Source organism: Mustela nigripes, chromosome 16, assembly GCF_022355385.1.
Source record: "Mustela nigripes isolate SB6536 chromosome 16, MUSNIG.SB6536, whole genome shotgun sequence".
Classification (NCBI taxonomy): Eukaryota; Metazoa; Chordata; class Mammalia; order Carnivora; family Mustelidae; genus Mustela; species Mustela nigripes.
The window spans coordinates 40,093,580-40,164,174 of NC_081572.1; the positions used below are offsets into that span (position 1 = coordinate 40,093,580).

Genomic DNA, 70,595 nt, shown 5'->3' on the forward strand with positions numbered 1-70,595 from the left:
ATCCTAAGGAAATGTTCAAGTTTATTATGAAGTTTACATGTAAGTACTTTGGGAACAAGAATAGATGTTTTAACTTGATTTACAAACATCTAACTACTGTTCATCTGTTGGAGTCCTTACGAGATTGTCTTGGGACCTCCCCCTTTTCTGTTTTCCAAACTGGCTCATAAGCACTACAAAGGCACCAAGTGTCTCTCCAACATGGGGTGAGCAGTGTAGGTCCTTCTGGGATTACTCTTACTTGACAATCTGGAAAAAAAAAATCACAAACATTTATATTAAAATGAATACTAGGGCCTCCTGTTTGGCTCAGTCAATAGAGTATATGACTCTTGTTGTTAGGGTTGTGAGTTTGAGCCCCACGTTGGGTATGGAGATTACTTTAAAAAATAAGATCTTAATGGGGTACCTGGGTGGCTCAGTTGTTAAGCATCTGACTTCAACTCAGGTCGTGATCCCAGGGTCCTGGGATCTAGCCCCGCCTCTGGCTTTCTGCTCATCAGGGAGACTGCTTCCCCTTCTCTCTCTGCCTGTCTCTCTGCCTGCTTGTGATCTCTGTCTGTCAAATAAATAAATTAAATCTTTAAAAAAATTAAAAAATAAAATCTTAGGGCACCTGGGTGGCTCAGTTGTAGGGTGTCTGGCTTCACCTCAGGTCATGATTCCGGATCATAAGCCCTCACATTGGACTCCCTGCTTGGTGGGAAGCCTGCTTCTCCCTTTCCCACTCCCTCTGTTTGTGTTCCTTCTCTTGCTGTCTCTCTCTGTCAATTAAATAAACATATGAAATCTTTTTTATTTGTTTATTTTTTAATCTATTTGACAGACAGAGATCACAAGTAGGCAGAGAGGCAGGCAGAGAGAGAGGAGGAAGCAGGCTCCCTGCTTGAGCAGAGAGCCGGATGTGGGGCTTGATCCCAGGACCCTGGGATCAGGACCTGAGCCGAAGGCAGAGGCTTTAACCCACTAAGCCACCCAGGCGCCCCTAAATGTATGAAATCTTAAAAAATATCTTAAAAAATAAATTGTAAACCAAAATTATTTAAAAAATTAAAATGAAATTAATATATTGTGGCTAGAATGTAAAATTTGTATGAACTTTTTTGCAGAGGGAGAAAGCTGTGGTCATTTGTGTTTCAGAATTTTGACCCTGACACATAAAAATGATAGTTGAAGCTCTTGAAGAGAAAGGAATCCTGAAAGAGAGGGTCTGGTCATTAATGTTTTCTTTTAAAGTGTAGCTTTCATAAAGTGCACAAATTTTTTTTTTAAAGATTGTATTTATTTATTTGAGAGAGAGTGTGCATGACTGGGGGTGAGGCAGAGGGAGAGGGAGATAAACAGACTTGCTGCTGAGCAGGGAGCCCAATGTGGGGCTCGATCCCAGAACCCTGGGACCAAGACCTGAGCCAAAGACAGATGCTTAACCAACTGAGCCACCCAGGTGCCCCCATAAAGTATAGAAATCTTAAGTGTGCACCTCAATGGATGGATTTCTACATATGCATACACACACATATGTATGTGTGTGTGTATAATATATGTGTGTGTGTATATATGTGTGTATACACATGTGTATATATATATAATATATATAAGTGTGTGTATACACACACACACACACACATAATGATCACCCAGATCAACCAGGAATAGAACATTTCTAACATTCAGAGGCCTCCCCCTCCCAGGTAGTACCTGTTCACCAATCTGAGATCTATGGTGAGTTTTGAAGATCAAATAAAAGACTAAAAGAAATACCAAGTTTTCTAAGATGCACGTTAGAGATCCAAACTCAAGTGCACTTTTTCTCTGGACCTGTGGTTCCTTCACTAGGTGTGCTTATCTAGGAATCTGAGACTCAGTTGGCATTATTCAAACACAATTTCCTCTGCTATATGGGATTTCTCTAGCAGATGTTGTTGTTCTTGTTTTTCCTCTTCAAAAGCTCCTTGAGTTGTTATTTTAAAATATTTGTGATCAGAGTAGGTGAGTTAATATATAAGGAGCTTAGAACAGTGCACATAATAGCTGGGCGTCTAGAAGCCCTAGATAAGAGAGAGCTATTATACTGAGATGCAGAGGAAACAAAAGATAGCTTTGCCATTATTATTATTATTATTAATTAAGGATTTTGTTTCTGAGAGAGTGCACCTGTGCACGCTCACACACAAGAGGATGTGGGGTGGGGCAAAGAGAGAAGCAGACTTCCCACTGACTGGGAAGCCTGATGCCAGACTCCATCCCAGGACCAGAGATCATGACCTGAGATGAAGGCAGGTGCTTAACTGACTGAGCCACCCAGGCACCCCTGCCTTTAACATTATAATAATTGTTAGAGCAAGATAAACATAGATGCAAAATTTGAAAATAAGTGAGGAGAGTATTTATAGCTGGGTTGATTTAAAAACCATAGTTATCTATCAAATTTGCCTTGAAATGAAAGATTAAAATCTCTCAGCTTGCTGAGTCCCTTGGACCTAAAGAAATCTAGCAAGTGCCATTTGTTATTCTGTCATGCATTTATTTATTGAGTGCTTATTATTTTCTAGGCACTGTTCTAAGCTCCCAGATGTCTAGTGAACAAAACAAGTATTCCCTACCTATTTGGAGCTTACTGTATAGTAGCATCCCTACTTTCACTGTTAACACAGGCTGGGGATTTTCTTTACAAGGAAATTTAACCTTTGCTTTACATCCATGAGTTTCTTCCCGTCTACAGCAGAGGGATCCAGAAATGAAGCCGAAGCCAACCTTTGCCTCAATTCTGAGACTAATTGGGTAAAATGTGAAAGGAAAAACAAGAAAACCCCCCCAAAACCTCAACAACCAACCATTAAAAAGGAAAGGCACAGAGGTGGAACATGGTTAATTGCTAAACCTATTCCCCTTTATAAATCACAAGGAGGGAACGCCAATGTTGAAATAAACAGGTCTAGCAAGAACTCCTGCTTTTTTTTTTTTTTAATCATCTTCCAGAACTTAAAAAAGAATTCAGTCATGTAGTTATTTTAGGTTTAGTAATTATACCAACAATGTCACTTCCACGCAGAGTTGTCTGATGGTACCCTTAGAAATGCTAACTTGCTTGGGCAGTGGTTTAAAGAGTCTATACCTTACTGATTTATTTCCGTAACTCCCTAAGTTTTCACTACCAAGCTCCCCTCTTCTAAAATCATATACTTTCTGATACCCACCCAGGGCCACGTGTTTTAAAAGATCTTGGGGGTGAAAGCAGAATTATTATTTAAATAATGAAAAGTCCTTCTATTTAAAAATTAATCGGCCAATTAGAGATTCTAATTGGCACGTGAAAAACCGGTGATATCACACTGGTTTACCAAGTCTAGTCGAAAGCAGAGCCCATAGTATTACGGACAGCCTGCCAGATTCAGCGTCCTTTATGATTTTCATTACTGACATTTTCAGATGTTCGCTATTGGAAAGCGAGGACGGCCGCACAATAAAAGGGGACAATATTCCGCAGAAAACGCAAAACACGTCTCCCTCAGGTAACTGCTCTGAACCCCCGCAGGTGTTTTCTCGGATCTCCGCCCATTTCTAGGCCCGCGCGCGTTTAGGACCGCCCCCACGCCGGCTCCGCCCCACCTCTTCCCTCCCCTCCGGTCCACGTGAGCACTCCTGCGTCTAAGGGGTCCTTGCAGCAACCCCACAATCGGCCACAGAGAGGTGACAGCCGCCGTAGGGGCCAGAGGGCCGCCTTCAACGGTGGAGGCGGCGGAAGCGGAAGAGGCGGGACCTAGGACGCACGTTACGTCAGCACGTGCGAGCGCTGGGGCTGGGTCTCCGGAATAGAAGGTGGGCTCTTCCTTCGCGTGTTGGCGTTGGAGAAGTTCGCCGGTGGCTTGTGTGGGCTTGTGACCTCATGGCGGAGATAATCCAGGAACGCATAGAAGATCGACTCCCCGAATTGGAACAGCTGGAGCGCATTGGACTGTTCAGTCATGCGGAGATTAAGTGAGAGAGAGCTGAGGGGGGGCTGGGACGGGAGGAGAGGGGAGGAAGTCTGTGGGGGGGGCAGGGATGCGGGGGACACTTAATTGGGTTTATTTTTCTTAACCTGGAAGAACCCCATTTTCATTCTTTGTTGATGCCTAGAATTTGTCATTCGGGGCAAGGTGGTCTGTCCACTCGCCCACGAAACGCCTGACAGCTCTTCATGGAGCCGGTTCTTAGTGCTCTAAAGATGATAAAACTAGGATGCCAGTATCAGGAGCTACCTGCCTTGCGCGTGCTGGGGGAGACAAATTAAACATTCTGCTTACACTGCGGCGTGCTGTAGGTTGATTGTACTAGAGTGTACTGCCCTAGAGATGCAGAGAGTGCTGTGGGAGCCCAGGAGGAGCGGATAAATCTTCCTAATAAAACATGAAGGTGGGGGGACCATTTAATTCAATTTCGTGTTCTACCTCGGGCGTGGCCAACATCATCTGGCACATGGTTGGCATTGAGTAATTTTTAGAATTAAGTTTAATGTTTTTTAATGGTTTTCTGTGATTGTTTCTGCATTTTACAATGGTTGTGATTGTAGTAATGTGATTATGGGAGCCTTAAACATTTGTTAGTGAAATGGCACATAGAAGTGTGGACTCTTAATGAGTGTTCAGTAAATGTTATTAACTGTTTTTTTTTTTTTTTCTTTTAAAGATTTTATTTATTTATTTGACAGAGAGAGTACAAGCCGGGGAAGCAGCATGCAGAGGAAGAGAGAAGCAGGCTCCCTAATGAGGAAGGAGTCTGATGGAGGGCTCCATCCCAAGACCTGGGATTATGATCTGAGCTGAAGGCAGATGCTTAACCAACTGAGCAACCCAGGGCCCCTGTTATTATTACTAGAGACAGTTATTGATCTTGCATATCTTGTGTTAAATTCCTCTGATACACACATTTTGTGTTCTCTCTAGCTAAATACAATGAATCTCTTTCTGTGAGTCCTTTGTAGTCTTATAAACCTGCCTAGGTAGAAACAGTAGGGACAATCTAGGTCTTTTTTTTTTTTTTTTAAAGTCTGCATGTTGAAAACTCATAAGAGGAATTTAGAAAAGATACTTTTTTATTAAAACCTAAGTGACCTGAATTTGGAGGAAAGTAAATCTTTACTAGTAGCACATATAAATAATGTAAAGTACTTAACATTGTTTGCTTTGGTGGTGGGAATGTCAGTGGTTCTGGCAGTCTATTAAGATGATTTTCATGATAGTTTTAAAATACATCCTGATGCCCCTAAGCACACAGAAATAATGATGTGAGAAAATACTTGCTTACTAAGGATAATTATGTGGGAATTTCAGGTTTTGGAAAATGTGTTTTAAATATATTAAAAATAAACTTAATGGGCGCCTGGTTGGCTCAGTCATTGGGCGTCTGCCTTTAGCTTGGGTCTTAGTTCCAGGGTCCTGGGATCAAGCCTTGCATCAGGCTCCCTGCTCAGTGGGAAGCCTGCTTCTCCCTCTCCCAGTCCCCCTGCTTGTGTTCCCTCTCTCACTATATCTCTCTCTGTCAAAGAAATAAAATCTCAACAACAACAACAACAAAAAAACAACCTAAGAAAACCCCCAAAGTTCCTTAACTTAGGCTCTTTTCAAGTGTTACCTTTTTTTTTTTTTAATAAGTGTTGCATATTAAGTGCCTTTCTCCTCAGAGCTATCATTAAGAAGGCTTCGGATCTGGAATATAGAATACAGCGAAGAGCCCTTTTTAAGGAAGACTTTATCAATTATGTTCAAGTAAGTGAATAAGTTCATTACTTTTTATTCCCTTCACAAATTTTAAATAAGTTCTAGAATGGTGCGCTTGATTGAGTTTTCTATGAAATTCTAGAATTGATGATTAAATGGTAATTTTTGAGCAGAAATAGAGGTGATTCAGGAATAGCATTGCTTAACTACGGCTTCAGTCCTTGGCAAACTGAACTTTTCTTTATTCCTTCTATAGTGTTAGTAGATCAGGTACTGCCAAAGATACTGTGTATCAGGATGTCAGCAAGAGAACTGACATACTATTTCTTGTGGGTTGGGGGAAGGAGAGTGGGTTTGACAACAGTAGGTGGTTGGAAAGTTAATATTTATGTGTGCTGCAAATTCTTCAGTACTATAAATGGATGAAAGATTTGAGTGAATATAAAGTGTTAATGCTGGACCAATTTTCAGATGGAGGAGAATAGCTAATATGTTGGATAAAAAAACCTAGCTGGACCCAGTAGTAAGATGCAGTGTTACAAGACTGAAAGTTCTGACCTAAGATTAAAAAAAAACAGGTGAACAAGCGAGACCTGACTACAAATCTTATATTTGGAAGAGGTTTGGAAGCTCATAGTGGAGCGTATTACATCACAAAATATAATCTCTATGTCAACTATACTTCAGTAATAAGTTTTAAAAAGGAAAAAGAAAAAAAATAATCTAATTGACTGTATAACAAAAGTAGAGTATGGAGCAGGTTAACTGAGGACATTGAAACAGTAGGCACTGAGAAGATGTTAGTTTGAATAAAAGTGTTTTGCACTTATCAGACCATGGCTGAAGCATTGTGTTAGGCTTGACACTACAACTTAAAAAAAAAAAAAAAAATTTATTTATTTGAGGGAGAGCGAGAGAGAGCACGAGCATGGGGATGGGCAAAAGGAGAGGGAGAGAATCTTAAGTGGACTCCTCCCTGAGTGTAGAGCCCAAAAGGGGGCTCAGTCTCGTGATCCTGAGATCATGACCTGAGCTGAAATCAGGAGTCAGTTGTTTAAGCCACTCAGGTGCTTCCACCCCAATTTTGTTTTTATTCTTAATTTTTATTTATTTTATGATTTCAACTAAATGTATTTCTTGCATTTAAAAAGTTATAAATGTTATTGTTTTCTCTTTTTTTGTACGTTTTTCTTCCATAGTATGAAATTAATCTTTTGGAGTTGATTCAGAGAAGGAGAACTGTAAGTAGATATTCTGGAAGTTGGAAAAATTTATTTGAGAGAATGAGCAGGGAGAGCAATGGAGGGAGAGGGAAAAGCAGACTCCCCACTGATCAAGGATCCCAATGTGGGGCTCAGTCTCAGGATGCTGGGATCATGACCTGAGCCAAAGGCAGATGCTTAATGACTGAGCCACCCAGGTGGCCCTGGAAGTTGGAAAATTTTAGAATTAAGTAGTGTGGCTCTATAACTAGAGGTTGGGTTTGGGAAGCAGTTGGCATTGATAAGTTGTGTGGTGATGTGCTCATAATGAGTATTTGTAATTATTTGTTTTATCAGTACTGTTTAAGATCAAGTAGGAATGTTGCTGTAGATAAATGTGATTAATTTGAGGCTTTGTGTATGTCCTTTTTTAGCGCATTGGCTATTCATTTAAGAAGGATGAGATTGAGAATTCTATTGTACACCGGGTGCAAGGTGTCTTCCGACGAGCTTCAGCAAAATGGAAAGTAAGTGATCAGAACATCTTTAATTGTAAGAGATGTAAAGATTTGTATTGTATGTACTGAGATTTAAATATTCAAATGTATTATTTATTTTTGGGTGGGTCAATATTTAACCTAATTATTATATCATTATTTAAAACCACTTAACCAAACCATTAAGAAAATTGGTCTTTCTCTGAGGATGGTACTGAAAAAGGTAGGTTTGATACGTCATTATGGATTAGAAATTTGGGATTTGTTTGGGTAAATCTCTAAGTGAAGTACATCAAAGACTTGGAGGTAGAAGATGAATGGTTAGAGTACGGGCAGCACCTCACTCACTTGATACTCTTCAAGTTGGGCTCTAGGGCTGTGATACAGTGTATAGGGAGTACTTTAGGAATGGCAGAGTACTTGGGAATGACAAATTTTGGGTTGCTTCCCCTGATTGACCTCATTTAAGACCTGCATTGAACACATTGGGTAGATAACACATTTTGTCTTAGAGAATGGTAGGTGGGAGTGGTGGCCAGATGGAGTTACCACATTTAAGAGATCTAAGGCCTCAGTGAGGAAGAGCATGTAGACTGAGCGATGTGTTGTAACATTGGCCTTTCTGAAATCTACCTCTGTTTCTAAAAAAAATTAGTGCAAAGTTGTATATGTATACAGTTAAATTTCAGGCAGCTTACTACATTGTTTTTCTTGCAGGATGATGTTCAACTTTGGCTATCCTATATAGTCTTTTGTAAGAAATGGGTGAGTATTGGGCAGCTGTTTCTTGCTTCCTTATAACTTCTTTCAGTTAGTCTGCCTTATAAGAAGGCTGAATTTCTGTGTAACCTTTATTTATCTGAATGACTGTATAAATGGCGTTTAAGCCAGAAAATGATTTTTGTGTTCTGTTTGTTCAGTAAAGTTGAAAATTTTTAGATATTTGGAATGTTTACATGTAGTGGTTTAGGTAGAAGAAAGCCATGAATGTATCCTGTATTTATATGTCTCTACAACAGCAGATCTTGCCCCATTGGATTTTAAGTTGGTAAGGAAACAGTACCAGATCACTTAGAGATTAGTAACAATGATTTTACTGGATAGGAAGTAGAATTGCTTTTTCTCTTTCAGGCTACCAAAGCTCAACTTAGCAAGGTATTTTCTGCCATGTTGGCCATTCATTCAAACAAACCAGGTATGGTGAGTTCTTCATCAATTTTTCTTCTACCCTTTATGTAGACTCCAAGCTATTTTGGAATTTATTTTTCTTAATAAACCTAAAAGAAATAATTCTGAGAACTTGAGTGTAGGTACTTTTGGTTTCAGAATAGCTGCCTCTTAGTTCATCGCTGCATATTGTGTGCCACTTATTGGGTCAGATATTGTATTTGTGGGTAAGAGGGACTAAATTTCCTCTTACTTGTTTGTTTTAAAAAGTATTTAATTATTTTTTAAAAACTATCTTTTATTTTCTGTTTTTTTTAAGATTTTATTTATTTATTTGACAGAGAGAGAAATCACAGGCAGGCAGAGAGAGAAGGGGAAGTAGGCTCCCTGCCAAGTGGAGAGCCCCATGTGGGGCTCCATTCAGGGCTCGATCTCAGGACCCTGAGATCATGACCTGAGCTGAAGGCAGAGGCTTAACCCACTGAGCTACCCAGGTGCCCTAATTTTCTGTTATTTTTTAAGGGAAGCTCTATACCCAGGGCACCTGGATGGCTCCCATCAGTTAGGGTCTGGCTCTTGATCTCAGCTCGGGTATTGATCTCAGGGTCATGAGTTTGAGCCCCGTGTTTAGTTCTACACTGGGTGTGAAACCTACTTTAAAAGTCAGTCAGTCAATAAATAAAGTAACCTCTATGCCCAATGTTGGGCTTGAACTCACAACCCAGACATCAAGAGTTGCATGCTGTGTTGACTCAGACAGTGAGGCACTCCACTAAGTTTGTTTTTAGATGATGATCAAATAAACTCTGGTCCTTTGAGGGACATTCTGTTTGGATGCAGTCACATTTAAGAAGAGTTGAAAGGAGAAAACTTAAAAACATAAAGGGGAATATGTTAATACAGATTTTTCAAGAGTGGTTGGCCTACGGTAGATACTCATGTTTTCTAAGAGATTTCTCTTTTGAGTACTGTGAAGTGGTACATCATTTTGTATTGGAGGTGCTCCAGTGTCAGGTATTAGGCTCAACCAAGTTCACACAGCACAGGCTAAGGTAGGCTACATCTGGTACTAGTTAATTCAGAAGGATACAGCAGGACAGCATTAGGTAGAGTACTCTTAGCAATAGGGAGGTTGGTCTCTGGTCCTCAAGGTGGCATTTAGGTATGAGGGAATGAGATCACATGAATCGGTAGAGGAGCCACTCTGGCTTGGAAGACCTGTGGATGGGCATAGATAGCTTCCACGAATCCCAGAGAGCACTGTGCTCAGCTTCAGGAGTCATATGTTTAAGAAAGCCCAGAGCAGTGGCTCTCTCCCACTCACAACCCCTCTAGTCCAGACGTGGTTACCAACCATGAGTCATTTTTACCAAAATGAGTCTTGTCTGGTGACATAGTTGACTTATATTAAGTTTATTAAGTGGGGAAATAGCTAGAATGTTAAGGTTAATTTCTTGTGTAGAAAGACAAAGGTTTTTGTTTTTTTAAAGCCTTTATTCCCAACAGATGTAATAAAATTTTTGCCTTAAAAATTAAATCATTCAAAAAAAAAAACCCTATGAACTACTTAAAGCAAAAGAGCAAAATATTTTTATTTCATTGATTCTAAAATACATAATTTTCCAGCATTTTAACACTTCTAAAATTTGTGTGTGACTTTTAATGATGTCGATCTCAGATTGGATGAGGACACAAGTATCCATGGATACTATCATTCACATCTGTGCTTCAGAGTACCTAAATAAAGCAACAGTACTTTACAGATAACCATTAGAAACACCTTTTCTCCATCCCTTTTCTCTTTTGGTAAGATTAAAAAATAATCTTTTAGGGGCGCCTGGGTGGCTCAGTGGGTTAAGCCGCTGCCTTCGGCTCAGGTCATGATCTCGAGGTCCTGAGATTGAGTCCCGCATCGGGCTCTCTGCTCAGCGGGGAGCCTGCTTCCCTCTCTCTCTCTCTGCCTGCCTCTCCATCTACTTGTGATTTCTCTCTGTCAAATAAATAAATAAAATCTTAAAAAAAAAATAATCTTTTAAGTATTAAAATTAGAATTTAAAATTTCTGTTTTTTAAATTTTAAATTTTTAGAATTTAAAATTTTGGTTTTTCTCCATTGATTTACTGAAGTGAAATCTGATGTTTTTCATTTATAGCTTTGTGGATTATGGCAGCCAAATGGGAAATGGAAGATCGTTTGTCTTCAGAAAGTGCAAGACAGCTATTTCTTCGAGCTCTGCGCTTTCATCCAGAGTGCCCGAAACTTTATCAAGAAGTGAGTTGCATACCTGTAAGATGAGAGAGTGATGTCTTAGTTTTGGTCCTCTATGGACCTACATTCTTTATTAAGTTAAAAAAGACTTTGATTTATGGAGGCTAGGGATAAGTAGGGATTGCTGCTGGGAAAAAAGGTAACAAAGATATTTCTTGGCCAGCAATACACGTTGACCATGTGCAGCTTCCATCTTGTTAGTGAGAGATGGGAACTCTGACCTGCTCATTATGGTTGGGAGGGATAGGAAACTGAACCCTACCTTTTTTAGTTGTGGGGCCAGGGTTCAGCCGTCTTTATGCTTTTTAAAAAATATATTTTATTTATTTGTCAGAGATAGAGGGCGTGCACAAGCACAGTGAGCGGCAGGCAGAGGGAGAGGGAGAAGCAGGCTCCCCACTGAGCTGGGAGCTGGACGTGGGGCTTGATCCCAGGATTCTGGGATCATGACCTGAGCCAAAGGGAGACACTTAACTGACTGAGCCACCCAGGCACCCCAAATCTTTTTTTTTTTAAAGATTTATTTTAGAGAGAGTGTGCGTCATGCATTTGAGTAGGAGGAGAGGACAGAAGGAGAGGGGAGAATCTTAAGCTGATTGCGCTGAGTGCAGAGTCAGACACAGGCCTTGATCTCATGACCTTGACATCATGCCCTGAGCCAAGTTCCTTTCTATGAGCTGAGCTGAAACCAAGAGTTGGGCGCCCAACCAACTGAATCATCCAGGTGCCCCGGGGCATAAATGTTTTCTGAGAACTTATTTTCTGGGGCATCTGGGTGGCTCAGTGAGTTAAGCCTCTCTGCCTTTGGCTCAGGTCATGATCTCAGGGTCCTGGGATCGAGCTCTGCATCAGGCTCTCTGCTCAGCGGGAAGCCTGCTTCTCCCTCTCTGTCTGCCTGCCTTTGTGTCTATTTGTGATCTCTCTCTCTTCTCTGTTAAATAAAGAAAATCTTAAAAAAAAAACTTGTCATTTTCATATGTCTTATAACATAAAATTCAAAGTCCTAAAAATTCTGGAGAAGTCCAAGTTTATATGTTAGTTGTGCATTAGTTTTTCTTGTTATAGCTTGATTTTGCTATTGATTTTTAATTTTGAAGTAATTATAGATTCACAGGAAATTACAAAGACAGTACAGTGAGGTCCTGCATTCCACTAACCAGTTTCTCCTGATGGTTACATTTTATAATATTACATAATAAGAAAATTTAGTAAATTGACATTGGTAGATGTGTACATATGGTTCTATGTCATTTTTTTTTTTAACGTGTAGATTTGTGTAACCACTACCACAATCAAAATACAGAGCTGTTTTACCACCACAAAGATCTTCCTCCTCATAAATGTCTGCTAGTTTCATATCAAAATATTATACTGCCCACAGACTTTCCCAGATCTGGTACTTAATAGGTGAAAAATGGCATCTAATGTATTTCTGATTAAAAAAAAAAATATTTACGGGGCGCCTGGGTGGCTCAGTGGGTTAAGCCGCTGCCTTCGGCTCGGGTCATGATCTCAGGGTCCTGGGATGGGATCGAGCCCCACATTGGGCTCTCTGCTCAGCAGGGAGCCTGCTTCCTCCTCTCTCTCTGCCTGCTTGTCATCTCTCTCTGTCAAATAAATAAATAAAATCTTTAAAAAAAAAAATTTACAAAGATTTTTAGTTTATTATTTCCCTTGTGTAGTATTTTAGGATGGAGTTGATGCATGCTGAAAAACTGAGGAAAGAAAAAGAAGAATTTGAAAAAGCCAAAATGGATGTGGTAAGATCCGAATGTGTTGTCACGTGTGAACAATTTGTAGTGTTTTGAATCTGCTTAGGAGTAAGAGAAAATTTTTAGAATCTATTTTTGTTCCCAATTTAATGTCTTAACTTTGAAACTTTAAGATGAGTCTAGAGTGGATTTAATTAAATGGGCTTAGTAGTAAAAATGGAATTTTGTGCCTTAAAAATAGACATTTGGAGTAATTGAAGTAGTCCTCAAAATTATTTATTACTGATGGAATGGTAAATGGTTTTTTTTACTCCTTTATGGTTTCATTAATGACATATTAACAGGTTGAAGGAGCTTGAGGGTTGTGAAATGTGTGGTTGCTAGCTTCCTTTCTTTTTCATTTTACACAATTTTTTTGGTGACAATAATTTTAAAGAAAGAAGTTTTAGAATGTTAGAGCTGAAAAAGGAATTTCGCTATCATCTGTTGTGGTTTCCAGCTGTGAACTTTGTTATTCAAATAAGAGTTGACACAGAGGGGTAAACATGGCATGTAAAACCTGACCTGTTTCGGTCTAAGTAGAGAGTCAGGCCTTAAGCCTTGTGATCTTGCTATCACTCTAGGAGCCTGAAAGAACACAGTTGGAAGATCAGTGGTCTGGTTCAAGCTGCACATTTTACAAGTGAGGGAACTGGCCCAGAGAGAGAGACGTGATTTGCCAGAGGTCATACATATGGCACAGGTAGTCTAGGACTGTTAATTTTCATCCTAGTGCTTTTTCTGGTTCCCGGCTGTATCTTTTAAGTTATATTTAATATAATACTCTTTAGGGGAATCTTGATTATCCTGAAGAAATCCTTAAGGGCGAGTTGGCACGGATCATCTATAAGAATTCTGTAAGCATAATTAAAGGTACGCATGTTTTGAAAATTTATTTATGATGGGAGAGTGAAACATTTTGTTTATAATAAGAAAGACCTTTAGCTAATTTGGAAAATTTCTGTTAGAAATTCTGTTAGAACATGCATAAAAATTGTGTACGAATAGTGCCCTGTTTCTTTAAGAAAAGGTTGATTGCCCCTTAGGATATACTTGAACAGTTCAGTAAGTTTACTGAGTATTTTATTCACATGGGAGTTTTATTCACACGGGTGGTTTAGAATAGTTCTTTATGCTGGGAAGAAGTTTAGAAGAAAGGAAATGTTTATGAATACTCCAGAATATCAGTAATGGTTTTGCTTGAGTAGTGGATGATGTGTTTTTCTGTTTTGTCTTATTTCTCAATTAAAAAAATAACCAAACAAAATAACTCCAGCACATCAAGAAAGTAGTACTTTCTTGTAAAAAAGTGAAAGTGATACTTTAGAGTAAAATGATACTTGAGAGTCTTACTCCCCTCTCCCACTTTATTTAAATTTTAGGTGCAGAATTTCATGTGTCCCTGCTTTCAATTGCACAGCTGTTCGACTTTGCCACAGATCTGCAAAAAGAAATTTATGATGAGTAAGTAAAGTCATGGAAAAGTGAATATGTCTACTTCTAATCTTGTGGTAAAAGTTTGAGATTAGGTGTTTAGAAAGGGGGAGAGAAGATGCCACACTAAATCCTTGGAAGAAAGCGAAGTTTTAGGACTGTTGTATCATAGTAATTTATATTAAAAAAAAAAAAAACAAAAAAAAAGCCTTCTAGAGAAATTATTTGACTCCCTTATGGGCTTCCCTTGGGAAATAATTGGCCTTTATTCAACAACAAATATCCTACAGCTTATATCAAAATATTTGCTGGCATGTCTTTTATCCGTAAAACCAGTGGTCGTTGTGAGTGTTTACAGTTGATGCTGCAGGCAGTTACATTCTTCAGTGTTTGAGCTTATGGTTTGAGAATTATTTGCAGCCTGCCTCATGAGTACTTCCCTCTTAGGTAGCCCCCCTTACTTTTACAGAAGGTAAAATAGAACTCGGATCAGTTTGCTCTTTGGATTTTTCAGGGCTTTGGTAGAGGGTTAGGTTGTGCTGCTTCTTTGCCTCTATTATAGAAAAATCAAGAGCCTGGATATAATAAGGTTCTGCAGGGCTCGAAGAGTGTTGTCATGTCACACATACCTGTTGATTTGACTTTGAGAGCTAACTTGAAAATTAACATTTGAGAATGGTATCTGAAACATTCCGAAACCTAAGAAATGTGCCACAACTCTGATCAGTTGACAGAATTTATGCAGTGAATGTGAAGGTATCAGGAGGGTCTTTTGGGAAGTTGTCTCATGGTAATGGGATTGTTAAAGGGGTGTCTGTCCAGGGTACATTTTTAGAGCATAGGGAACTGTCTCTGTTTGATACTCTGAGTTAGTCTTGTGTCATAGGGCTGAATGCCAGTAAACTATTTTTCAGCCTTCAGGCCCTGCACACAGATGACCCTCTCACTTGGGATTACGTGGCACGGCGAGAATTAGAGATGGAGTCACAGCCAGCCGGAGAGCAGCCTGCCACAAAACAAGCCAGAGCAGTGGAGGTGGGCCGGAAGGAGGAGAGGTGCTGTGCTGTGTATGAAGAGGCGGTGAAGACTCTCCCTACAGGTGAACTTCACCAGACCTTGTTGTGGTATAGCAGGGATAGTGTTCACAAACGTGAAACTAAAGCTTCTGTTCCTGTTACGAAAAATAAATTTTCAGGAATCTCTCTCTGGTAGTTGACAGTGTGCCTGGCATTCCAACTTGTTCTTTTGTGGTTAAAAATGGAGCTTTTATGACCTTCCTTGATAGTAATGATGTTTATATTCATCTCTTTGGGGGAGATGATACTTAGGAAATAGTAATTTAGAAGATTGTCCTTCCTTAATTATCTTTTAACATAGGTTTACTTTCAAATTTTGTAATATAGGGGTATTAAGGTAGAGGGGATGTATAACATGGATGAGGTTTTTAGTTTTTACAGTTCATTGGTTACTCAGTTGCTTTTCCCCCTAGTATTTGAGATGATTGATTGGCTGTGATGGGAATGACTAGTTTTTTTCACCAGACTCGTTTAAATTCTTCTTCTGGGGAATATTCCACTCACAGAAAAAATGTATGATGACTGTTAAATGGAGAGACTGGAGATTTGATTAGTGTAATCTCTCTGACTTTCCCAGAGGCCATGTGGAAGTGTTACATCAGCTTCTGCTTGGAAAGGTTCGCTAAGAAGACCAGCAATCAGTTCCTCAGAGACAGGGTAAGGGACTTAAGGTACATTACTTATAGTGGCTGATGAGAAGGTGACTGTTTTCTGGAAGAAGAGCAGACACATGGCTCCTTTGGGGCCTGGGATAGCTTCTAAGAACTTCATGCTTAACCTAAGGTCTTTCTCTTTGTGGGTGACTAGTCATTCTGAAGGTCTGAGTCTGCTGCATCCTTGTTCTGGCCACCTGGTTAGGAGGCGCTCTCTTATTGGACTGTCTAGGTGTGGCTTTTTGACTGGTCTAATTATAAGTGAAACCACCTCAAGTTCCTTCTCTCAGTTTTCAGAAATGTGCAAAACTGTACTTGTTCCTGTCAGAGGCCAAAGACTCCCAGTGGGTTGTTTGTAACTAAGTGAAGGATTTTTCTGATTTCAGAGGCTGGAAAGAACCATGACGGCATTCAGGAAGGCACATGAACTCAGACTTCTACCAGAATTCCAGTATAAGCAGTGGGTAAGGACACATTCACTGCCAGTAACACGTACTTAATTCCAGTTGGTTCGTGCTGGTGTCATGTGTTTTAATATATAGTTATATGACTAACCCCATTTGGAAGTTTGAAAGGGAAGATGTAGAGACATGATGTTTGTCTCTCAGTATTTGGTGAATGTCAAAAATGAAATGTTTACCAGTAAAGGGAGGTATGTTATATAGTGGAAAACACTCGGAACAAGGGGTCACAAGTTGGAGATTTATTTTGTCTACCCATTGATCTTTTTGTGAATATCCTTTTCTTGAATGTGTGCCTAACCCAGATTAACCATCAGTATGATAACAATAAAGACAAACCAGAAGCTGACATTTCAGTAAGAAGCCTATTAACCCATTCCTGTTCTCTGGGGTGGATAAGGATTTTAGGGGAACTAGGATAATGTGCTCAGGGAATATGTGGTCTAGATTGGGTTTTGTTGCTTAATAGCTAGGTAACTTGGGCAAGCCACTTAGCCTTTCTGAGTTTGTTTACTTGATTTTAAAATAGTGATAGTGATCTTTGTTTTTGACAGCTTACAAAGTTCTTGACATGTGTAAAAATGTTCATTCATTAACATTTAAAAAATATTTTTTACATACATCTAGGTAATGCATATACTGTGTACTAGTCTGCTGCATTACACCATGACTAAGGTGCCCCTTTCCCATTATGGCATCTATCTGGGAAAAATCCCAGGCTTGGATGAGTTCAGCTGCTCGCATTTGAGCTATCGAATACCGGCAAGATAGTCACCTCCTATAAAGTTAGGTGGACTTTGCTCTGAGTATTGTTTTGGGAGCCCTGCTCTCTTTCTGTTGTGACTGTTTGGTCATTTACCACTCTGGCTATTTAGACATTCTCTGCTCCCTAAATCTCTGATGCTGCCCTTGCCAAGCCTACTACCTCACCACTCTTGTGCCTTTGCCTTTAGTTGAGAGTTCCTCAGTATACGGCTTCTAAACTTAAAATGCTTACCTGACTCCTACATCCATCATTTTTCCAGATTATTCTCCACAGAATGATCTTTTAAAATTGATGATCAGATTGTTCTGTGGCTTCCCACTGTCCTAGATTGTTCTGTGGCTTCCCACTGTCCTTTGGATAAAGCTGGTCATTCTTCCTAATATGGCCTTGGCCTCACCAGCCAGTTCTCTAGTATACATTCTACCTTCTACATTCTACAGCCAAGTTGAACTTGGATTTCCTTTTGTTTCCAAATTGCCTCTTATCTTTAATTCAGCCTCTTGCATATGCTGGTTGGGAGAGCCTTCTCTAACTAATGCCTAACCTTCCGTAAGCCTCGCATAAATTGTGTTTCCTGTCTCATCGTTGCCGTAGACTGTGTTGGGTGCTCCTGCTTTGTACTCTTGTAACATACGATTCTTTCTTTGTCATGGCAAGTGTTAGACCATCTCTGTTGCTAGACTAGAGGCCCTCAGGCGGTGGAGAACATGCCTGAGTTCCTCATTATTGAATAAAGCATATATAAGTATGTGATAATAATGCTTGCTGAATGAGCAGATTACATATTGCCATTTATTTACTCTTCTACAGTTTTGTAAAATTAAATTGGTTTTAGGTTTTGTTCCTCTTTTGTTACAGTAGTGTTGATTTAAGCCTTTTTTTTTAAGATTTCCTTTCTTTATTTGACGGAGAGATCACAAGTAGGCAGAGAGGGGGCACCTGGGTGGCTCAGTGGGTTATGCCGCTGCCTTTGGTTCAGGTCATGATCCCAGGGTCCTGGGATCGAGTCCCGCATCGGGCTCTCTGCTCAGCGGGGAGCCTGCTTCCCTTCCTCTCTCTCTGCCTGCCTCTCTGTCTACTTGTGATCTCTGTCTGTCAAATAAATAACTAAAAAAAAAAAAAAGAGAAAAAAAAAAAAAAACAAGTAGGCAGAGAGGCAGGCAGAGAGGGAGGGGAAGCAGGCTCCCTGCTGAGTAGAGAGCCTGATGTGGGGCTCGTTCCCAGGAACTTGAGATCATGACCTGAGCTGAAGGTAGAGGCCTAACCCAATGAGCCACCCAGGTGCCCCAGATTTAAGCATTTTGAACACATAAGATTTTCTTGTGCTTTGGGTCATCTTTGTTAAAATAAAATTTCCAAGTTTAGATAGGAACACTTTCATGACTCTTGTTGCATAGTGTCAAATACATTTCAGAAAAATTGTACCAGTTGATTGTATGCCCAACTCCATTTGAATGAATAAACCTGTTACATTATCAACCCATAAATACTGGTTTTGTCTGATTTTTATATTCTCTTGGGTAGGTGAGGGTTTTAGTATATTGAACTATTAAAAACATCCAATCTAAATTATTTAGGCCCTCTATTTTGTACGTCTTCCCTATTTTTTGGTAGCCTTTTAGCAATAAGAGCAGGCGGTGGAAGACATTTCAGATAATTCACTTTGTGCCATTGTCAGAAGTTAAGTGGAGATGCTTTGAAATAACTGCCTTAAATGAGGTCTCTTTTTTGTCCCCCCAGCCTAGATGATCTAGCTTTCGGTAGTTAATTTTCCAGTGATCTTTTGTCTTCTCCAGATCGAGTTGTTGCTGCGTCAGGACTTCTTAAAGGAAGCTCTGGAGGTGGCAGTAGCTGGGACTGAATTGTTCAGAGACTCTGTGACCATGTGGCAGATGAAGCTGCAGGTGCTGATTGACTCCAAGAGCCCTGACATAGCTCGGCTCTTTGAAGAAGCTTTTGTGCATCTGAAAGCCCAGGTCTGTGAGTTGGGTCTTTTGTATTTCATTTTGTTTGGGAAACCTTTTGAGACTGAGCCAAAGCTCATTTGAAGTGTGCTTATCTGATGAGGGCTGACCCCAAAGTACATATGTGCCTGTGGGTCAGGTGTCAGGAGTGGAAGAATTTCCTTCCATTTAATAGCTGATTTCTAGTTTGTTATTTGAAAAATGACTACATCAAATGAAATTACCTGTTTTATTTTGATATCTTGTAAGTAAGAAATATTGAAAGTATGGTTTTCCCTTGCTTCCAAAGCTGTACGTACACTTAAGTCAGAGTTATATTTTTTATTTTTTAAAGATTTTATTTATTTATTTCAGAAAGAGAGCAGGGCGGGGAGCAGTGGGGAAGGGACAAGCAGACTCCTTGCTCATCATGAGCCTGACTTGGGGGCTTGGTCCCACAACGTTGAGGTTATGACCTGAGCCAAAATCAAGAGTTGGATACATAACTGACAGAGCCAGTCAGGTGCCTTTCAGAACCTTTATTTTTTAAAATTGTATCAAAGATTTGGATTTTTTGTTTGTTTGTTTTTAAAGATTTTATTTATTTATTTGATAGGGATCACAGGTAGGCAGAGAGACAGGCAGAGAGAGAGGGGGGAAGCAGGCTCCCTGCTGAGCAGAGAGCTTGATGTAGGACTCGATCCCAGGACCCTGAGTTCATGACCCGAGCCCAAGGCAGAGGCTTTAACCCACTGAGACACCCAGGTGCCCCGTCAAAGATTTGGTTTTTAAAGTAACCTTTACACTCAACGTGGGGTTTCAACTCACAACCCAAGATTAAGAGTCGTACACTCCACTGACTGAGCCATCCAGGTAACCCCTTTTATATTAGTAAGAGGCATGAGCAAAGGTCAGAAAGTTGAGTCTGGATTAGGTAGTACTTGTGTCGTGGGTCCTAGACAGCAGAGATGTGACCTGGGTAGCTGTGGGTCTGACCAGCTATGGACCCTTCAATACTTAATTCACAGATACCTGAGGATAGTAACTGAAGGCAGTATTCCAATAGATGGGAGCTGGGACTGACAGGAGAGTACCACTTTGGGGGTCTTGGTCACAAGTCCATCTGTGCTCTGGCATGCCATCCCTACTGGGCCCTGAGAATTTGGTTATCATGAGGACAGACTGGAAGTGAATCCATATTTTACATACTGAGTATTTAATTTAATTAAATTAATTAATTGATTAATTAATTTATTTTTAAAGATTTTATTTATTTATTTGACAGATCACAAGTAGGCAGAGAGGCAGGCAGAGAGAGAGGAGGAAGCAGGCCCCCTGCTGAGCAGAGAGCCCAATGCGGGGCTCGATCCCAGGACCCTGGGACCATGACCCGAGCCGAAAGCAGAGGCTTTAACCCACTGAGCCACCCATGTGCTCCCATACTGAGTATTTTAGTAGGAGCCTGTCTTTATGGTAACTAGTTTTCAGAGTGTAGAGCTAAGCCATCATTTTCTAACTTTTATTTTTTTTCTTTCTCACTATGACCAGGTCTGTCTGCCATTGTGGATTTCTTGGGCAGAGTGGAGTGAAGGTGCCAAAAGCCAAGAAGACACAGAAGCCATTTTTAAGGTCTAGGCCCTATGTTCTGAGTTTTGTGGTGGGTGGGGAGTGAGCAAATAGGTTCCCTAGTTGGCTAGTTTTAGGGTTATTTTTATAGCAGATGTTCTTAAAGCACTGTTAATTGAGCAGCCTGGGATGGTTCTGGGAAAATATGCTTTGATACTTATAAATTTCCTCTCACAGCTTTTGTCCTTTTTTTTTTTTTTTTTTTTTTTTTTAAATTGTAGAAAGCTCTCCTAGCTGTCAAAGGTGCTGACTCAGTCACTCTGAAGGATAAGTACTTGGATTGGGCTTACCGAAGCGGTGGCTACAAAAAGGCCAGAGCTGTGTTTAAAAGGTGCTCACAAACTTTCATCACCATTACGCGTCTTTCAACCGTATATTCAGCCCCCCATACCTAGATTATATGAATGGCATATAGTATCTGAGGAAGTAATCCAAGAGATTTTTTCAAAAAGTCTTTTTTTTGAACAATAAAAGCAGTTCATACCCATTGGTGGAAAATTAAAAAATAAAAACTTAATTATAATAATAATAACTCTTTATAATCATGGGGAAACACATGCTTAATATATCATTTAAAAACTTTGTTTCTACATATTTGAGATTCTATTATAATCACATTTTGTATACTGCTTTTGTCGGTGAACACTGCACTCGCCTTTCTGCTGTCAGTAACAGTTCTTCATGCACGTCATTTCGTTAGAAATGGCTGTGTGGCACACCGCTCTGTAGATGTGCCATTATCTAGATGGTCATAGTAATACTGCTTTGGTGAACATTTCTGCACCAATATTATTTATCCGTATTAAAAATTACTTCCTTAGAATATATCCTTAGAAGTGGAATTACTGGCCTCCTTCAGAACGACCTTGAGATGTAGTAGAGGGAACTTCAAACTGTAAAAGTGAGGAAGAAGAGAACAGGAAGAAAACTGGATAGGAAAGAGCTTGGTGGGGTTAAAGAGTAAGTCCCTGGACACTGGAAGTGTTGAGAGTGACTGGCAGCCAAGTCGAGTCCTCGCGTTGCCTTCTGGCTGGGTCTTTATTAAACCATGCATTGTGGAGGCGCTGGCGTGGGGATTTAGATTCCTGGGATATTAGAGGCTTTCTGTCTCTGTGGAAGATAATAGTTTTCTCCTTTTTAGTTTACAGGAAAGTCGTCCGTTTTCAGTTGATTTTTTCAGGAAAATAATCCAGTTTGAAAAGGAGCAAGTAAGTATTCTGTCTTTGCATTTTTTGTCTGGGAAATTGAATTAGTGGTTCCTCTCCTATATGGCAGCATTTTTGTCATTTAAAAAGCTTTCATATGTAGTATAAATTTCCAGTCCCTTCATCTAACCACTTTTCATAGAGATGGTTAAGGAGTGGTAATCGAGCAAAGAAGAGAAAGTCCCTATCTGGAAAATAGAATACTCAGATGTCACCTCATAGGGGAGACCTTCCCTGCCAGGTGGGGCGAGGTGCTGGTTCTCTGTCTTGGGAGCACCCTGTTTGTCTTCTGTATTGGGTTATGTAAGGTAGAGGGTAGGGAGTAACTCTTTCTGGTGTGGTTTTTTTGTTTTTGTTTTTTGTAAGATTTATTTATTTATTTTAGAGAGAGAGAAAGAGAATTAAGTGTGTGTGCACGAGTTGCAAGGAGGGCAAGAGGGAGAGAAGGCCCAGACTCCCTGCTGAGCATAGAGCCGGATGCAGGGCTTGATCTCACAACCCATGAGATCATGACTTGACCTGAAACCGAGAGTTGGATACTCAACCAACTGAGCCACCCAGGTGACCCATGTTTCTGGTGTTTTTATCTGAACTTGTGAGTGAGGGAAAATACGGGAAGATCTCTGTTTAAAAAATAATACATGAGGGGCACTTGGGTGGCTCAGTCTGACTCTTGGTGTCAGCTCAGGTTATGATCTCAGAGTTGTGAGACTGAGTTTCGTGCTGAGTGTGGAGCCTGCTTAAGATTCTTTCTCTCCCTCTTTCCCCTCTCTGTGTCTCTCCATCTTTCTGTCCCTCTCAAAAAAAAAAAAAAAAAAGTATAAAAAATAATACACGAAAACCAACCATATTTAAACACAGCCAACCATATTTAAGTCTTTATTATTTACTTTTTTTTTTGTTTACAAGTGTACACTCAAGTTTTATTTCTGGTTTATGTGCCATGTGGAGATTCTCTCTTTTTTGCTTAATGTTAATTTGTGAACACATTTCTGTGTTTTTCCCACAATTGTCATCTTGAATGGTTATGGTGTTAATCTTAAATCCACAGTTTTCATAACTAGTCCATTATGTATAGATTGTTTCCAGATTTTTGATACTGGAAACAAGAGTGCTGTAAGCATTTTGTTTATACAGCATTTTTTTCTTTGAAATTCTTAAGATAAATTCGTTTGACTGGAGAGAACAGTTCTTTTTATGGTTCTTTATATATTATAAGATGGTCCTTCAAAAGAAGTGTACTACTTCAGAGCAATAATCAGCAAGTATATCAGTATATTTTATTTCCTCACACCCTTTCTAAATCTGTTAGTTTTAGAAGTCAGAGAAAAAGTTTTGCTTTTTCTCCTTTATTTGTGTATTTTGATTGGTGTTTATTATTTTTACTTGAAATTTGAAAATTACTTATGAGGTTAAACTCTTATTTTTACAGTTTTAATCATTGTATGGGTCATTTATCTGTTCTTGTCCTTATAGTGCAAGAGGTAATATAACAAAATAATAATCAGGCTTTGTGTTAATAACATAATAGGTATATGTCTTGGGCAGTTCTCAGCTTTGGTATCACCCTCCATTGAGGAGGTGATGATACCTGTTGCAGGGGTGTGCGGGTTACAAGGCCAGGTACTGCATAGAAAGGACATTCTGAGAATTTAACAAAGTGTGATTCTGGGGCACCTGGGTGGCTCAGTGGGTTAAACCTCTGCCTTTGGCTCAGGCGGTGATCTCAGGGTCTTGGGATTGAGCCCCGCATTGGGCTCTCTGCTTGGTGGGGAGCCTGTTTCCCCATCTCTCTCTGCCTACTTGTGATCTTGCTCTCTCTGTCAAATAAATAAAATCTTAAACACAGTGATTCTGCTCTTCATGCATGTGTTTTATAGTATGATAGTCTTAGGGAAGAGAGATTTGAATGAGAAATCGTTAACTTGACTGGACAAAGGTACTTTTTTTAATTTTAATTTTTTTATGATTTTATCTATTTGACAGACACAGTGAGAGAGGGAGCACAAGCAGGGGGAGTGGGACAGGGACAGGCTTCCCACTGAGCAGGGAGCCTGATGTGGAGCTCAGTCTCAGGACTCTGGGATCATGACTTGAGCTTAAGGCAGCCGCGTAATGACTGAGCCACCTAGGTGGCTGTATAAGAGTATTTTTAAACTGTAGATTTTACTCTCCTTTGAAAAATGAAACAAAAGAGAATACATTTAAATGGAGATAGAGGTAAAGAATGAGTATTTATTGTCTGTAAAATTAGTACCAGCTACTTTGGTAGGTGCATAATTAGCCAGCATTTTAATTGAATCTTTGTAGTTGCTGTAAGAGATAGCATTATCCTTGTTTTATGGGTGAGGAAACTTTTAAGGTCAGAGGGTTAAAAACTTGGGGAAGGTTATATAATTAGTATTTATATATGCTTCGCCTTCATATAAAAAGTTTGAAGGTGCACATAGCTAATATGTGCCAGGGCCCAGACATACAAAAGAAAGAAATCGTTAGCCACAGGGAGTAAACCTTCTCCATTTATTTATTTAAATCCTAGTCTTCCTTCAGGGCTTTCAAATGTATTTCCCTATGAAGGTGCCCATGTTCCCCCAGCTGAGAATCAATTAGGCTATTTTCTGTGCTATCAGAGCAGAGTGCTCTATCACTGTTTGACATTGACTTCAGTCTGGTGACTGCTGCATTTGACTTTCCTCTGGATAAGGGGAGGGGTGTATTAGTCCTAAACCTGAGCCTTTTCCCATTCAGATACCTAGTAGGTGGTAGCTGTTTTAACAGTGTGATTGAAAGGAACTTGTGACATTATGGATTAGCCTTTTGAGTCAAGATTGTCCTTTTACGTTTGTTAGGAATCCTGCAAAATGGCGAACTTAAGAGAATATTATGAGAGGGCTTTGAGAGAGTTTGGATCTGTAGATTCTGGTAAGTAAACTTCAGTTATAGACATATCTGTTTCCAGGTGTGGTGTATAACCCATCAGTATGATAAGAACAGTCTTTAACTCTTTCTAGCCTTAATCATCAGTATGATTAGAGCAGTCCTTAACCCTCTTTGAGAATAAAACTTGCCTCCTTGCCCTGCCTCCTCCCTTACTTTGTGCATAAATACTGCAGACGTAATTTGGCTTATAATTTCAGGTTCACAAGGTCAAGAGTTCATGGGTCTTCTATTAAGAACTCTGGAGTAGAGAACAATTTGCTTGGTTTGGTCCTTTCAAAACATGTGATACTTGTAAGGGAAAGCTTAATAATATAGGTCAGAGTAAAAGTGGGACTGATAGAAGGGGGAGTGGGATGCTAATTAACATAGTTGTCTTTGGCTGTTGCCATACTGCCCTATTTTTATATGTTATATATGTTATATGTTATAACATTTTATATGTTATATAAAATCTGTTTACTTACAAACTCAAAAACAATGTCTAGTAGTTAAATTTAGGTTTAAAAAAAATGTTAGTTTTTACAAAGTTTTAGCAGACCTTCTGGTGAAATTAATGAAAATGGCGTTTTTATTTATTTTTATTTATTTATTTATTTATTTTTTTAAAAAGATTTTATTTATTTATTTGACAGAGAGAGATCACAAGTAGGCAAAGAGGCAGGCAGAGAGAGAGAGAGGAGGAAGCAGGCTCCCCGCTGAGCAGAGAGCCTGATGCGGGACTTGATCCCAGGACCCTGAGATCATGACCTGAGCCGAAGGCAGCAGCTTAACCCACTGAGCCACCCAGGCGCCCGAAAATGGCGTTTTTAATAACCCAGGCAGGTTTTATTAGGCGTTGGTAACAAAGTTAGAGTGAACGCATTGAAATTCGGTTTCACCTTCAAAGAGACTCAGCAAAATCTTCCCTCTAAAATATTTAGTATTTTCGGTTTTTGAAATACACAGACTGTCATGATTTTATTTATTTATTTATTTATTTATTTTATTTATTTTGAAGATTTTTTTTATTTGTTTATTTGACAGAGAGAGATCACAAGTAGATAGAGAGGAAGGCAGAGAGAGAGAAGCAGGCTCCCCGCTGAGCAGAGAGCCCAATGTGGGACTCGATCCCAGGACCCTGAGATCACGACCTGAGCCGAAGGCAGTGGCTTAACCCACTGAGCCATCCAGGCGCCCTGTCATGATTTAAAGTGAAGTTTTCCATTTAAAAAAATGTTTGATACACCTTAGTGTAAAGAAGCTGAGAGAAAAAAAAAAGGAAGAAGCTGAAAGGTATTGTTTCATACAGGGCTCTTAGGGAAATAATAGCAATAAGTTTCTTAGAAATCTTACACTAAATCAATATTAAATAGTGAAGTTTATATAATAAAGCCTTGTCAATGATCTAATTGTATGTTTACAGTAACTTTTCTTTGTTCCCTTTAAAGATCTTTGGATGGATTACATCAAAGAAGAATTGAACCTTGGTAGACCAGAGAATTGTGGACAGATCTACTGGCGAGCCATGAAAATGTTACAGGGAGAGTCAGCAGAGGTTTTTGTAGCTAAACATGCTATGCATCAAGCTGGCCATTTGTGAGAAGAGGAAAAACAGAGCCAAATTTGTGAAATCGTATTTTAAGCCCTCTGGCCAGATTTGTATTGTGAGTTCATCTGCAATTTGCTGAGAGATGGCAGACTAGATGGCTGTCTGATTTGGGGACATATTTTAATTTAGTTAGTGCATTAATCCTTAATTCCAGAAAAGAGAATTGCTATTTAGTGGCCAGAGGCTACTTGTTAAGGCTGAACTTACTGTAAGTCCTAAATGTTTTCCAAGATAATATGGAAATCATAAACTTGAATTTCTTTTGTTATACCTGGTCAAGACTGAGTATCTCTAATCTGGACCTAGGGGCCTGTGAAAGTAGAGGAGAAAGTACATTTGCATTTTTTATTCTCTCCTTATTAAAAAAGTATACATGGTGTCCATTTGTTGTAGGAAATATGGAGGGAGCAGAGTAACGGGAAGAAAATAAAAGTACCCCATAACCTCATCCTTTGGAGTTAAACTTCATTTCCATTATGAGAATTAGGTGTATACTATTAGATCATTTACTCAATCATTCATTCGCTGAGTGTACACTATGAGCCGGAAAGAAGAGAAGCTTTCTCACAAGGAGGTAGGGATCTGGACATCCTGAGAGAGCTTGTTGATGCCACAGAAGAGGATTCTGAGTATTGGGGGCAAAAGTTGACCTTTGAGAGAGAAAAGACATTATATGTAAGTGTCTTCTATCTCTGGGACTGATCTTTAGAAAAGTGTCTACAGTGGGGAGACCCAGCAACAAAAGGAGGGCAATGGATTGGGAGTAGATTAGAGCAGCAGAGAAGGCCTTCAGAAGCAAGGGTGGAGGATGGCCTGGAGCAGAGAGGGCATTCTGGGAGCAGGGGAGGCAACTGTTTGAATTTTATATTCCTTAACTGAGCATTGATGTCACTGGTAGAAGCATTCAGTGTATTTTTACTTAGCATTGTTTCACTTGTGTTATTTTACCATGTTGTTAAATAGTCTTAAAAACATTTAACAACTTTTTAACATTATATTGTATAGATGAGCCATGACTTATTTTACTAATCTTTTGTGTTTGGACCTTGTCATTCCTAATTTTTTTCTTATAAATGCTGTTGATGAAAATTCTTACAAATCTTTGTCACATCCCTGGTCATTTCTTCAGGAGATTGACGGTTGATGGTAGAATACTGAATTAAAGGCTATAAGTATTTTAAAGAATATTGACATGTGTTCTTGCCAATCTGCAATGTAGGAGAATACTTTGAAGCAGTGTAGGAAAATGTCAGACCTTTACCTGCAATGGGTATTATATTTTAAATTTTTACTATTTGAATAGGTGAAAAGTGATATGTCATTGTTTTAATGTGCATTTTTTTATATTAATGAAGTTAATGTGTTTTTCCTGACTCTCTTCTTTTTTCATGTTGACAAACTCTTTTCTTACTAATTTGAAAGAATTTTTAAAATACTACTTTTTAGTTTGTCTCTCCTTTATTGCAAATAATTAGCCCTAGGGTTTTTTTTTTTTCTTCTTTTGTTTGTTTTTTTGTGGTGGTTTTGATTCCCAGAGGATAGTTTGGTGTGTGTATGATTTCTTTCATTGAAAACTCTTTCTCTTGCTGAAGACAACTCATTTTTCCCCCCAAGGAGTTAACTAAATTTTCTGCAACACTGTGGCCAGTCATTTTTCTATTAATTTGTGGTACCTTTTTTTTTTTTTTTTTAAAGATTCAATTTATTTGAGAGAAAGCGCACATGAGCAGGGAGAGGGGCAGAGGGTGAAGCAAAAGCAGACTACCTGCCTAGTGGGGACTCCAGTTTGCGGCTTAATGCTGGGACCCTGGGATCATGACCTGAGCCAAAGGCAGATGTCCAGTCGACTGAGCCACCCAGGTGTGCCCCCCCCACCTTTTAAAAAAGATTTATATAATTTGTAGAGAGGGAGCTCATGAGTGGGAGGTGCAGAGGGAGAGAATCTCAAGCAGAACCCCCCATTGAGTGGGGTACCTGTCATGGGGCTCAGTTTCATGACCCTGAGATCAAGACCTGAGCTGAAGGCATGCAGCAGTTGAGTCAGATGCTTAACTAAATGGACCACCCAGGCACCCTTGTGGTACTGCTTTTATTACATAATAAATTCCTATATTAGAGTCTGTTTTAGGACATTTTAAAAAAAGATTTTATTTATTTGACAGAGAGAGAGATCACATGTAGGCAGAGAGGCAGGCAGAGAACAGGGGAAGCAGGCTGTCTGCTGAGCAGAGAGCCTGATGGTGGGGCTCCATCCCAGGACTCCAGGATCGTGACCCGAGCCGAAGGCAGAGGCTCAACCCACTGAGCCACTCAGGTGCCCCAGGAAAAATTTTTATTTAAAATTATAAATTGAGTGTAGTTGACACAATGTGAACATCAGTTTCAGGTGTACAACACAGTCCATTCAACAACTCCATATGTTAGCTGCGCTCACCACAAGTGTAGCTCCCATCTGTCATCATACAAGTCCACTACAGTATCACTGACTATATTTCCTATACTGTAGCTTCTGTCCCCATAATTTATTCATTCCATGACTGTAAGCCTGGGTCTCCCACTGACCTTTAACTGTTCTGCCCATTCCTCCTGTACACTATGTTTTCAAATGTCTTATGTGTGACATTTTTTGAGGGAGATGAAGGAATAACCTAATGTCCCAAAAGATTGTCCTCGTGAGCAGGAATCCCCATTTCTAACTTTCCTGCTACTTCATTGTTAAAATGATTATCAGGCCCTTAGCAGGTTTGTTATGGAGAGTTCAGGCAGTCTTGGGGAAGGCAGGGAAGGGTGACTTTGGATTTGTCCCCAAGTCAGGCCCTGCCCATCTGCTGCTGCCTTCTGGCCGCAGAGGGTCAGGCTTTGAGCATTAAAAAAACCAGGGCGCCTGGGTGGCTCAGTGGGTTAAACCGCTGCCTTGGGCTCAGATCATGATCTCAGGGTCCTGGGATCGAGTCCTGCATCAGGCTCTGCTCGGCAAGAAGCCTGCTTCCTTTCTTCTCTCTGCCTGCCTCTATGCCTACTTGTGATCTCTCTCTGTCAAATACATAAATAAAATCTTTAAAAAACAAAACAAAAACCAGGAGCCCAGAATAAGCTACTGTGACAGCACAGAATGTTCAGGGTTATGGAGACTGTCGTATGGTGTGTGCACATTGTTTTCATCATCTGTCCTGATTTCTAATCCATTACCTTTATAAGAACTATCATAATTTAGGGTGGAGAATCCCCGGGCACATCCATTTGTGGGTCGGTTATGGTCCCATTCCAGCCTGAGTTCTACAAACACCTATGATAGAGAGTGAACTGAGGTTGGAGCTCAAATGCATTCAAACTTTTGAGAACTGAGCTTTGTAGACTTAGCAGGTAGACTCGGGTGATTGAATGACCTAACAGGAATTCGAGGTTCGGTGGCCGAAGCACACCCAGCGTGGTGGGGTAGGGATCCCAGCCGGCACCGCAGACCCAGCTAGCCGTCAGCTGGGACGGGCACCGGCCGGAGCGACGAAAATCCGATCCCGGGACCGGTAGGTAGGAGGCTGAGGCTGTCGCGCGCGCCCCGCCTCTCCCGCGCCGCCCCGCCCCTGGCTTCCTCGTGACCTGGGTCCCGCCCCCCTCGGCCGCAGCACCCCCGGCTGATTGGCCCCTCCGCGGCGTATCCTCGGGCTGGCAGCCAGGCGGGCGCGTCACGTGGCTGAGCAGCGTCCAGGGCGCCGAGCCGCGGGCCGCCAGGCATGGACCGTCAGGCCGCCGGAGCCCGGGGGCCGGGGGCTGCTGAGCCGCCTCGGGGTCCGCCAGTGCCGAGCGCGCGGGAGTCGCCCCCCAGCCCGGGGGTGAGCGCGGCCGCCGGCAGCAGCGCGGGGCGGGAAGTTGCGGGGCTCGCTGGCCGGGCGAGGCGGGGCGAGGCGGGGCGAGGCGAGGCGAGGCGAGGCGAGGCGGGGCGGGGCGGGGGCCGTGAGGCCGGAGGAACAACGTTTGGGCGCGCGCTTGCGTTGGAAACTGCCGGGCTGCGGCTGCCTAGGGCGTGGGAGGGGGCGGGGGAAGGCGAGCGGGGCGGGGAGGGGGGGCGGGGGGCGGGCCGGCCGGCCATCGCGGGGGCGCCTCTGCTTACTCGCTGAATGGGAGGTGATGCTGATGGCCGAGAACTGGGGGCTGCTGCCGGGGGCCTGGGCCGGGGCCAGGTGAGGGCTGCGAGCAGCGCGCTGTCCCCGCTGGACTTGGGACCACGGGTGGGGATGCACGGCTCACCCTGAGCACCACATGACGTCTGAGGCGCGCTCTCCTTTTCTGTTTACTGAAACCCAAGGCCCGGCTTGACGCAGGGGTTCCAGAAACTTGTTTTCATTTGCGCGCCAGACAGCTCCTGCTGTTTCAAAAGACCGTTATTACTGTCATCACCTGTCCCTGTTTACAGTCAGTCAGTCCTGCTGGATGGTGAGCTCCGTGAGGGTAGGAACCCTCTGCTGAGTGCTGTTAACCCGGCTCCTAGTGTCCTAACGTGCCACGATAGACGCGGCTGTTAATGGGAGAGAGGACAGGAATGCTTGTTTAAGCATCAGAGATGGTACTAAACCCGAGTAAGATAACAAAAATGCAGTGATAGACTTATACACAAATTACTTTGGAGTGTGCATAGGATGATAGTGATTCCATCAGGAGGTAGCAGGAAGGATGCGGGCTTTCTCTCCAAGGGGACAGGTTGGTGGCGCCTGCAGAGGTGGGGAGATGGACAGAGCAAATGGGTGGGAGCTTCGGTGGCACAGCCTCAGGGCAAGGGGAGAGGACTATGCTCAACAGGTTGAGGGGCGATGATGGGTTGGTGTGAATGCCTTGGCCAATTTTATGTGCCCACGTGGAGGGCTGTTGAAGATTTTTGAGCAGAGTGGTGGTTGATACTATTAAGGCTGGGCAGGGTGGGTGAGTGGGGAGGGCAGGGACCTACCGCAGTGGTGCACATGAGAGATGCTGCCAGCTGACCTGTAGCCGTGACCAAGGGTTGTCACTTACTACAGGAGGTACAACTTATACATTAAGGGAGGACTAGGTCATGAGCTAATTGGGGCAGGTGCCAAGTGCACTTTAGAGGTAGGCACAAAGAAGGTGGGTTTAAACTCTACTGGTATTCCATTCCTGCAGGGTGTCAGGTGTTTTCACAAGTGTTATCATAAGCCCCCTGCAAGGTCAGAACAGTTATCCCCAATTTCTGGAGAAGGAATCCCAGGCATGGTGGTTGAGGTTATCTCTCGGAGGTCATACTCTGAATGAATGGCAGAGCCGGGATTGAAACCAGATCTTTAATACGCAGGCTGTGAACATTTCTTGTTCTATTTACAAAGCGATCTTGGAGGTGATGGGATTTCAGGAACTTTTGAGTGATGGGAGCAGAGAAGCAGATGGTTGGCAGTAAGGGAAGAAGACTTCCCTTCAGCATCACTAAAGAATTACAGCTCTCTTGCCCCCATGTATCAGGAGACAGAATTTGTTAGAAAATGAAGTCACTGGAAAGGTAAAAATGAACATGGTGCACGTAGCAACTGCAGGAAATGGCTACCAACCGAGGGCTTAGGGAACGAAGGAATGAGGTTGGAATGATTACAATTTACAGGCTCAGAGGGGAGGCTTCGCAGAGCTGAAGTTCCAACTTCTGAGGAGGCGGCGCTGCCCACAGCCACGGCTGGGGTCTCCGAAGGCACAGGAGGGGGCCTGAGGGCCTGGGCTTCGGACCCCTGACGAGAGGGCCCAAGGAGGAGGTTGGCAAACTCTAAACTGGATGGAGCGGCCCCTGTAGGAGGGTGCCACGGGGCCCCGAGTGTCGCTGGGGGCCGAGTGTCACTGGGGTGGTGTCCACAGGAATAGGAGGGAGCAACGCCCTTCCCCCTCAGGCCTTGCCGCTGCTCATAGGGCAAAGCAGAAATGGGGGTTGCAGAGCCACAGCCCCATCCTCACAGAGGTGAGGGCGCGAGATGGTAGTTTAATCCCGGGGACATCCCACACAAATCCAAGTCCTGGGTAACCATCTCTCCTTCTTGCAGGCCAGCTTTGCCCTCGCCGACCATTCCGGGCAGGAGCGAGAGGCTGAGAAGGCCATGGATCGGCTAGGCAAGTAGCCGGTGGAGACGGTGAGGGTGGGGTAGGGTCGGATGTGGGGACAGACCAAGGGAGTAAGGAAGAGAGGGACCGTCGCTACATCTTGTTGGCCTCCTCTTCCCAGCCAGTTCTCTTTGCTGCTGAGTTGTGTTTTCTGCCCAGTGTTTCCACAGTGCCCCTCTGTGGTAGCCCCACTGGAGCTTCCATTAAGGAGGTCATGACCTTGTGTTCAAACCCTTCCCGTCTCCCGAGAAAGGCAGCTTAGGGCAGCGTGGGCTTTGGAGCCAGGCAACATTATTTTCACTTTGAGCTCCGGCTCAGAGTCCTGGGTGAGTTTTGAGGCCTTAGATAAGTCATTTATCCTTTCTTCCTCTTTAAAATGGGGATAATAATGCTTAACTTCAGAGACTGGTTCTGAGGTTGGGTGGGAGGATCTGGAGCTGTAATAGCCACCAGCTACTGGTACTCTTTAAATCTAAGCAAATTATAATTAAACACAATGAAAACCTCAGTTCCCTATTCACTTTAGCCACATTTCAAGTGCTCAGCAGTCCCACATGGCTCTTGCTAGCTAGCCTGTTGGAGCACAGATGAGAGAAAATTACCATCATCACAGGAACTGCTTAGTGCTGGTCTGGGAAAGGCACTGTGCCGGCATGTAGGTATGGTCATAACTGACACTTGCAGAGTCAGGGCCAGGGACAATTCAAAGTGTTTCTTTTCCTGTTAGCCTTTTTTTCTTTTTTCTTTTTTTTTAATTTAAGATTTTATTTATTTATTTGTCAGAGAGGAAGAGAGAGCACACACGCACGCTCAAGCACACACAAGCAGGCAGAGGTGGAGAGAGAAGCAGGCTCACTGCTGAGCAAGGAGCTGGACTTGAGACTCGATCCCAAGACCCTGGGACCATGACCTGAGCCAAAGGCAGTGGCTTAACTGACTGAGCCACCCAGGCATCCCAGTTAGCCCTTTTTTTCAAACAAACAACTCTCACAATACTCTTGTCTTCATATTTACAGATGAGAAAACTGAGGCACAGTAAAAAATTAAAAATGTGGTCAAACACATATAAGGTGTATATTTAGCAATTTTAAAGCATACATTTCAGTGGCATTTAGTCCCAACGCTGTGTAACCAGCATGGCTTAGTTCCTGAACATTTTCAGCACCCCACGAGGAAACCCTGTACCTGATAAGTAGCTACACCCGCTTCCCTGAACCCCTGGCGACCATGATCAGCTTTCTGTCTCCATGGATTTCCCAGTCCTGGACAGGTGCATGTGAGTTGCATGATATCCTGTGTAACCTTTTATGTCTGGCTTGTTTTGCTCAGCATAATATTTCCAAGATTCATTCATGGAGCATAAATCAGTACATTCCTTTTTATGGCTGAATCTTTCCATCATCAGGATGCGCTACATCTTGCTTGGTTATTCATCCTGTGGATGGGCATTTATTTGGGTTGTTTCCACCTTCTGGTGGTCGCAAACAGTGCTGTCAAGAATATTTTTGTATCAGTCTTGTTTAAATACCTGTTTCCAGTTCTTTGGGATATCTGTCTAAGAGGGGAATTGCTGGGCTGTGTGCTAGTTCTGTGTTTTAAGTTCTTTTTTTTTTTTTCTTTTTAAAGATTTTATTTATTTATTTGACAGCTAGAGATCGCAGGTAGGCAGAAAGGCAGAGAGGAAGGGAAGCAGGCTCCCTGCTGAGCAGAGAGCCTGATGCAGGGCTTGATCCCAGGACCCCGGGATCATGACCTGAGCGGAAGGCAGAAGGCTTTGAGCCACGCAGGCACCCCATGTGTTTTAAGTTCTGGAGGGCTTGGTGGAGTCCATTTCCACTCAGTCACACAATAATAATTGGCACAACTGGCATGCAGACCGGGGTAGTCTGGCTTCAAAACCCATGCCCTGAACTATTGTTTTTTTGCTTATAGCTACCATTATTTTACAGTGTTAGTAGCATAGCTGTGTTTAGGCTAATTCTTTTCCCAGCTCTGACCTGCCATCACCATAGCTCAATGTGCTGGGAGGCCCGTTATCCTCCCCCAAATTTTCTTCCATTATTTTGAGACCTTTTGAAATTATACCTTCCAGCCCTCCCCAGTATTGGGAGGAGGAGACGTGGCTGTCTCTTGTGACTGGATGGGTTCTGCCCTTCTGCCCGCTTTCCTCTTGCTGTCCCCTTGCCCTGTGCTCCCTGAGGATGAACAGAGAAATAAAAGAGTTCAAATTCAAGTTTGTATTGTGAAAGCTTGTCATTTGTCCACATGCCCTTTGCCTCAATTACCTGTAAACTACCAAAACACATAAACTATACTTGATTTGCTTGATTCCCTGTGTGAATTACAAGACTTTGCAATTGCCTCATTTAAGGCAAAATGTTTTATTGAAAAAATGATCAGCCCTTGTTTGAGAAAGATAAACAATATTTTTTTTTTTTTTAAGTGTTCAGGTGGCTAAGGAACTCTGTACCCCTGTTTCACTCTTGCCCTCTCAGTAAGTTTGCCAGACATTTTCCAAGCACACAAGTAGCCTTGTATTGTTGCTAGTGGTTTTTTCAGACCTTCTTCCTTCTGTTGATTTCTTAGCCAGTGGAGCACAGAGCATCCCTAATGGTAGTCCTACCCACGGTGAGGGCACCCACTCAGAAGAGGAAGGGTTTGCTGTGGATGATGAGGATTCTGACGGGGACCTGAATACCTGGGAGCTGTCAGAAGGCGTGTCCGACCGTCCACCCAAGGAACAGGCTGCTGATCTTTTTAATGAGGACTGGGACTTGGAGTTGAAGGCAGATCAAGGGAATCCGTATGGTAGGTATGGCGTATCTAGGGTCCTAGACCAAGGTTCGGAGAGCCTCCTACTGTATTACCCCAAAGGCAGGCAGTTTGGAAGATGGACCCAGTCTCTGAGCTTAGCCTGATACCTGCCTGGTACAGGGCTGAAAGGTCTGTGACAGCTTCTCTTCATATTGGAAAAAAAAATGCAAATTTTGCAGTTGACTCTTAAAATATCTGTGTGAATCTAGCAGCTGCAGAGAGAAGTGCTGTCTTCTGCATTTGCAGTCTCTGCACTGCTAAGGGCTCTGCTCTGAGAAGCACCACCCAGGGGGGTCCTCAGGCCGCAATCCAAGGAGGGCTCTGTGTGTGTGCTTTTGAACTGCAAATGTCTGTCTCCCCTCCCCTCCTGCCTTTAATTTTTTTTTTTTTCTTTAAACTGCTTGCAGATGCTGATGACATCCAGGGTTGCATTTCTCAAGAGGTCAAACCTTGGGTGTGCTGTGCCCCGCAAGGGGACATGGTCTATGACCCCAGTTGGCACCATCCACCTCCGCTGATACCCCATTATTCCAAGATGGTCTTCGAAACGGGACAGTTTGATGATGCTGAAGATTGAGTCTGCAGCTGTTTGCCTGGTGGGTGGGCCTGCCCTCCAGATGAAGGTCTCTCTTCCTTTCATTGAGGTGAGAGGTCACATTTGAGGACACATTCCCAGTGATCCCTGAGTCGGACACACAGACTGGTGTTACCTAAGGCCCCGATGTCCTCCAGTTCTGTTGTTGTTGTTGTTTTTCATGAGGTCCTCCTTGGGACATGTGAGTGTTTGTGTCTGTGTCAGGAGGAGTTGTGTTCTTTATAAATAAAGGTAGAAAAATTTGAAACGCTTTTGTTTACTACCCCCCCTTTTTTTAATTGGATACTTACCAGCAAAGCCTTATTTCTTCAGTTAAAGTCCCTAGCTTACATTTTAAGATTGGACGTACTTGGACCCTTAAAATTACTCTATGGAAGAAAATAATTTTTTGGCCAGAGAGTAGAATCCAAGTCACGTTGGTGACTTTGTGGCTGATTTCTATTCCTGTTGATGAAGAGTTGACCATTTACTTAACAAGGACTTTCAGCAAGCTAGAACACGAAATGGCAAAAAATTAAACCAGCAATTATATAGCTCTCAGTTGATGAAAGGATTTTGAACCTTATTTTCCATTTAATTTTTTGCTTTTTACAATTACTACATGAAGTCACATTTTTAAAAAATGGCCTTATTCTATTTTTTCAAGATTTTATTTGTAAGTAATCTCTACACCCAACATGGAACTTGAACTCACAACTCTGAGATCAGGAGTTGCACACTCCCCCTGACTGAGCCAGCCAGGCACCCCTAAATTGTGTCATTTTAGAGATGAGGAAAACAAGACTCAAAATGTTTTGACTTCGGCAGGATCCCAGAGCCAGGAAGTGGCAGAGCCATGCCGTAACCCCACACATGAGTCTGAGGTGTGCTTTCCTCAGCTGCTCAACCCCTTGTGAGTACCATCCTGGAGGTGGGTTCTGGGGCTGTGCCTTGGCAGGTCTGTGATGCACCAGCCTAAGTTGCCTTTGCCTCTCTGGCCAGCTCTGGGATTGCTTCTTACCTCCCTGCCTCCTTCTTGAAGTTGAATCAAGAACAAAGTGTGTGCCCTACAAAGTGTGTGAGCAGGGCAGAACCTTATGAGGGACAGTGGTGGCTTTCGCTGTGAGGGGCCTCCTGACCAAAACCGTCCCAGGGAGAAAAAATGTTCCCTCTACCACCATTGCTAAAGGGACAGTCATAGACCATATCACCACACAACTCTTTCTTTCCTCCTCCTCCTCCTCTTCATCCCAGTGGCTGGAGCTGATTAGACCAGTGTGAAAATGAGCATTTTGGTGTAAAAATGTGAACTTGAGAAACTGAGCCAAGAAATGTTGGGGGCTTGAGGAGGATAGATGGCAGAGTGGCAAGGCTGTGCTGTTGATGGGATGTGTTGGCCCATGCATGAGCTGGAGCAGCAAGGCAGCTGAAACTGAATAAAAGTGAATAGAGGTACAAGTCATGAGGTGAGGGAGTATACGGGTGTTGGAGGGAAGGAAGAAAATGGGGTAGGAAAAGCCCATGTGCGTGAGACGCTGAGCAAAGGAGATTCACCAGGTCCTGCTGCTGTGATCCAAGGAGCAGCTGAAAGTCTAGGACACTTTCGTTTTGTAGTAGTTAATCTTTGCGGTTCCTCTTTTAGGTTGTTTCCAACAAAGTGGGTAAGAGGGCAGTAGGGTCTCCTGGAGGAAGGATGTAGAAATTTGGGTATGTCAGGAGAGCAAGAGAAAGAGGGAGCTTAGTCAGTTGTTTTGATTCAAATAGTGTTCTGGTGCCCCTCACCCCCACCCCTCATTGGGTGAGCCAAGCACAGAGAGATGTAGAAGGTAATTCTCCAGGCTGTGAACATTGGTTATCTTGGGGTGAGGTGGGAAGTAAGGGGGAAAAAGTAATGAAATGGAAAAATACTAATGGAAATACATACCATAAAGCTGCTCTGATAATACTGTAAAGAAAACGTTGCGTATGCAAGTGACAAGGGCTAACACGAACAAATGGAAACGATTATGTGATGGAATTGCAGGGAGTTCCTTCTTCTTCTTCTTCTTCTTTTTTTTTTTTTTTGAAAGATTTTATTTATTGGAGTGTACGCAAGTGGCAGGAAGGGGCAGAGGGAGAGGGAGAGAATCTCAAGCAGACTCTATGCTGAGTATGGAGCCAGATGTGGGGCTTGATCCCACGACTCTGAGATCAGGATCTGAGCCGAAACCAAGAGTCAGATGCCTAACCGACTGAGCCACCCATGGCGCCCCTTGAAAAACTTCTAAAAATAAGAACTTTCCAAAAGCCTTTGTGTTAGATTAGGATTCAATTAGTATTCCTTTTTTTTTTTATTTTTAAAAGTAGCATATAGGAATGGAACAGAGAGAAATGTCCAGAAGCAGTGAGTTTTCCAGCCATGTTTTTTTTTTTTTTAAAGATTTATTTATTTATTTATTTGACAGAGAGATCATAAGTAGGCAGAGAGACAGGAAAAGAGAGAGAGGGGGAAGCAGGCTCCCCACTGAGCAGAGAGCCTGATGTGGGGCTTGATTCCAAGACCCTAAGATCATGACCTGAGCCAAAGGCAGAGGCTTTATTTAACCCACTGAGCCACCCAAGCACCTCCCAACCATGCTTTAATGTGAAAGCCTTCAATCAATGACCAAGTAATTTTTGTTCCCTTAAAACTATAGAGTGTGTATGACAAATGAGTTTGTAGGATAAATTGTTAGACAAAATTGTGGTTATTTAAAAAATAATGGAATAAAAGGAAATATTGATTTCTAACCAGTGTCCTATAATGAAGAATTCCAATTTTTAGGTACTCAATAAAATGAAAAATAAAACAAAACATCAGGAAAACTTCTGTGTGTTCAAATCCCTGAATGCCGAGCTGAGAAGTGTCAATCTCATGGGGAAATGGGAACTTAGATATTGCTTAGTTTGGGCTTGTACTATGTGTAGGAATTCTCTCTGCCCACTTTTAGTCGTGGGGAGCTCAGTACCTCAGAAGGGGCCCATCCACGGCTGGCTAGTGCTCTTTGTTAGAAAATTCGCCCTTGTATTAAGTTGGAATTTACCCATTTGGTCCTGGTCTGCTCTGTGGTTCTGTCCTTCAAATATAGAATATTAGCAATCTTCTCCGGCTCTTTGTTTCTAGCTAAATAATCAACAGGCAATTGCATATGTGTGTCTGGAATCAGAAAAGGGAGAGGAGAAGAGAGGGCAGGAGGGAGGGGAAGGAATGTGGTGGGCATCTTTGAGGTTTTGTAGGTGTTGCAGCGCTGACAGAAGTTGAACTTGTTCTGTGAAGGCTAGTGGGAAGGAGAGGGCCAAGGACGGGACCTTGTGGCGTAGTAGCAACGAAAGGTTAGAGGGAAGAGTGATCCCAGAGCCAGGCTGTGGCGGGGAGGAGGAGGAAAACCAGGGGAGGATGGGTGCCTCACAAACCAAATCTGAGAAGAGAGTTGTAAGAAAGGGGGTTGGCAGGGCGCATGGGTGGCTGAGCTGTTAAGCGTAGGCCTTTAGCTCAGGTCATGATTCCAGGGTCCTGGCATCGAGCCCTGTATCAGGCTCCCTGCTCAGCGGAGAGCCTGCTTCTCCCGCTCCAGGTCCCCCATGCGCTTGTGTTCTCTCTCTGTCATAAATAAATAAAATAGTAAAGAAAAAAAGGAAGGAGGACAGACAGTCCTCTTATAGGGAGACACCAAGTAAGGTGAAGGCTTCAAAGGACTTTCTGGGATGCGGGAGTAAGAAAGTGTTTGTGTAATGTACTGACTTGGGGCAGGTGCGGGGTGGGGAGCATGGGCATTTCAGGCTTAAACATTTTGGGGGATTCATGCGGCCACTTGACCTGCTGCCTTTGGTTACTCTGGTTTTTCTTGACTGGGGGGTGGGGGGAGGGTTGGGCAATGGTGCCTCCCAGCCAGCTTCCCTCAGGATGAGACGCGAGCTAGTCTGGGAAGAGTCCACAGAAGTGGACAGAAGCCACTGGAGAAATGTAGGTGCTAAGGGACTGTTAGGAGGAACAAAAGAGAAGCTTTTATTCTGACATTTCTTGCAAGCAGTATGGTTTGCCCAGAAAAGAGTCACCACTGACTGCAGCAAAGTTTTGAGTGAGGGAAAGGAGAGTACAGACGTGTTTTTCAAGTGACTGGAGGGCATTTGTGATGTGCCTTTGTTTCTCTCAGGCCGGCCCTCTCTCCGTGCAGGCATGTTGTTCATTGCCTCACTGGGGGCATGTGACAGGGTTGAAGACAACCAAGACATTTTTCTACCTTTTGTTTTACAAAAAGGGACTTACTATGTTTTTAAATGTTTCTTTCTCTTTTCCCTCCCTCCCTTCCTTTCTTCCTTTTCCTTGTAAAGAGGCAAGGGGATTTTGGATCAAAAGACTATGTCTCTTGAAGAAATTTGGAGGGAAAGAATGATCCTCCACAACCTTCCCCCAATCCCCTGGGTTGTGAGAAGAAAGATAGGAGAAGACACGTGAGCCCTGCTTCCTGCTGTGTCCCTGGGAGTTAGATCCTCAGAGAGTGATAGATGTTGATGCTTCTATTTTTTTTTTCTATTTATTTTTTTTTAAGATTTTATTTATTTGAAACAGAGCATGAGCAGGGGGAATGGCAGAGGGAGAGAGAAGGCTCCCCGTTGAGCAGGGAGCCTGATGCAGGGCTGGATCCCAGAACCCTGAGATCATAACCGGAGCTGAAGGCAGATGCTTAACTGACTGAGCCACCCACGCGCCCCTCTTTGTTTATATATATATATATATATTTTTTTTTTTATAGATTTTATTTATTTATTTGGCAGAGAGAGACACAGTGAGAGAGAGCAGAAGCAGGGGGAGTAGGAGAGAGAGAAGCAGGCTTCCCGAGGAGCAGGGAGCCCAATGCGGGGCTCGATCCCAGGACCCTGGGAACCTGAGCTGAAGGCAGACGCCTAACGACTGAGCCACCTAGGCACCCCTGTTTTAATATTTCTGGATGAAAATCTTTCAGTTTTTGTACTGTAGCAGAAGAAACAGAACCATGCCATTCACAATTTGTATAGATAATTCTGGGTTTTTTTTTTTTTTTGATGACTCCACTATATGTCTGTTACGACTTTCTTCCCTGGGGAAATTCTGGGGGGAATGTACACTTTCACTCTACCCCTAAATTAGTCTGGGGACAGTTTGGTTATCATGAGACCACAGGATGATATGGTAGGTGGAGTTTCCCCTAGCTTTGCTTTTTTTTTTTTTTTTTTTTTTTTAAAGATTTTATTTTAAAGTAATCTCTACACGCAACATGGGACTCAGACTCACAACCCAGAGATCAAGAGCTGCACGCTCCATGACTGAGCCAGCCAGGTGCCCTACAAGCTTTGCTCTTAAATGTCTGAATGGCTGGGTGGATTGACTGTGGAAGCTGCAGATGACCACTCTGTGTATAGAAGACCTGCCCTGAGGAAACCTGAGAGCCCCTTCCAGGGAGATGGAAGCGCACTCATCCGCTAAATAAATACCGTGGTGCTACAGTACCCGTGTTTTTCCAGACTTTGCCTTCTTGGACCCAACTTTTTATAAGATGGTTGGAATATGGAAAAAGAGAAAAAAAAAACCCTTAAACCCTGGCTGGAGCCTATCTGGATTCTGTCTCCCAGTTCTCCCCAAGTAGACTCCCCACCCAAATAGCTAAAAATGCTGGATCTGGAGGGCTGTGCCTGTGTATGCGTACACATGTGTGTGAGCGTGGCCGGCCAGGGAGAAGAAGCTGGAGGGTGTAACAGGAAAGCAAGCGGCGGGGCTGGCTCCCACTTTGTTGACTTAGTGAGTCTGGCTGCAGAGCGGAGGTCTTTGGAAAATGGCTTCGCTGCTTCTGGCAGGTTCTACTGAGCTGGTTCCGGGGCTGAACTAGATCTTGCAGGTGTTTATGGGCCTGGGGTTGTGGGGCACCAAGGTTTGCAGAATTCCACCAGGATCTGTGGCCTGTGGAGTAAAATATAGGCTTGGTTTCTGAAGACGTTATCTCTCTCCAGGATTTTGTGGTCCTCCCCTTTGAGTTGGAGAAATGTCCCGAGGAAGGACACTTCCATTTCTGACCATTGCAAGGTGCAATTTGTTTTCCTTTTTTTTTTTTTTTTAATTTCTGGTGAGATAATTGTGATTTCAGAAACAATTTCCTCTGACCACTTCTTAGCTGTTCAACAAATGGGGCAGATGTAAGTTAGAGCCATGTGTTTGGCAATTCTGGGCGGACAGGGGAGTTTCTCCTGGCTGCGGCCTGCGACCCTATTCCATTTTTCCAGCAGGTGGCAGTAAAGACCCACGCACTGTCTTCTGCGTGACCCACTGGGTGAGGGGCCCTGGAGGAGGTGAGGCCTGGCTCAGGGTTACCATCCTGTTAGTGGGCCTCCCGCTGGCTGGCAAACTTCCCCCTGAATTCACGGGCAGGGTTTACTCCTGATTTTAGACGTGACGTTTCTCAGAAAAGGTTGCTGTGGAATCTAGGGTAAGGATCACCATTGTTAACTGCCCCCTACACCTACCTGGGAGGCTGGCTTATGGTGAGTGCTTAGTACATGCTTGCTGACTTCAGCTAGAGTGTGCATATATGTGAGGGAGAGTAAAACACATCCTCCCTCTGTCATATGGTGTATCAGGTGATTTTCCTTATAAAGTCAGCCTCATAAATCTCACTTTACAGAAGAAGTTGAGGCTCGGGGAGGTGGAATAATTGGCCAAAGATCACAAAGACAGGTTCTGATCCCTTATCTGGGCTTCTGTGCTTGCTCTCCCAATATGGGAAACACGGAGATGTACCAAACATCTAGAACAAATTTTGTTTCAGAAAAAGCAAGGAAATGCAATGCAGGTTTGATCTTTATTCATCTGTTTATTTCTGAACACCTGCTATATTCTGTGTGCGGAGGCTGGAGGGTTGGGGGACCCGATTCCTGCTCTCAGGGGGCTCAGAGCCTAGGGGGAGGGAAGTGGCCCTGGAGGACTGCGCATGCCCAACGTGCAGCGGGCTCCTGGAAGAAGGGCGGGACGCTCGGGTGACCCCAGGCTAGAGGGCCCTGGTGCTGAGTCCTTGAGGATTTGGCCAGGCAAGAGATGGCAGGGATCGTCCAGGCAGTGGCGCCGTGTGTGCCCAGGCCCTAGCTGGGAGCGGGCTCACATATATGGGGAACTGACAAGGGACATTGAGAAGGCGATGTGAGGTGAGGTGAGCCAGGGGCCCTGGAACCCAGGTGGCTTAAGAGGTGCAGGAATGAAACACAGGCAGACCTTCATTTTCACAAGATCCCTCTAGTTCCTGGTGGAGAGCATGGCCAAGAGGGAAGGCAGGGAGGGTATCTGGGGCTGTAAGCTAGTAAGAGAGGACGGTGACCACAAGTAGAATGACAGCTGTGGAGCGGGAGGGACACTGACAGATCTGAATATAGAGCCGGCAGGAGTGGGGACGGAGTGAGGGTAGGGCAAGGGAAGGGAAGGAGCCTGGGGAGACCCTGGGTCCTGGCTTGGGCAGCTGGGTGGATGCGGTGGGCTCTGGTGTGCAAATTATCTTGGCAGTCCATGAGATGTTCCCACCCAGTGTTTGTAGAGGAAGGTGCCGTGTGTCCCAGATGTTCACCTTTGTTCTCAGGTTTTGGAGGACGCCTCTGCTTTGTGCAGCCCCGCACCCTGAACATTGGACAATCATGCCTGCTTTTCTCTCCGGGAGCATCCCCGAGTGCTCAGGAGATGGTACTGAGGTGTGCGTTCTGGTTGCCTCTCCTGCATCTATCCCGCTCCTCTGGAAGACCACCCCTTTCTCATGCTACCTGTGGACCCTGGGGAGAGCTAACTCCACCCCTGGAGGTAGGGACGAGGCCTGGGGTGGAGGCCCAAGTTCACCTGCATAGTGAATCTCTCCCCCTCTGTGTTCGTCTCCTAGGCTGCCTAACAAATTACCATGAACCTGGTGGCTTAAGACAAAAGAAATTTATTTTCTCATCATTCTGGAGTCCAGAAGTTCAAAATCAACTTATCAGCAGGACTGTGCTCTCTGCGGAGGTTTAGAGGAGATGAGGTTCTTGGATTCTTTTAGCTTTTGGTGGCTTCCCCCATTCCTTGGCTTGTAGCCATTCACTGTAGTCATGGTTTCGTCTTCACGTGGCTTTCCTCTCTGGGTCTTTCTCGTCTTCTGTCTCTTTTAAGGATATTTGTTGTTGGACTTAGGGCCCATCTGGTACTCCAGGATGATCTCATTGTAAGGTCCTTAGCTTCATTGCATCTATAAAGACCTTTTTTTTTTTTTTTTCCCCATATAAGGTCATATTCCTGGGTTCCAGAGGTTAGGAGAGGGGCACATTTTTGTGTGTGTGTGTTGGGGGGAGCTGCCATTCAACACAGTACAACTCTGTGGATGGCAGGAAAGAATGAAATTGGGACCAAGATGACATCACTGAGCCCCTCTATCAAGCAGCCCAGCTGCCTGCCTATTTCAGGACTTCTGGTTATGTTATTCAACAAAACCTCCTTACTGCTCTAAGCCAGGCTGATGGACTTTGTCCCCTGGCACTTGGTGCTGAATGTGGACCTCTGGAGTTCTGCGTGTAGACAGTTGGGAGTGAGGGAGAGATCACGGAGACTGGAATTTTCGGCCAGGCTTTATTGTTGCCCCACGGACCGCTGGTATGAATATATAAATGGGGTCCTGGTCCCTGCAGAAGGCCCTTCAAAATGGAAACCACTGTGGCTTCTGGTGTTACAGCCTCTGCATTCCAATAAGGACATACTAGAACTGGAAAGGGGCCAGACAATGGAGCGATGAAGGGCTTTTCCCATCAAGGCACGCTCCACGGTTGGAATTCTTTAGCCTGGAAAGATGGAGGCCGAGGAGGAGGCATAATCCCAATCCTTTAGACAATAAGGCTCATCGACAAGGTGGAAGAACAGACTTGCCCCTTACGTCCCAGATTCCTTAGCCCCGAGGGTGCCGCTCCTAACGCTTTGAGAAGCTGTTTGAGGGCCGACCATAGAAAGCGCTCCTTTACCCAGTGGGGAGGCGAACGCGAGGCTCTCGGGCAGTCTGGTGTAGTGCCCTGTGGTCAGGTGGGCCAGGCTTCCACCCCCAGCTCCAGTGGTGTGCTTGTGAGCCATCTGCTTTTCTCCCCGAGTCTCGAATTGCTCATAGGTAAATTGGGGGCCGTAACTATAGCCTTATAGCTCCCAGCTCTGACACACACATGATCAACTTCCTGCTTGTTCCCGCAGGTGGCCTGACTGCAGACCCCCCACGCATGCCCGAGACCTCTTTCCTCTGCCTCGCTCAGGGGCTGTGGAAGCAACTCCCACCCACCTTTCCCTCCTTGTCTGTTTCCCTCTTCCTTCCTCGTTATTCTTGTATGCACAAGAACCCTGATCGTCTCTCCCATCTGAAAACAACCCTCTCTTAGCCCACTTCCCCTTGAGCTCCTGCCCACTTTATCAGCCCCTCTTGGCAGCAAAACTCCTTGGGAGAATTGTTGGTACTTGTCTCCTTTGTTCAAGGAATCTTTGCACCATGGATACTCTTATTTCATATAAACGGAATCATACAGTATATGGCCTTTTGTATCTGGCTTATTTTACTTAGCAGGATGTTGTCAAGGTCTCTCCATGTGGTAGCAGGTCCTAGAACATAATCCTTTATGATAGCTAAATAATATTCTCTTACATCACTACACCACATTTCTTCATCCACTCATCACCTCATCAGCTGATGGCCATTTGGGTCCTTTCTACCTTTCGGCGATCACGAGTAGTGCTGCCGTGAGCGCTTGTGTGCAAGTTTGTGTGTGAACCCGTTTTGTCTGTTGTTGAATAAATTGGCCACGAGCATTGTATTTTCTTTCTGTCTGATTTTATACTCTGCAAAGATTATTTCTGTGACCTGAGATTCATCTGTCTTCTTGCAAAGCAGTAGCTTGCTTATTTGCATTCCCAGGTAATATATCATTATGTGAAGATATGTGAAGATTTACTGAAACTAGTGTTGATGGATTTTGTCCAATTTGGGGTTGTTATGGGGACCGATGCTATGAGTGTTCTCGATCTTGTCTTTTGGTGAGCACATGTACAGTTGGCTGTCAGACGCACCTAGGAGTGGAGTGGCTGGGTCGCAGTTGGTGCACCTGTTGGCTTTAGTAGGAAACTGTCAAAGGGCTTTCGGAGTGGTTCCAATATTTTTACTTTATTTTTTGTTTTTTATTTTTTAAAGACTTCATTTATTTATTTGAAAGAGAGTGAGAGGGAGTGCGTATAAGCCGTCGGAGGGCAGAGGGAGGGGAGAAGCAGACTCCCCACTGAGCAGGGAGCCTGATGTGGGACTTGATCCCAGGACCCTGGGATCATGAACTGAGCCCAAGGCTGACGCTTAACAGATGGAACCACCCAGGTGCCCCCCAAGGAGTGTTTGGAAGTTCCAATTGGTCTGACATTTTCACTGACACTTGACATTTCCACTTGAGTGTTTAGTAGACATCTCAAACCTGGCAAGTCCCAATCGCAACTACTTATTGTGTCCTATAAACCTGCTCCCTATTAATCTGACGGCAGTGTGGTCCTTCCAGAAAGCTTGGAGTCATTGTGATCTATCCTTTTGATATCTTACATCCAATGTCAGGAACTGATTTGGCTTCCAGACACATCTGAACTATGACCTCATTGCCCGTCCTGCTACCAGCCTTGTTGGAGCTACCATCATTTTTCATCTAGATTGCTAGGAATAGAAATAACAATCTTTCTTTCTTTCTTTTTTTTTTTTAGAATTTTATTTATTTGACAGAGAGACAGTGAAAGAGGGAACCCAAGCAGGGGGAGGGGGAGAGGGAGAAACAGGCTTCCCGAAGAGCAAGGAGCCTAATGCAGGGCTCGATCCCAGGACACTGGGATCATGACCTGAGCCAAAGGCAGATGCTGAATGACTGAACCACCCAGGTGCCCTAGGAATACCTTTCTGTTTGGGTCTCCAGGCTTCCATTCCACATATTCTGAGCACAGCTGCCAGGATGATCATTTTTTTTTTTTTTAAGAAATTTTGGTAAATGACACAGAACATAAAATTTACCACTTTAAGCACCTACAGTGCAGTGGCATTAAATACATTTACAGAGTTGTGTGGCCCTTACCACTGGGTGATCCTCTTAATATGTAAGTTAGATCACCTTACTCCTTGGCTCTAACTCGGGGGACTCAGCATTGCGGAGAAAGAGTCCACGATTTTAAAATTTTACAGCGGCCCATCAGTCCTTGTCCAGCCTGGTCTCCTGTTACTTCCGTGACTTCATCTTCTCCTTGGCTCTCTCCATGCCAGGCCCGGAGGCCTGCTCGTGTTCCTGGAACAAGCTGGGTATGGCCCTTAGGACCTTTGAGTTGGGGATTGCCTCTGTCTGTCTGGAATTCTCTGCCCCTAGATATTCCTGTGGCCACCTCTCCTGCCCCCTTAAAGCTTTGCTCACTTGACTTGAGGAGTTTTGCCCACTATATGGATTTAAATATGAGAGCTGGCTTGTGGTTCAAGAATGCTCCGGGTGAAAGGTTTTTTTTTTTCCCCCCTACTGTCCACCCACTTCAATGTTTATTTAACATGGGCAGTTTTCCTTGCTACTCTGTGGGGAATTTTATTCTACAAGCTGATTGCTAGCCCACTCCTGTCCTGGGGAGGTAGCCCAGCCTGACAGAAGGCTGTCGGTCAGATTCTCCATCTTGACTGGGAGTGGCTCTGTCTCCCCTTTCATGCTCTCTTCCAGGCCTTGAAAAGCCAAGCTCAAGGTTGCTTGGCTTTGGCATGTTTCCTCAGGGAGAAAGCCAGTTTCCACATCCTGTCCGGGTTCCTGCTTTCCCTTCTTTTTTTGGCCTCTGACCCTTTTTGCCAGCTCACTTGGTGCCTTTAAAGGAGTGAAACATTTCATCCAGCACTTTTAATGTTTCAGCAGGAAGTAGTTCAGAGTGTCTAGTCTGCTCTATTGCCAGAACCAGAAGTGCATTTAATGGCAGATTCAGGAAGGCAGCACATTATAGGAGAAAAGACTGGGGTTCAGGAATCCTTGGGCCCGATCCCAGCCCTCTGCCTTCAACCAGCTTGATTTTAGATAAGTCACATGGACCCTCTGGGCCTCAGTGCCTTCCTCAGAAACCTAAGGGCTGATGGGGTGGGTGGCCATCTAGATTCTGTGACTCTGTGGTACTGAGAGACTCTCTGTTTTGAGGGAGCACATGACTGGGGGTGGGGAGCAGAAGCTCACCCTTCAGGTGTCCTCTCTGTGTCCTCTCAGTGGTCTGCCAGGCCCTGGGTCTGGTTTCGAAGAAGAGATGACAAATGTATAGTGTTGGTGGTAAGAAACATGAAATGAAGAACAATAATCAATTCTTCACAGATTGGGGGAGGAAGATTTGGGAGAGCAGAGGGAGACCAATTTATAGCCAAGGCCATCGTTTCTGGGTTGGTGGGCTGGACAGGGGCGACAAGATTATGGACTCAGTATGTCATGGGTGAGGATTTGCCTTTGTGCTGGTGACTAGACCCCCAGTGAGAGGAAGGTCTCGAAAGCAGAGGCTTAAGACCTGGCCCACATCCCTCCTTGCGCCCTTCCCTTCTGATACCTTACATTCATGTCAGGAAGCTTCCCTTGTCTTAAATATATGTGTGTGTCTATAAGGTTTTCTATTTTGTAATTTCGTATATAATTATATGGATTTACATAAATACCTTTATTTATATATAACTTCAATTAATAGATTTTATTTTTAGATTTTCAAAAAAACTGAGAAGACAGTTGAGTTTCCAGGCACCCTACGCCTGGTCTTCCTTTTTACTAACATCTTACGTTAATGTGGTACTTCCGTTACAATGAATGAAGCGATGATGCATTGTGATGAACTAAAGCCTATAGTTTATTTAGATTTTCCTAGGTTTTGCCTAATGTCTTTTCCTGTTCCAGGATCCCATCCAGGAAACCATGTTACATTTAATTATTAGGTCTTTTTAGGCTTTGCCTGGCTACTGTTGTGACAGTGTCACTTTTTTTATCTGGTTTATTTATTTATTTTTTAATTGCGGTGAAACCCACAAAACACATAGTTTAACCCTTTTTCGGCATACAGCTTAAGTACATTCGCACTGTTGAACAGTCATCACACTGTCCAACTTCAGAACTTTGTCGTCACCGCTGATGAAACCCCGGACCCCCTGTTAGTCTCCCTCCTCCCAGCCCATGGTAACCTCTACACTACTTTCTTTCTTTCTTTTTTAAAAAAGCATATTTATTTATTTTTTCAGTCGTCTCTACACCCTGCATGGAGCTTGAGCTCTTGACCCTGACCTGGAGAATCGCAGGCTCTTCCAACTGGCGCCCCCTGTACTGTTTTCTCTGTGAATCTGACTATTCTAGGTACTTCCCATAAGCAGCACCGGACAGCATTTGTCCTTTTGGTGACTTCCTGTTTTTATTGACCTTGACGGGTTTTCACGGAGAACTGGTCAGGTGTTTTGGAGGATGGCCCTCTATTAGAATCAGTTGGATGTTTTTCTCATGATGAGTCTGGGTGTTTGAAGTATGTTTATTTAACTCTGTGCCACACAAGATCCTATTGTGCTAAAGATTCAGAGAGAAGAGCCTCGGCTCTCAGCTTATGCTCCTTTTACAAGTGACACTGAATCTCAGATTTTACTTACTTGTCAGAGTCATGCAGTCCATCAGTGGCCAAGACGGCCCTTGAACTCATCCTTCTGACTTCGGAGCTGCATGGCCTCCTCTGTCCTTCCTTTCCCAGGCCAGCCACGGCCTGCTCCCCTCCCTCCTCCTGGGGGGCCTTCACAAGCAGTGGGACAGGGCCGGTCAGAGCTGGGCCGGCCGCCAGGTTCAGGGAAGGGGCGGGTAGGGGCCCTTCTGCATAATCAGCAGCAGCTCGCCAATGAGATTTTTTCTGCAAGTTTTATTCTTGAATTTGAAATACTTTATATACACACATGAGTGTATATAATGCATGGGGTCCGTTTAAAGAAAAATAAGCAAAATAAATACCCAGTGCCTAGCGCCTAACTTAGCAAAGACAGTGTTTCCAGTACTTTCTAAATGCCCTGTATGCTCCACATTCCACCCTTGCTACTCAGTACTCCTTGCAGGTGATCACCATCCCGAATTTTGTGTTTCTCACTCTCTCACTTGTCTGATTTTGCCACATAAGCCTGTGTCCCTAGTCAATATGTTGTTTCATCTGGAGGGTGTTTTGGACTTGTAGTAAATAAAATCACACTGGATATATTATATTATTATTTGCTTTATTTTAAATTTTTTTTAAATGTATGGGGTGGGTGACTCAGTCAGTTGGGCACCCGACTCTTGATTTTGGCTCAGGCCATGGTCTAGGGGGCATGGCACCGAGCCCCACATCCGGCTTCACCCTCTGCATGGGGTCTGCTCGGGATTCACTCTCTCCTTTTCCCCCTGCCCATCCCTCACTGGTGTGTGTGCTCAAGCGCTCTCTCTCTCTCTCAATAGATAAATGAATCTTAAAAAAAAAACCCAGTGTGTTTACAGTGTGATGTTTGACATTGTGTTTGTGGCGTTCACTTACGTGTGCGCTCTAACGGTTTTTCTTGAGGCCTTTTGGCCGGTTAGCATGAGCACTATCAGCACGGGGAGGAGGACGTGACATCTGTGCGGCCCCAGGCCAGGCCACATGGACGTCTCTGTGCATCACACCAGTTCCTCCTATCTTGGGCGGAAGGTGTGTGAGTGTGCACAGAGCTGGCTCCACCGAGCCCAGAAAGCCCCAGAGCCCAGCTCCCACTGCATTCGCCTTCCTGCCAGATTCTTCCTTTTCAGCAGTGGCTGTGCTGGGGATGGTGCCCTGTGTTCCAGGCTCAGAGCATCTGCTATTTGCCAGTGGTGGGGAAGGTGCAACACGTGCATTATGGTTACCGAGACAGGCCAACTTGGGTTGGAATCCTGGTTCTACTTCTTACCAACTGTGGTATCGTGTGCTGGTGACTTAATCTCCCCTCGCTGCTGTTTCCTCCTTTACCAACTGAGAACACCATCTATGTCTACAAGGTCATTAAATGAGAAAGAGTACATAAAGCATTAGCATTGTCCCTGGCACTCTGGACCCTAAGAACTGTTTTGGTTAGTTACTTTGACATGGTGGGAAGAACTGGGTTTGAAGCCAGAAAGACCTGGGTTTCGTCCTGATGCTATCACCTCTTCTTTGTAGTATTTGCCCTGTCTGAGCCTCAGTTTTCCCCATCTACAAGATGGTAATATGAATTTCTACTTCACTGGATTAATTGAACTAAAATATGTCACCACCCCTTGGCAGAAAGTAGTTGCTTCATAAATATCAGAGACGGTCATTATGTGAGACAGAGGGCCTTTGTTTTCACTAATGGGACATAGAGACTCAGTGACACACAGAGTAATCATTTCCTGTAGAGCACCCCAGATGTCAAATTTTTGAGTATTTATATTATTTTAGGGACGCCTGGGTGGCTCAGTTGGTTGGATGACAGCCTTCGGCTCAGGGCATGTTCCCGGAGTCCGAGGATCGAGTCCCGCATCGGGCTCCCAGCTCCACAGGGAGTCCGCTTCTCCCTCTGACCTTCTCCTCGCTCATGCTCTCTCACTGTCTCTCTCTCAAATAAATAAATAAAATCTTAAAATACATATATATTATTTTTAAAAAGAATATAAACATTTCAGAAAAGAGAAAAGGAGAAAACCCCCCAGAATTTTCCCAAGATCCCACCACCTGAACACAAGTTTTTTCATTGTGTGATGTACTTCTTTCCAAGACACTTTGGTGTGCACTTAATGAAATGGTTGTAATTGTCACCTATATGCATGCATGTCTGTGTTCTTTCTCCTTTGACGTGGAAATACTGTGTCACGAACGTTTTCCCATGTTGCTACATGCTATTCATACTTGTGATTTTTTTAATGGTTGCGTGCCTCTCTTAAGTAAGATCTTTTAGCATAAACTTCTCCAGTATTTCATCTTTTCTCCTAAGGATTTCAGAAGTCAAATCACTGGGTCACCTTTTATGGCTTTGGATTCAAAGAACCAAATTGTTTTCCGAAAAGGTGGTATCAATTTGCAATGCAGTCATGTCTGATAGAGCTCATCCGGCTGCATAGTCATTGATATTGGGTATTATAAGTAGCTTCTTTTGTTTTTTGTTTTTGTTATTTTTTTAAAGATTTTATTTATTTATTTATTTGACAGAGAGAGAGAGACTGAGATCACAAGCAGGCAGAAAGGCAGGCAGAGGCAGAGAAGCAGGCTCCCCACTGAGCAAAGAGCCCTATGCAGGGCTCGATCCCAGGACCCTGAGATCATGACCTGAGCCAAAGGCAGCGGCTCAACCCACTGAGCCACCCAGGCGCCCCTCTTTTGTTTTTTTTCTTTAAAGATTGTATTTATGTATTTGACAGAGATCACAAGCAGGCAGAACAGCAGGCAGAGAGCGGGTGGGTGGGGGAAACAGGCTCTTCCCTAAGCAGAGAGCCCAATGCGGGGCTCTATCCCAGAACCCTGAGAGCATGACCTGAGCCGAAGGTAGAGGCTTTAACCCACTGAGCCACCCAGGCGCCCCAGTATTGGGTATTATAAACACAGTTTTCTTTTGGCTGATTTACGAACTGTTTTTTGTCTATTATTATTTTTTCCAGCAGTTGCCAAGCTGGAGAAAGTAAAAAGGGTTTAAGAAATCACAACAAACTTCATTAATGTAGAGTCATAGAGTCAAAAAGAGCTTAGGTAGTATATTAACTTCTTGTCTCTCTGATTTTACCCTATGCATTTAGACTGCAAAGATGGATGGATACTATATTTTTTTTTTAAAGATTTTATTTATTTATTTGACAGAGAGAAATCACAAGTAGATGGAGAGGCAGGCAGAGAGAGAGAGAGAGGGAAGCAGGCTCCCTGCTGAGCAGAGAGCCCGATGCGGGACTCGATCCCAGGACCCTGAGATCATGACCTGAGCCGAAGGCAGCGGCTTAACCCACTGAGCCACCCAGGCGCCCGGATGGATACTATATTTTAATTTAACATAATTTTATTAAAGTTTATTTTTTCTATTATAAGAAAAAATGTGATAAAAAAAAGATTTATTTGAGAGAGAGCAAGAGCATGAGCAGGAGGGGCAGAGAAAGAGGGAATCTCAAGCAGATTCCACAGTGAGTGTGGACCCCAGTATGGGGCTCGATCCCACAACCCTAAGATCAAGACTTGAGCCGAAATCAAGAGCTGGATTTTAGCCAACTGAGGCATCCAGGAGCCCCGAGTAAAATGTGGTTATTAAAGACATTTTGGAAACTACAGAAAAAGTTGAAAGATCAATCATTTTTAGTCCTAAGGTTAACATTTTGGTACATTTCTTCATTTTCTTTCAGTATTTTTTCTCTAATATTTTCCCTTTTATGTAACTGAATATACTATATGTGTAATTTTTAACTTAACCTTTCTCACTTAACAGTATAATATAGGTATTTATCTATGTAACTATAAACATATAGACATCCTTTTCATAGCTCACATATTTTATTTTGTCTTTATTTGTAATTATTTTTATTTTTTTAAAAGATTTTTAAAAATTTATTTGAGAGAAAGAGCATGAGCAGAGAAAGTGGCAGAGGGAGAGGGAGCCAGTCTCCAGCAGACTTTGTGCAGAGCATGGAGCCCCACGTGGGGCTCGATCTCACCACCCAGGGATCAAGACCTGAGCCGAAACTTAGAGTCAGAAGCTTAACCGACTATATCACCCAGGTGCCTTTAGTCTTTTTTTTTTTTTTAAAGATTTAATTAATTTATTTGACAGACAGATCACAAGTAGGCAGAGAGGCAGGCAGAGAAGGAGAGAGGAGGAAGCAGGCTTGCAGCTGAGCAGAGAGCCTGATGCGGGGCTTGATTCCAGGACCCCGAGACCATGACCCGAGCCTAAGGCCAAGGCTTTAACCCACTGAGCCACCTAGGTGCCCCACCTTTAGTCTTTTTTTTTAAAAAAAGGAAATACAGGGGCACCTGGGTGGCTCAGTAGGTTAAGCCTCTGCCTTCAGCTCAAGTCATGATCCCGGGGTCCTGGGATTAAGCTCTCCGATCAGCGGAGAGCCTGCTTCCCTTCCTCTCTCTCTGCCTGCCTCTCTGCCTACTGGTGATCTCTGTCTGTCAAATAAATAAAATCTTTAAAAAAAAAAAAAAAAAGGGAAATACAGGGCATCTGGGTGGCTCAGTTGTTAAGCATCTGCCTTCCGCTCAGGTCATGATCCCAGGGTTCTGGGATCAAGCACCGCATCAGGCTCCCTGCTTGGCAGGAAGTCTGCTTCTCCCTCTTCCTCTCCCACTCCCCCTGCTCGTGTTCCCTCTCTCACTGTGCCTCTCTCTGTCAAATAAGTAAATAAAAATATTTTTTTTAAAAATTACAAAGGAAACACATACTCATAATTAAAAAAAATTCACACAGTGCCAGGTGTACCTTGAAAAGTCTCTTTGCCAACCCTGACCTCAGTCACCCACCCCAGAGGAATCATTGTCATTGCTTGTTTGCACATCCTTAGAAAGTCTATGCATATTCAAACACAAATGAGCTTTTTTTCCCACGCACGTGGTAGAATACCAGACATACTGTTTTGCACCTTGCTTTCTTGATTTTTTTTCACTGAATATATCTTGGCAATCATCCCCCAAATGCACATATGGTTTTGAGATGGTCTTTCTGTTTAACAGTCACTAGTATATATTGCACTGTAATGTATTATCCAGTCTCCCATGGGGGATTAGTCCTTCCTTTTGTTCTCACAGACAGTGTTTCAAGCAACAGACTTGCTCTTGGTACACATGGGTCAGTAATAGCTGTAGGATAAATTCCTGGCAGTGAAACTTTGCCATGTCAGCAGATTTGTTTTAAAAATGTATATTTTAGGGGCTCCTGGCTGGCTCTGTCAGTAGAGCACATGACTCTTGATCTTGGTGGTGTGAGTTTGAGCCTCATGTAGACTTTACTGAAAAATAAAATCTTTAACAAAATAAAATGTACACTTTAAAGTTTGATAGATACCATCAGGTAACCTTTCATAGGAGTTGTGCCAACTTAAAAACTCTGCCCAAGAACATATAAAAGTATGTGTTTCCCCATACCAGCACCTCCACAGCGTTAACAATGCCTTTGATCTTTGACAAACTGGAAATCAAAAACGGTATTCCAATTTTACTTTAATATACATTTTTTTTTCTTATAAGAAAGGCTGAATCACCTTTCAAAGCTGGTTATCTTTTGGTTCCTGAACCGACTAGAAACCATTCTGAAATTGCCGAAAAACTTCCCGTGGACAGAATTCACTGTCATGCATCTAACCGTTCCTCGTGTTTCCCTAAATTTTCACTGTTATAAATGATACCATAGTGAACAGCTTTTCTTGCATGAAGCTTCTTTAGCATTCTGTATTGTTTTCTTAGAATGAATTCCTGGAAATGAAATTTGTGGGTCAAAAGTTTCTGGCATTTAAAGACATTGCTCCTGGAAAGGCTTGTGCTCGATGGAACCCCCCCCCCCCCCCCCCCAACAATGGACACACGGGCCAACTCACTTTCCCATCGCCAGCACCGACTTCCCATATTTCAAGGATCTCTCAGGACGCAGCTTCTGAAGACACATTGTGTGCTCTAATCCAGCATTAGCCTAACGTTAAAGCCAGGAGACTTTTTCCCCCTTTGTATCACGAACCAAATCCTTCCTTGTCAACCCGGGGCCCAGCTTTGTTCTGGAAGAACTCAGTTCTGCAGCAGAGAAGTCAGGGTCTGTTTTCCTTTCTTTGTAAAACTCCACGGCCAGGCTGGTATGAATCATTGTGGAAGAAAAACATTGCCATTGTTCCAAGAAATGCTCAAATGCTTCTGTACTGGCTTACCAATTGGAATGGATTGCCTATGGCCCAGGAGGCGTGGGGTGGTGGGGGGCAGCATGGGATGCCGGGCTCTGGCCAGGGAGGTGCTGTTAGATTCCCCCTCTTGCTGGGTGTGGCAAAGCCAGTGAGGGTGACCCTGGGCCAGGTGTCCTGTGTGCTAGGCGGTAGCAGAGCCAGTGTCTCTTGGAAGAATAGAGAGACATTTCCTTTTATCTGATCAACATCTTTTCCCTCTTTTGGTAACAGGGGCTTCTCCTACTCTTGCAAACTACCATATTGTGACCTAGCCCTGGCCTGTTAGACTCCCCCTTCCTCTTGTCTGGACCCAGAAAGGACCAGTCATTGTCCCTTTGGGATTTTTTTTTTTTTAAAGATTTTATTTATTTATTTGAGGGAGAGAGAGAGCAAGCGAGCCTGAGCTGGGCAGGGCTGAGGGGCAGAGGGAGAAGGAGAAGCAGACTCCCCATGTGCGGCTGGCTTCATCCCAAGACCCTGGGATCATGACACAAGCCGAAGGCAGATACTTAACCGACTGACCTACCCAGGGTGCCTCCCCTCCCGAAAACTGGAACTTTGATACGTATGAATGCCAGGAAAAAGAAACTTTGTTTTCCCATGAAGTTTGGCAATTTGGGATGCTTGAGGCTTAAGGCTGCTGGTAGTCCTTTTCTGCGCCATGTGGGAAATGCCATCTGCAGCACAAACCCGGGAGTACAGAGCTAAGGAAAGACATGCAGAGGTGAGGGAGGAGGGGCAGAAAAGAGCCCATCCTGATATCAGCCATTTGAATGCCTGTCTGAGCTGGATTTCTTTCTGCAGGTACCCGGGTGGGTGCGGGGAACTATAATTCACCTGGAGAGGCCAGAGAACTTGCATCTGAGAGGTGAGCAGAGAGTTCTAGAAGGGGGAGCCGAGGTCTGGTACTGGAGGAAGATATCAGTTGCCAGATTCAAACATCTTAGCTGCGTGAGATGATAGTCGGTATGGGGCAAGGGAAGAATTGGTGGCCGGGAGTCTGAGAAGCAAGTCAGGAAGTACAAAGCCAGAGAGATGAAAGAATCAGTTGCATTCATCTGGGCCCAAGATGGCCTTCAGTCATGTTTGCAGTGGGAATGACAAGGAAGGAAGCCAAGATTGTGAGGAAAATTGCAAGGAAAGAATCAGCAGGACTTGGTGACTGACTGGCAGCCTGTATTAGTCTGCTCGGGCTGCTGTAACAAAATACCACAGACTGGGCTGCTTAAACAACAGATATCCAATGGCACATGTCCACGATCGAGGTGGCAGCCATGCTGGCTCCTGGTGAGGCCTCTCTCCTCACCTTGAAGATGGCTCCATCTTGCTCTGTGCACACTTGACTTTTTCTCTGGGCATGCTTGGCGAGAGGGAAAGAGACCTCTGGTGCCTCTTCCTCTCTCATAAGGATGTGGGTCCTATCTGATCAGGGCCCCCACCCTTGTTAACTTGACCTCCATAAAGGTCCCATCTCCAAATATGGTTACCCTGGGGGTTAGGGCTTCAACATATGAATTTTGAGGGGGCCACAGCTCAGTTCAAGACAATAACCAAGTAGAAATAAGTTTTTGGAGCAGGATGACTGATTTGTTTGCTTTTTTCTTTCTTGTGCCTTGAAAAGATACTTGTAATCCCAAGTACAGGTGATTTTAAAAATTTTGTTCTTGGGGCACCTGGGTGGCTCAGTTGGTTAAGCGGCTGACGGTTGATTTCAGCTCAGTTCATGAGCTCAGGGTCCTGGGATGGAGCCCTGTATCAGGCTCTGTGCTCAGTCGGGAGTCTGCTTGAGGATTCTCTCTCTCCCCTGCCCTCTCCCCTTCCTGCGCAGTCTGTCTCTAAAATTAATAAATAAATATTTTTAAAAATTCTGTTCTTTTTACTTATCGTAATATGATAACCATTTTCCCATATTGCCGTGTAGAGTTCATGACCATCATTTTTGAAGGCTACATTGCATTCCTGGGAGTACCCTATTGTTATTCCTCATCTTTATCTTAACTAGTTTCCCTCAGCTAGCCAACTAAAGTCAAGCCCTGTTGTCTGTCCTTCCTTTATCAAGCTCTTAGTCTGCATTGCTTTCTTCCTGATGGCCAACGTCCTGCCTTAAGGTTAGGTTATTGCGTAGGAGGGGCTCACTCACAGGCCCAGGGGTCATTCTGCCCTTAATTGTGCCCAACCCCACTCACCCAACACAGAGAACACAAATAAATCTTAATGCTATGTTTTTCATGGCCCTCTTCTACCCTAACATTAACTGGATGATAAAGTCCAAACTCTCTCGTTAGTCAATTGAAGTCTGGCACCATCTAACATTAACCTAACTTAGTTACCGCTCACCCACTCTGTTTCCGTATGAACCTTTTCCGGAGTCCCATAGACCCCTGACTCTCGATCCAACATAACCCGTTGTTCCCAGCTTATGCACTTAACTTCATCTAGATGTCCTTATTGTTGATCTAGCTCTATACAGGTTGGTTTATCAAAACATATTTACCGAGCGCCTGGGTGGCTCAGTGGGTTAAGCTGCTGCCTTTGGCTCAGGTCATGATCTCAGGATCCTGGGATCCAGTCCCGCATCGGGCTCTCTGCTCAGCAGAGAGCCTGCTTCCCTCTCTCTCTCTCTGCCTGCCTCTCCATCTACTTGTGATTTCTCTCGGTCAAATAAATAAATAAAATCTTTAAAAAAAAATATTTACCTGCATATTTGACTTTCCCACTAGACCATGACGTCCCTGCAGGTAAGGACTGTGACTGACTCATTTCTATAATTTCGGTACCAGCACACAGCCCGCACTCCAATCCTGGCTCTGTTGTGTACAAGCTGTATGACACTGGACAAATCACTTAAAATCAAGCATCGGGGGGCAACTGGGTGGCTCAGTGGGTTAAAGTCTCTGCCTTCAGCTCAGGTCATGGTCTTAGGGTGTTGGGATCAAGCCCTGCATCAGGCTCTCTGCTCAGTGGGGAACCTGTTTCCCTCTTACTCTCTGCCTGCGTCTCTGCCTGCTTGTGATCTCTGTCTGTCTAATAAATAAATAAACTCTGTTAAAAAAAATACAGTAAAAAAAAATCAAGCATCGGTTTCCTCCTCCGTAAAACTGGGAACATAATGGCACCTATTTCCTATGGCTACTGTGTATAATGTGCATTGTGTAGGGTTGTATATAAAAGTTACCTCATAGGGGCCCATCAGGACAGCAGCGCTTTAATAAATCTACTGGTTTTCATGCTGATGCTGATTAGCACTCTGGAAATGTTTGTTGAATGAATTTCAGACTTTGCTCCTGCACAGACAGAAAGAAGCAATCTCCCCTCTCTCTCTCCTGATGCCTGGCCTCCTCTCTAGAAGCTCCTGGCAAACATGCCCGTCACCCAGCCCTGATTCAACAAAGCAAGAAGCCTCACATGCCAAGGAGGCTTGAGTTGGTTTGCCTTCAAGGCCCCCCAGCTTCTTCTTGGGAACCAGCTTCGTGGGGTTTGACCTTCCCAAGGAGGGCACCCTGACTCCCCTGGGCTGGTGCCCTCCATGAGGGTCTGCAGGTGCCAGTGATGGGTTCCCTGCCCACAGCCAGGACCCCTGCAGCGCCTCTGGTCAGGCCTGCCCCTAATGTCCCAGGGGCCCGCAGACAGTAATGCGTCCAAATATTTAGAAGTTATGAGTCAAATGAACAAAGTGTTCCATGTGTTCCATCCTCCTACCTTGACAATTGTGCCCTCATAATGACAGGTTAAAATATGTGTAAAAATATGTGTACAGTGATGTCATTTCTATTCCTGAGAGGGGTAGGTAACAGTAGGTAACTGTGACCAAATTTAACCCTAATGGTTTCTGTCTGGTTGCTCAGCAGATGGACCAGCAGTGTTTGAATGAATATAATAGAAACATTGAAAATTAGAATTGTGTTTATGTACATTTTCAAAGAGTTAATTTTGAACATTTTAGAGGAAAAATATATAAAAATTAAAAGATATCCGGGGGAGCCTGGGTGGCACAATCAGTTAAGCCTCCAATTCTTGGTTTTCGGCTCAGGTCGTGATCTCGGGGTCCTGGGACCAAGCCCCACATTGGGCTCTGCACTCAGCAGGGAGTCTGCTTGAGGACTCGCTCCCTTTCTCTCTCTCTCTCTCCCTCTGTGCCTCCCCACCCTGTGCGTGCTCTCTAAAATAAATAAATCTTAATAAAAAAGGATAGCCGTGAAACTCCCCATTTTTTAGATTTTCTTTAATGTGTTTTAAAAGGGTTTATAGTTATCTCCATAAAGCACTTACATAGTTTTTGTTAGGTTTACTCATTTCAGTTTTTATTTTTGGCATGATTATCTTTTCAAAAATTACTTTTTAAATTTGTTGCTGATTGTAGAAATTCACTGACTTTTGTATATTGATTTTTTTTTTATTCAGCAACCTTGCTGAACTCTTACTAAAGCTAGTAATTTCTCTATAGATTTTTGTGTTTTCCACGTAGCAGATAATATATACGAATAATGAAAGTTTTATTTCTTTTTTGCAGTCTTATGCCTTTATTTCTCTTCTCTTCCTCGAACAGTGCTGAATGAAAATATAAGCTGTTACTCTTTTTTTGGTATCAAAGGGAGGCATTCAATGTTTCACTCTTACGTGGGATTTTTGCTATCAGTTTTCTATAGATTCATGGTAAGAGGCTAAGGAAATTCTGCTTCTAGCTTTGTAAGGATTTATTTTTACATTTATTTTGTCATAAATGGATATTTAAATTTATCAAAAATGTTTTACTTTATTGAGATGATCATGTGATTTTTGTCCTTTAACTGTGTGAAATATAGGAATTGGTTTTCTAACATAAAAACAATTTTATATTCCTGCAACAAGCGCAACTTGGTCACAATCGTTTCATGCATTGCTGGAATTACCTCACTACTTTTTATTTTTATTATTTATTTACTTTTTCTTCAAGTTTTTATTTAGATTGCAGTTAACATACAGTGTAATAATAGTTTCAGGTGTAGGATTTGGTGACTCATCACTTACATACAACACCCACTGCTCATCACAGGTGCCCTCCTTAATCCCCATCACCCAGCTAGCCCATCCCCCATCCACCTCCCCTACAGCAACCCTCAGTCCTTTTTCTGTAGTTAAGAGTCTGCTTTATGATTGTCCACTCTTTCCCCCTGTCCCCATGTTCATCTATTTTGTTTCTTAAATTCCATGTATGAGTGAAATCATATGGTATTTGTCTTTTTCTGATTGACTTATTTCACTCCATCCATGTCCTTACGAATGACAAGATTTCATTCTTTTTTTTGGCTGAGTAATATTCTGTTGGGTATATACACCACATCTTTCTCTATTCTTCAGTCAATGGATACATTTGGGCTCTTTCCATAATTTGGCTATTGTTGATAATGTTGCTATAAACATCAGGGTGCATGTATCACTTTGAATCAGTATTTTTGTATCCTTTGGGTAAATACCTAGTAGTGCAATTGCTGGGTCATAGGGTAATTCTGTTTTTAACTTTTTGGGGAACCTCCTTACTATTTTGCACAGTAGTTGCACCAGCTTGCATTCCCATCAACAGTGCAAAAAGGATTCCCCTTTCTCTGCATCTTCACCAATATCTGTTGTTTCCTATGTTGTTAATTTTAGCCATTCTGACAGCTGTGAGGTGCTATCTCACTGTGGTTTTGATTTGTATTTCCCTGGGGATGAGTGATGTTAAGCATCTTTTCGTGTTGTCTGTTGGCCATCTGTCTTCTTTGGAAAAATGTGTGTTCATGTCTTCTGTCCATTTTTTAACTGTATTATTTGTTTTTTGGGTGTTGAGGGTTTTTTTTTTTTAAGATTTTATTTATTCATTTAGAAAGAGTATATGAACAGGGAGAGGGGCAGAGAGAGAAGGAGAGAGAATTTCAAGCAGACTCTGTACTCAGCATGAAGCCTGATGTGGAGCTCGATCTCACGACCTGAGCCAAAATCAAGAGTTAGGGGCTTAACTGACTGAGCTGTTGTTTTATAAGTTCTTTGTGTATTTTGGGTACTAACCCTTTATTAGATATGTCATTTGCAAAGGTCTTTTCCCTTTCGAAAGTTGCCTTTTAGTTTTGTTGATTGTTTCCTTTGATGTGCAGAGGCTTTTTATCTTGATATAATCCCAGTAGTTTACTTTTGCTTTTGTTTCCCTTACCTCTGGAGATGTATCTAGTAAGAAGGTGCTATGGCCAAGGTCACAGAGGTTGCTACCTGTGTTCTTCTCTAGGATTTTGGTGAATTCCTCTCTCACCTTTAGGTCTTTCATCCATTTTGAATTTATTTTTGTGTATGATGTAAGAAGTAGTTCAGTTTCATTCTTCTGCATATAGCTGTCCAGTTTTCCCAACATCATTTATTGAAGAGACTGTCTTTTTTCTATTGGATATTCTTTCCTGCTTTGTTGAAGATTAGTTGACCATATAGTTGTGGGTCCTGCTAATTTCTGAAAAAAACATTTTGCATCTATGTTCATCAGTGATATTGTCTCTTGATTTTCCTTTTGTGCTCTGTCCTTGTCAGTTTGGGTATTAATTTTATGCTAGTCTCATGACATGAATTGGGGAGTATTTCTTCCTTTACTATAATTTGAAAGGATTTGTGTGATATTGGAGTTGTTTGTTTGAATGATTGGTAGAAATTACTGGTAAACTGGTCTTTTCCTTGTGGCAAAATTTTTAACTGCTGATTCCATTTCTTTAATGGTTACAGAACTACTCGATTTTTAATTTCTTCCTGAGCCAGCTTGTTTTTCTAGTAATTTATCCATGTTTTATAAGTTTCCAAATTTATTAACAGAAAATGATTTATAATGTTCTCGATTTTTTCAATCTATATTGTGCCTTCTGCTATTTTTTTCTTGTTCAATATTGCCAAAGGTTTGTCAGTATTATTAATGTGTTAAAAGAATCAAATATTGGTTTTGTGAATGTGCATGTGCATTTATTTTTTACTTCATTATTCTGTGCTTTTATTTTTATTGTTTTCTTCTTTACAACTTTCTTTGGGTTTGTTCTACTATTAGTATTTCTAGTGTGTTTTTTTCCTTAATGTGTAACAAAAGCATGTAAAAATATGCATTTCCCACTAACACGTAATGATTTAGGTGAACTTTATATGTTTTAACATATAGTACCATTGTTATTTAAAAATATAATAAATATTTAAAAATTTCCACTGATTTATTATTTAACCTATGACTTAAAAGGTAATTTACTTCCGAACATATTTTTTTCTAGTTTTCTATTTGTAGCTGACTTCAAATTAAATTGTACTGTGACCAGAAAATTGGTCTATAGGATACGTAGGTGGCTCAGTTGCTTAAGTGTCTGCCTTCAACTCAGGTCAGGATCTCGGGGTCCTGGGATCGAGCCCTGCATCTGGCTCCTTTCTCAGGGGGAGTCTGCTTCTTTCTCTCCCACTCTCTCTGCTTGCATTCCCTCTTTCGCTGTGTCTCTCTCTGTCGAACAAATAAATAAAATCTTAAAAAAACCCCATAAACATCTTATATGAAAGAATTCCAAACTGTTTTCTAAGGAAGTTATACCATTTTATGTTCTTACTCCCACTATGTGTCAGTCTCAGTTTCTCTACATCATTGTCAACACTTGGGACACTTTAATTTAGCCATTCGAGGGGTGTATGGTGCTATCTAATTGTGGTTGTCAATTGAACTTCCCTAATGACCGATGATATTTATTATCTTTTCGTCATTGGCTATCCATATATTTTCTCTGGAGAGGTGTCTCTTCAAATCTTCCAACTGAATTGTTATAAGTTATTCTTTATATTGGGTTGTAAGTATTCTTTATATATTGGGTTATAAGTATTCTTTATATATTCTGTATATAAATTCTAGATAATCTGCATATAATATATTCTTATATGTACAGTATATGTTCTAGAAACAAGAACTTTGTCAAACTTTGTTGAATGTATATATATTTTAAATTAAAAAACACATTTTATTTTATTTTAAAGTTTTGTTTATTTGACAGACAGAGATCACAAGTAGGCAGAGAGGCAGACAGAGAGAGAAGAGGAAGCAGGCTTCCTAATGAGGAGAGAGCCCGATGCGGGGCTTGATCCCAGGACCCTGGGACCGTGACCTGAGCTGAAGGCAGAGGCTTTAACCCACTGAGCCACCGGGTGCCCCAAAAAACACATTTTTAAAAATATATCTTATTTATTTATTTGTCAGAGAGAGTGAGAGCGAGAGTGAGCGTAGACAGAGTGGCAGGCAGAGTCAGAGGTAGAAGCAGGCTCCCTACGGAGCAAGGAGCCCGATGTGGGACTCAATCCCAGGACACTGGGATCATGACCTGAGCCGAAGGCAGCTGCTTAACCAATTGAGCCACCCAGGCGTCCCCCCAAAAAACACATTTTAAAAAAGATTTTATTTTTAAGTAATCTGTACACCCAATGTGGGGCCTGAACCTGTAACCCTGAGATCAAGAGTCACACACTTCACTGACTGAGCCAGCCAGGAGCCCCTCAAATATATATTTTTGCAAATATTTTCTGCTAGTCTTGCTGCCACTGTGACAATGTGGCTAGTTCTCATCCATGACGTGTGAGTGGGAGTGATGTGTGCTGCTCATGGGTCAGTTTTTAAGAAGCAGTAGAACTTTTTGCTTTTCTCTTATCTTTCCATTGGCTGTAGAGAGACCCTAGGGGACTGCAGAGCCACAAGATGGAAGAAGCTTGGGTCCCTGGGTCACCACATGGAGAAGAATCCGCCTGTCCACTAGAACACTGCAATGAGCTGTAGTGAGAAATAACTTTCTATCCTTTATTTTATTTTATTTTTTATTTTTTTAAAGATTATTTATTTATTCATTTGACAGACAGAGATCACGAGTAGGCAGAGAAGCAGGCAGACAGAGAGGAGGAAGCAGGGTCCCTGCTGAGCAGAAAGCCCGATGCGGGGCTCCATCCCAGGACCCTGGGATCATGACCTGAGCTGAAGGCAGAGGCTTTAACCCACTGAGCCACCCAGGCACCCCCGAAATAACTTTCTATCCTGTTTAGCCACCGACATTCTGAAGTTCATATGTAACAGTAACTAGTGTTCTCCTAATTCATAGAATACACCAGCCGTCTTTGGTATGGTTGGAGACTAAACATGAATTTGTAATCAGAATGACATAGGAGACTTCTCTTCAACAAATTTTTGTGTGAAGAGGCCATCTGAAGCTATTTCTAGAATCTGTTCTTTGCACTGGGTCAGTTTATTTGTTAAGGAATGACAGATAATCTGGCTTGGGAAAATACTTATGTAAACCTTGTTATTCAGTCTTTCAAGTGTTTCTTCATAACAGTGAGATAGTTTGCTGAGTTTATTATTATTATTTTTTATTAACATAGAATGTATTATTTGCTTCAGGAGTACAGGTCTGTGGTTCCTCAGTCTTACACAATTCCCAGCACTCACCACAACACACACCCTCCCTGTCCATCCCCCCAGCCACCCCATCCCTCCCAGCCTCTCCCCTCCAGCAACCCTCAGTTTGTTTCCTGAGATTAAGAGTCTCTTATGGCTTGTCTCCCTCTCTGGTTTCATCTTTTTTCATTTTCCCCTCCCTTCCCCTATGATCCTCTGTCTTGTTTCTCAAATTCCTCATATCAGTGAGATCATAAGATAATTGTCTTTCTCTGATTGACTTATTTTCGTTCAGTGTGCTGAGTTATTTGCAAGAGTGCCCAACCGGGTCTGCCAGTGGAAAGGTTTTCTGTATTTGCTCATTGGTCAGATCAGTGGAGTTGCTTCTGGGGGATTGGGGTGGGGACATGGGGCTGGGTCTGATATGGCTTCCATTTAGTGAGCCAGCCTCTTTACATGGATTTTTTCCTCAGTCCTCAAAACACCATCATGAGGGTAGGGAATATCATTCCCATTTTAAAGCTAAGGAAATTGAAGCTCAGAGGAAGGAAGTCACTTGTTTAAGGTTGCAGGAAGGCTCAGCTCTGGTGTGTCCAGCCCCAGACTTGCACTTGCTGTCCTGGTCGGAGTCCAGCTGAATAGGACACCATAGTTCCACTTCATTTCCCCCAGAATACTTGGTCCTGGGTTCCCTGCAGTGGGTCTCAAGCATCAGCCAGATTATTCTCATGTCCATTGCCTGGGGCTGTCTTTTTTTTTTTTTTTCCTTCTGGACCAGTTCCTTTTTTTTTTTTCTTCTGGACTTTGGCCTGAAACAGAGCTGTAAGTGATAGAACTCAGCATGGGGAGACTCTGGTTACGTGCACCTGTGTATGCCAATGACCTGGTCCTGGGGTAAAGGAGACATTGACAGCCATGAATCTTCTTTCTTCCTATTCTTCTTCCCCTCTACCAACCATCCCGTGGCCCTTCCTTTCCCATACACCAGGAGTATATGCATGCTTCTCACCCTGGAGGAAGCAAGGCTGGGTGTCCCAGGAGAAATCACAGCGTCCACCTTGAGTCTGTGTATTGCCAAGGAGGTTTCTGCAAGTCATTTTTGGGACCTGTCTTCAGAGCGAATGGTGTCCAAATACTATGGTTACAATTAAGTTTTTATAAAATGTTTAAAAAAAAAGAAGGGCGTCTGGGTGGCTCAGTGGCTTACGCCTCTGCCTTTGGCTCAGGTCATGGTCTCGGGGTCCTGGGATCCAGCCCTGTATCGGGCTCTCTGCCCAGTGGGGAGCCTGCCTCCCCCTCTCTCTCTTCGCCTGCCTCTCTGTCTACGTGTGATCTCTCTGTCAAATAAATAAATAAATAAATCTTTATTAAAAAAAAAGGAAATATAAGGTTTTTAAATTTAAAAAAAAAAAGATTTTTTTTTTTAAAATTTGAGAGAGAGAGGGAGAGAGAGAGATTGAGCACAAAGGGAGAGCATCTGGCAGAGGGAGAGGGAGAAGCAGACTCCCTTCTGAAAAGTGAGCTCACTGTGGGACTCGATCCCAGATCTTGGGATCATGACCTGAACTGAAGGCTTAACAGACCGAGCCACCTCGCCGCCCCAAGATTTTTTTTTATTTTCAAAATTTATATTATGGTTTTATTTTTATAATTAAAAGTGATTTTTAAAAAATGCAATGAATTGCCCAAGCTATATGTTTCTTCTTTATTTGAGAAATAACCTCTCAGGAGCTCAGCTTTGCTTCCTGCAAAGAAGCAGTACTGTTGTGCCCAGGAGGCTTTTAACCATTATTTAAATTTTTGTATTGTGTGAAACACACAAAATATGAAATTTACCATTTTAACATTTTTTTTTTAAAGATTTTATTTATTTATCAGAGAGAGAGGGGGAGAGAGCAAGCACAGGCAGACAGAATAGCAGGCAGAGGCAGAGGGAGAAGCAGGCTCCCTGCCGAGCAAGGAGCCCGATGTGGGACTCGATCCCAGGACGCTGGGATCATGACCTGAGCCGAAGGCAGCTGCTTAACCAACTGAGCTACCCAGGCGTCCCCCATTTTAACATTTTTAAGGGTACATTCCAGTGGCACTAAGTGTGTTCACATTGTTGTGCCATTATCCTGGCCATCCACCTCCAGAACTTCATCGTCCCAAACGGAAGCTCTGTACCCATTAAACATTCAGTCCCATTTCCTTCCTCCCCCGGCCCTTGGTGACCTCTGTTCCGTGTTCTGTCTCTATGGATTTGACTCCTCGAGGTACTTCACGTAAGTGGAGTCATGCCCTATGTGTCCTTTTGTGTCTGTTTTTTTCACTCACTCCAGTGTCCCCCAGGTGCTCCCATGGTGTAGTGTATTGGAATCTCCTTCCTTTTTTTCGTGCTGAGTAGTGTTCCTTTTAGGTACGGACCACATTTTGTTTATCCATTCATCTGTCAGGGGGGATGGGGGCTGCGTCCACTTTTGGTGGCCGCGCACAGTGCTGTTCTGAGCACAGATGTGCGGATAACCGAGTCTCTGCTTTCACTTCTCCTGGGTGTACACCGAGAAGTGGACCTGCTGTCAAGGAGGTTTCAGAGCTCATTTTTGGGACTTTCCTAGGACGTGATTTGGAATTTCCTCAGCTGTAACCAATTTTTGTCCCTTGAATGTGGATTTTCGGAAACTTCAGCAGTTCTGGGGAGGCATCAGGATGGATTGGTTTCTTGCTCTGTGTAGGCATGGCGCTGGAGGGCTTACTTACCTATTCATCTAATAAAGCGATGCTGAGAAGTAAGGATGCATGTCTTCCTTCTGGATCAGGGAGCGGGAGCAGAGAGGGGCCAGGGCCTTCCAGGTGTATAGAGTAGTAGTCTGAGTCAGGGGTCAAGTCCAGATCTGTCTGAACTCAGAGGCTGGGCTTGGTCTGTTACCATGTTCTCTGACTTTGAAGCTATTGTTGGGTTACCAAATAGGAGAATACCATTTTGGATCAAAAGGCATCATTATGGAATTGATTTTAAAATATGTATTATTAATGTTTTCCAATCAAAATCACAATAAATTATCACTAAGTGTTGGAATGTAGAGAAAAACAGAAAGAAAAAGTGTGCTTCTAGTTCTACCACCAATTGTCATTCATGTCTCCCTATAAAATGTTTAATTGCATTTCCCCTACAGTACAGCTGGGCATGGGGTTCACTGGATTACCTCAGGACAATATAAGAGACAATATAAGAAGAGACAAACAGTCTGTAACCTTAAGGAGGCTATATCTTTTCATTTAGAAAGGTTTACATCCGGGGCACCTGGTTGGCTCAGTCATGTGGCGGACTCTTGATTTCTGGGTTGACAGTTTGAGCCCCATGTTGGGTATAAAAAGTACTTAAAATCTTTAGGAATACCTGTGTGTGTGGCTCAGTCAGTTAAGTATCTGACTCTTGATTTCAGCTCAGGTCATGATTTCGGGGTTGTGAGATGGAGCCCAGTGTCCAGCTGTGCCCTGGGCATGGAGCCTGCTTGGGATTCTCTCTCCCTCTAAAAAAATAAATAAAGGGGCTCAGTGGGTTAAAGCCTCTGCCTTTGGCTCAGGTCATGATCCTGAGGGACCTGGGATGCAGCCCTGAGTCAGGCTCTCTGCTCAGCAGGGAGCCTGCTTCCCCTTCTCTTTCTGCCTGCCTCTCTGCCGACTTGCGATCTCTGTCAAATAAATAAAATAAAATATTTAAAAAAAAAAAAAAGAAAAAGAGGGCGCCTGGGTGGCTCAGTGGGTTAAGCCGCTGCCTTCGGCTCAGGTCGTGATCTCAGGGTCCTGGGATCGAGTCCCGCATCAGGCTCTCTGCTCAGCAGGGAGCCTGCTTCCCTCTCTCTCTGCCTGCCTCTCCATCTACTTGTGATTTCTCTCTGTCAAGTAAATAAATAAAATCTTTAAAAAAAAAAAAAAGACAAAAATCTTTAAAAAAGAAAAAGAGAGGTTTACATCATCAGGAACTGGGAGGGGGCGTGGCAGCCATGGATAAACATTGCTCCCATTACCCTTCAAGAAAAAATTTGCCCAGAAGAACAGGACTAGCAGAGAGCCTCCAGCAACAGCCTTTGAGGCAGCTTCCTTGTCTTCCCAGGCAGCTCCCAGGCCAAGGACAGCAGAGCAGAGGCACCAGCACCCACTATTCCCCAATGGGAGAGTCCTCTAACCCGCAACTTTGCTCCAACTGCCCACCGGATTGCCAAGATGGCACAGTGGTCAGAGATCCTCCTTCCCCTGTTTTTCTCCCTCCTGTCTTTTCCTTTCACAGGATGGGGTCTGCATGGCACTCTGAAGGCTTTTCCTGCCCAGGTCCGACTCTTCCCCCTTTATCTTCCATGGTTACTGCCCTCCCACTGTCTATCACTCCTAACTCCTTCCTGCAAGTCCCAGACCATTGAGGAGAAGCTTTGTGCATGTTTCTCTGCTTTTATTCAGTCCTTGAAAAGCTAAGCTTAGAATTTCTCTGGTGAGTAATGTTCAATATACCCCCGAATCTCGGACCTAATACCTATTTACTTCTATAAATAGAAGTATTTATAAGTATTTATAAGAATTGTGTTTTAGGAGGCGCCTGGGTGGCTCAGTCGGTAAAGCGTCTGCCTTTGGTTCAGGTCATGATCCTGGGGTCCTGGGATCAAGCCTTGTGTTGGGCTCCCTTCTCAGTGGGGAGACTGCTTCTCCTCCCTTTGCTGCTCCCCCATTCCTTGTGTGCTCACTCTCTATCTCAAATAAATAAAGTCTTAAAAAAAATTATGTTTTCTGAGTAGTTTCCTGAAATAAACAACCTATCTTAACATTTTAAAAAAAGTATGGGGGTGCCTGGGTGGCTCAGTCGTTAAGCATCTGCCTTCGGCTCGAGTCATGATCCCAGGACCCTGGGATCGAGCCCCACATCAGGCTCTCTGCTCAGTGGGGAGCCTGCTTCTCCCTGTCCCACTCCCCCTGCTTGTGTTCCCTCTCTCACAGTCTCTCTCTGTCAAATAAATAAAGTCTTAAAAAAAATAAAATGTACAAAATGGTAGGATAGCATGTAAGAACTCTGAGAAGCCGGAGAAGAAAAACTAAGGCAAGGCAGGAGACAGCTCAGAATGCAATATGGAGGGGCGCCTGGATGGTTTAGTGGGTTGAGGCCTCTGCCTTCGGCTCGGGTTGTGTTCCTGGGGTTCTGGAGTCAAGCCCCGCATCGCATTGGGCTCTCTGCTCGGCAGGGAGCCTGCTTCCCCCCACTCCCTCTCTGCCTGCCTCTCTGACTACTTGTGATCTCTGTCTGTCAAATAAATAAATAAATAAATAAATAAATAGAATCTTTAAAAAAAGGCTAAAAAAAAAAAAAGAATGCAATATGGAAACCAAACCCTACAATAACAGCGCTGGACAGATAACACGTTGAAAACAGAGGTGAATTATTGGAAACAAGATGTCTGCTCTCTAGAAGTAGTGGAAGTCTGATTAATGTGGAGGGAACATAACAGTAAAAATGTGTTACGGCAGGGTGTCTCACAAGGCAAGCTAGGGTAAATTAAGTGCTAAACACATAAAA

General features: G+C 43.3%; 2 protein-coding genes across 3 annotated transcripts; both read left to right on the forward strand.

Annotated features, from left to right (window-relative positions):
• Window positions 1-3,782: 3,782 nt before the first annotated feature.
• On the forward strand, window positions 3,783-27,649 carry UTP6 (UTP6 small subunit processome component). The gene is made up of 19 exons (XM_059379071.1): window positions 3,783-3,978; window positions 5,663-5,747; window positions 6,899-6,940; window positions 7,336-7,428; window positions 8,116-8,163; window positions 8,530-8,593; window positions 10,718-10,836; window positions 12,516-12,593; window positions 13,376-13,457; window positions 13,967-14,048; window positions 14,933-15,117; window positions 15,672-15,751; window positions 16,134-16,211; window positions 18,771-18,950; window positions 20,466-20,546; window positions 20,765-20,874; window positions 21,685-21,751; window positions 24,598-24,670; window positions 26,116-27,649. The coding sequence occupies exons 1-19, from the start codon at window positions 3,887-3,889 to the stop codon at window positions 26,265-26,267; spliced, it is 1,791 nt and encodes a 596-aa protein (XP_059235054.1). The 5' UTR covers window positions 3,783-3,886; the 3' UTR covers window positions 26,268-27,649.
• Window positions 27,650-29,950: 2,301 nt separating this feature from the next.
• Window positions 29,951-36,023, forward strand: COPRS (coordinator of PRMT5 and differentiation stimulator). Of its 2 annotated transcripts, none has more exons than XM_059381158.1 (4): window positions 29,951-30,106; window positions 32,306-32,376; window positions 34,954-35,171; window positions 35,585-36,023. In XM_059381158.1, the coding sequence occupies exons 1-4, from the start codon at window positions 30,008-30,010 to the stop codon at window positions 35,752-35,754; spliced, it is 558 nt and encodes a 185-aa protein (XP_059237141.1). In that variant the 5' UTR covers window positions 29,951-30,007; the 3' UTR covers window positions 35,755-36,023. The 2 variants fall into 2 exon arrangements, with proteins under 2 accessions (XP_059237141.1, XP_059237143.1); XM_059381160.1 differs by lacking the exon at window positions 29,951-30,106 and adding an exon at window positions 30,359-30,454.
• The last annotated feature ends 34,572 nt before the right edge of the window (window positions 36,024-70,595 follow it).

Bases quoted from the DNA above. Each gene is read 5' to 3' on its own strand.
- UTP6 (XM_059379071.1), top strand. From the start codon at position 3,887: ATGGCGGAGATAATCCAGGAACGCATAGAAGATCGACTCCCCGAATTG. The intron at 14,049-14,932 runs GTAAGTAAAGTC...ACTATTTTTCAG, and splicing joins CAAAAAGAAATTTATGATGA to CCTTCAGGCCCTGCACACAG. The intron at 24,671-26,115 runs GTAAGTAAACTT...TTCCCTTTAAAG, and splicing joins GTTTGGATCTGTAGATTCTG to ATCTTTGGATGGATTACATC.
- COPRS (XM_059381158.1), top strand. From the start codon at position 30,008: ATGGACCGTCAGGCCGCCGGAGCCCGGGGGCCGGGGGCTGCTGAGCCG. The intron at 32,377-34,953 runs GTAGCCGGTGGA...TTTCTTAGCCAG, and splicing joins GCCATGGATCGGCTAGGCAA to TGGAGCACAGAGCATCCCTA. The intron at 35,172-35,584 runs GTAGGTATGGCG...AACTGCTTGCAG, and splicing joins AGATCAAGGGAATCCGTATG to ATGCTGATGACATCCAGGGT.